Here is a 72,089-nt window from a genome sequence, read left to right on the forward strand (position 1 = left end):
CACACAATTAAAAAAAAATTAAGTTTCCAATCTCCCAGTAGCTCCTCTACACTCTCATTCATGGAAATTCTTTAAAAAAGCTAGGAAATTGTTGTTCCTAAAATATCATCACAATTAACCAACACCATTGACTTACTAATGCTAAACATATACTTTCTCACCTTAATTCTTTCAAAAAACCTTACCTAAACACACATTACATCATGAACTTCTTCTTACTATAAAACTTCATTTATGATTTTCAGCACGTAGCTGTCTTTTAAATTTTTTGTAGTATTGTTATTCAACAGTAAACATCGGCACCTGGGCCACTGAATCTCCTCATGAACACTCACTATACTTATTGATGTTTATATATGATAGGAACTAAACAATATATATTGTCGGCGGAATGCCTTCCATCTTTACGCAACACACGTTTTTCATCTAATATCAGCACAGTGCTGTCCACTTTTACCTAATAACACATTTTTTTCATCTAACATTGGCGCAGTGCTGTCCACTTTTACCTAATGACACTCGCATTTTTTTCATCTAACATCGGCACTTTGGCGTCCACTTTTAAACTCACTTTCTTTTTTACTTATGCCAGCACTAGGCCTTCCATATATATTATTTACAATCACTTAATTCATTAATGCTCTAAATTATATCAGCATATAATTGTCCTTACATAAAATTCTTACATAATTTTACATAGTTTTACAATGTACACAATGTTACATTGAACATAATGCAATAATATTTACAAAGTCTTTGTTACTGCTGTGGTGACGAATTGTCTCCTCACGTGGCTAATGTTTTGGTTTCCTAACCTTGACCCATCGGTTAGTGCACTATCGCACCACCTATTAACCTTCTGCCATTACGCTTCAGGCGTGACTCATCTCAGTCAGCGCTTACTTTCATTCAAGTTAATAACAGCGCACGATGCACCGCTATCTTACGTCTACGTATTGAAAATGGAAATGATATGAGAATAGCTCTCATTTTATACTTCAGGATTTATTTTCATCTCATTTGATAACTTAACTAGGCATTCAAACAAGTTTCACAGGTCTTTTGAGAGAAGTGAAGATACGCTAGATCGTGATAACAGAGAGAAATAGAGAAACAAATTCTGTTGCTTTAATTTGCTTGTAGCTTATTATTGACTGCTCAGACATGTAAACTCTATGAATATAACAAACATTTCTCATGTGCTTTATGGGTGAGATTCAAGTTTTGTGTTCATTAGCTGTGTGGGTAACATTTCTGCATCATGATACAATTAATAATAATGCTTCAGTGGAAATACCTCGCCTACTTATCCTTAAATGCGTGGCCAACTCTCACGTCGCCTATTACCTTACTATTCCCTATAATCATATACGAGTGGTCGACACCTGTGGTCGATCCAAAACTCTTTCATCATCATTTTAACTGTGGTTGGACTCATCCTCTCCTACATATATATTTATTTTAGTGGAAAGCTGATAACTGCTTCTAATCAATCGCAAACCATCTACAAATTGTTGCTAATGAAGTTTAATCTAATCGTCTCAGAACCATTTCGTACCGTTTGTTCTACTAGGCTTGGAACAGTTGCTACAAAATAGATACGTGCTTCAAAGTTTGACTGACCTTCAAAGCAGTCACCAGCATTACAAATTTGATTTTTTGCTGTTCTGCCATGTTGTCAGATAAGATGCCCTCAAACCGACGAATGAAAGTAACAGGATGCATACTACCTTTACTAGAAAAGTCAAGAAATTTGTAAGCATTGGCGTTACCGACTACTTCATTAATATGAACAACACACTTACGTTTTTCCTATTCAACTCATGTTTCGAGTTTCTGTTTTAACATAACTTCCATATTATCTATATTTTTGCTCATCTCACTTAGTTGAGATATGTTTTCTACATTCTGTTTTATTTCTGTCACACGACCCGGAATCGTATTTGTATTATCATTACAAACAGATTCTATTCGTGATACTTTACAGCTAAGGACTACATTTTCGTCCTTTAAGTCTACGATCTGTTTGTTTTGCCTTTCATGGGTATCTTTGCAAGTTTTGTTTATGTTCCACGGATCATTACTTAATTTAATGACTTCATACGTAAGTATCTTGAGCTCGCACGAGATCATTTATTTTAGTTACTTCATCATCAATCTTATATTTAACCTGTTGCTTACACTTATCTAAATTTTGGCGCTATTCTTTATTTTCATGCTCAATTAATTTCTCACAAGCCCCTATTCTAGTTTCACGAGAATCAATACGGGTCTCTAAATGTTTAAATTTACGATTAATTTTTGCCATCTCGTTTGTTTCTTCTATTTTATGAGCAAGTAATTTTTGCCCTTTCTTTAGTTCATTTAACCCCTCTTCTATCTTTTCTTCCACCCTTACTATTATTTCTTTTTGCCCAGATACTAAATCCATTACAATTTCAACCATAGTTTTATTATTATCTTGTGTAGGCAATGTATCAGATTATGCTGTTTTACTTATTTCAACTGGCATGCCCTGGAATTGGCATGCCTCTTTCATTTCATTACCACGAGGCTGCACTGCCTACTTCTGTGATTGTTATCACGTTTCAATTTCCCCAAACATTTTGTTATTAAAGAAATTATTACAAAAAAATTTAACAATACTCATAAAAATCCCTTTGGTTTTCAATATTAGCTTCCTCTCGCTAGCTAATTAGCATGCACGCCACCTTTCTCTCTGGTGCGGTGCTGCTACTCTCCGCATTGTTTCTGTCGTGTTGGGTGTCTTTGGCTGCCGTAGAGAAACACAGACGCCTATCCCTGCCGTTCGCCGCTCACTGACGTTGGACTGCAGCTGGTGGAGGCGACAGGTATTGCTTCCAAGTTTTTCTCCTCATGTGCTGTAGGTTGCTCTGCTAACTGCTCACTGAAGCGATGTTTCTCGTAGCAATGAAATAAAACGTAAACCCTTTGGGCCGCGCACACACTGATAACTTTACACTTCGTTTTGCGTTTTAACTTTTTCACTTTCAACTACGTGACACGGATTAATTAACGGCATTTATAGATTCTGTTGCCTAACAATTCAAAGAAACTTACTTCAAACATGATATAATTTCACAGTTCACACAGTGTCGCTTTTTATCTTTTTCACTATCGATTGGGACATTTTATGATAATAAGTTGCTCAAACAGTCCACGGGTGTACTGCCGGTCCGTAGTGTCCAACGGGCACAATATTTCGGCTATCAGACATGTCGCCATCGTCAGGTGCGCTGACGAACTGAGCTCCTGAGGGCGCGCGGCCGTCTTAAATCCCCTTCCCCTGTGAGGCGTTCCACGGTCTTCTAAAACACTTGACATAGCTTTCTTAATAGTACGGTAACTTTTCTGACAACTTCCGACATACAGTACGTCACGTCCGTCCGAAACAGAGATACACGTCCGGCTCTGAAGAACACCCGAAACAGAGTTGCGTGATCGGACCTTCAGAACTTCCGAAACAGTCTGACTAGCGCAGCCGAAGTACTTCATCTCCCGGACGCGTCAAAGCCACCCGAAGGTGCCCGAAGCACTTCGGTTGTAATATCATTACTCTTATGTTTCTAAAAACTAGTGAAATTTAATAAACAAAAACGGTAGATTCGTAAAGTAACCATGAGAGGATGTCATATTGAAAACTGGGTTAAAAACAATGAAAGGTCTATAAATAATTAATTGGAGAAGTTAGGCGTTTTGGCGCCTAACACCTGAATGGGCCGACTATTCAGAATCAAGTTCAGTACAATTGGCGGACTCGGGAATGGTACATACTGTTCCATCGGCTGCTTGTACCTCACTCCACTTTCGTACCATATGCTACTTCACGTGTATGAAGCTGCATCAAGACGAGCTTCTAGCAAGATAAAATACTAGCAGCAACAGCCAGCAGTATCGTAGTTGGTATGTCGAGTATCATTACTGATGGTTTCATCTTTGTAGTGAATGAGAGTGGAAAATGTACAAGTACAACAGAAATACAAATAATGGTGTCGCACGATCACGTTATATATTTGAACACAAGACAAGCGTTTTATATTCAGGTACGCGTCCATAGTCAATGGGAGCATCAAATTAGATAAGAGGCATCGTAACCAGTCACGATCAATATAAAACACAATAAAAAATAAATAAATAAAATCAGGTTTTTTGCTCCGTTACAAATTTTCATCCTATGTGGAGATAGTTGTCGTCTAAACATTTACCCACATAAAAAGTTTACTTACATGAAAGATTTAAAAGCAAAACATATTGTTTCTTTAGCCAGTAAGTTTTTTAAAATGCAGTTACACAGTCCTGCGTATGTAAAATTTTAGATGACAACCGTTTGTATGCAAGACGAAAAATTAGTAATGGAGCAAGAGATGTGATTTTTTTATTGTATTTTATTTTAATTGTGACTGATCAATAAAGGCGCTGCGATGCCTCTTATGTAATATGATGCTCCCATTGAAACTCTTGTCTTATGTTCGAGTACGTAAAGTGTTGGCACGACACTATTATTTATATTTCTTGAATACTTGTACATTTTCCGCTGTCATTCGCTACAAAGATGAAATATTACGAAGATGCTTCGACAAATCCACATTCAAAACACGACATGCCCAATGGCTGCGGACATGCGCTTGTATATGAGACGCGACACTAGTGCCATTGAAAGTTTCCTGTTACTGTTGACAGTTGGCCACCAATTTGATTCTGTCTTGCTATGAAGGCACATGCTGATTGTGGTAGTCATCTGCAAACATTTTATAAACATGTGTTCCCATTTTGATGTTTGTTACTAAGATCAGACGCTTTAGGGAAGTCACGGAAAACCTAAATTTGGATGGCCGGACGCGGGATTGTACCAATGTCCTCCAGAATGCGAGATCAATGTGCTAACCACTGCGCCACCTCTCTAGGTATTTTAAACTGTATATATATTGAAATTTCACTTTTGTATTCACTGTTCACTGACAACTATGGACTATTTTTATATGCTCGGTGGGTTAGGCTTGAGAATGAATCAGCTGGTTTGAAACTACTCGCCAAACATACGTTCTGCAACTGTGCCAGATTTGTAAATTAACGCTTGATAAAATTTTAAACCATTCTTTCTTCTAGAAATGGAGTCACTCTCAACTTCCTTTAAAATTTGTTCCTTTTGGTTTTCTGATACGTAGGGAGAAACAAAAGAAAGTCATGCTTCTCATCAGACAGGCTCTATGACAGAAACGCTTGTTGAAATCTTAAACTAATAGTTCTTCCAGAAATGGATTCACTCACAACTTCCTTTTAAATTTATACTTTTTGGTTTTCTTACACAATAAGAGTCATGCTCCACATCGACCAACTCCATATCCAAAATGAAACACAGAGACGCAACAGTGGGCTTCAAAGTAACGGTACCATGGCAGCTGTACAGCGCAACAGCTACACCTCTTCTCGCAGTGGAGCATCACCTGCTTGACCTTATATATGAAGGAGAAAAAGCACACTTGCTGGATATCAGACCCGGCAATAGATCCCACGAGAAAATTTGGCCATTAATCTAGTGTTACGCAGTCACCTTCCGACGTATAGTTTTTCAACATTCGCGCACATTGTTACTCTCGCTGTCCCACTTCAGCCGCCTAGTGATGAAGCGCCAAGTAACGTACAGGGAGTGAGAACCAGAGCTTTCCTGTTGTTGAAGGCAATGAAAGAGGAGCGCGAGGTGGACACGTCTGTCATATGTGTTTTGAGATCTAGTTTCAGGACATGTTATTATAAGCGAAAAACAGCTTAAGTAACATTTGTAAATAATACGTCCATCTCATGCACATATAAAGAGAGAAACAAACTGGTACACCAGCCTAATATCGTGTAGGGCTCCCAAGAGCACGCAGAAATGCCGCAACACCAGGTGGCATTGACTCGACTAATGTCTGAAAGGTGCTGGAGGAAACTGACACCATGTATCCTGCAGGGCTGTAATCCGTAAGAGTACGACGGGGTGGAGATCTCTTCTGAACAGCTCATTGCAAGGCATCCCAGATATCCTCAATAATGTTCATGTCTCGGGAGTTTGGTGGCCAACGGTAGAGTGTTCCTGGAGCTACTCTGTAGCAGTCCTGGACGTGCGGGGTGTCGCATTGTCTTTTTAAAAATGGCCAAGTCCGCCGAAATGCACAATGGATGCAGGTGATCAAACAAGATTCTCACGTACGTGTCATCTGTCAGAGTCGCATCTAGACGTATCATTCCAACAGCACACGCCCACACCATTTCGTTGCCTCCACCAGACTGAACATTCCACTGCTGACATGCAGGGTCCATGGATTCATGACGTTATCTCGCTACAATTTGAAACGAGACACATCCAACCAGGCGACATTTTTCCAGTCATCAACAGTCCAATGTCGGTCTTGACGAGCCTACGCGAGGCGTAAAGCTCTGTGTCGTGCAGTCATCAACGGTTCATGAGTGAGCCTTCGGCTCCTAAAGCCCATATCTGTGATGTTTCGTTGAATGGCTCTCACGCCGACATTTGTTGCAGGTCCAGCTTTCAAATCTGTTTCTCTGGCCCTTGTGGCTGAGCGGTTCTAGGCGCTTCAGTGTGGAAGCGCGTGACCGCTACGGTCGCAGGTTCGAATCCTGCCTCGGGCATGGATGTGTGTGATGTCCTTAGGTTAGTTAGTTTAAAGTTGTTCTATATTCTATGGGGCTGGTGACCTCAGATGTTAAGTTCTACATCTACATCTACATCCATACTCCGCAAGCCACCTGACGGTGTGTGGCGGAGGGTACCTTGAGTACCTCTATCGGTTCTCCCTTCTATTCCAGTCTCGTATTGTTCGTGGAAAGAAGGATTGTCGGTATGCTTCTGTGTGGGCAATAATCTCTCTGATTTTATCATGGTCTCTTCGCAAGATATACGTAGGAGGGAGCAATATACTGCTTGACTCTTCGGTGAAGGTATGTTCTCGAAACTTTAACAAAAGCCCGTATCGAGCTACTGAGCGTGTCTCCTGCAGAGTCTTCCACTGGAGTTTATCTATCATCTGCGTAACGCTTTCTCGATTACTAAATGATCCTGCATTGAAGCGCGCTGCTCTCCGTTGAATTTCTCTATCAACCCTATCTGGTACGGATCCCACACTGCTGAGCAGTAATCAAGCAGTGGGCGAACAAGCGTACTGTAACCTACTTCCTTTGTTTTAGCATTGCATTTCCTTAGGATTCTTCCAATGAATCTCAGTCTGGCATCTGCTTCACCGACGATCAACTTTATTTGATCATTCCATTTTAAATCACTCCTAATGCGTATTCCCAGATAATTTATGGAATTAAGTGCTTCCAGTTCCTGACCTGCTATTTTGTAGCTAAGTGATAAGGGATCTATCTTTCTATGTATTCGCAGCACTTTACACTTGTCTACATTGAGATTGAATTGTCATTCCCTGCACCATGCGTCAATACGCTGCAGATCCTCCTGCATTTCAGTACAATTTTCCATTGTTACAACCTCTCGATACACCACAGCATCACCTGCAAAAAGCCTCAGTGAACTTCCGATGTCATCCACAAGTTCATTTATGTATATTGTGAATAGCAACGGTCCTATGACACTCCCCTGCGGCACACCTGAAATCACTCTTACTTCGGAAGACTTCTCTCCATTGAGAATGACATGCTGCGTTCTGTTATCTAGGAACTCCTCAATCGAATCACACAATTGGTCTGATAGTCCATATGCTCTTACTTGGTTCATTAAACGACTGTGGGGAACTGCATCGAACGCCTTGCTGAAGTCAAAAAACACGGCATCTACCTGTGTACCCGTGTCCATGGCCCTCTGAGTCTCGTGGACGAATAGCGCGAGCTGCGTTTCACACGACCGTCTTCTTCGAAACCCATGCTGATTCCTTCAGAGTAGATTTATAGTCTCCAGAAAAGTCATTATACTCAAACTTAATACGTGTTCCAAAATTCTACAACTGATCGACGTTAGAGATATAGGTGTATAGTTCTGCACATCTGTTCGACGTCCCTTCTTGAAAACAGGGATGACCTGTGCCCTTTTCCAATCCTTTGGAACGCTACGCTCTTCTAGACACCTACGGTACACCGCTGCAAGAAGGGGGGCAAGTTCCTTCGCGTACTCTGTGTAAAATCGAACTGGTATCCCATCAGGCCCAGCGGCCTTTCCTCTTTTGAGCGATTTTAATTGTTTCTCTATCCCTCTGTCGTCTATTTCGATATCTACCATTTTGTCATCTGTGCGACAATCTAGGGAAGGAACTACAGTGCAGTCTTCCTCTGTGAAACAGCTTTGGAAAAAGACATTTAGTATTTCGGCCTTTAGTCTGTCATCCTCTGTTTCAGTACCATTTTGGTCACAGAGTGTCTGGACATTTTGTTTTGATCCACCTACCGCTTTGTCATAAGACCAAAATTTCTTAGGATTTTCTGCCAAGTCAGTACATAGAATTTTACTTTCGAATTCATTGAACGCCTCTCGCATAGCCCTCCTCACACTACATTTCGCTTCGCGTAATTTTTGTTTGTCTGCAAGGCTTTGGCTATGTTTATGTTTGCTGTGAAGTTCCCTTTGCTTCCGCAGCAGTTTTCTAACTCGGTTGTTGTACCACGGTGGCTCTTTTCCATCTCTTACATACATACATACATAGCATCTAACGCATATTGTACGATGGTTTTGAACTTTGTCTCGAGACAAGACTTTTGTGTTGACCCTTTAGGTACTCTGTAATCTGCTTTTTGTCACTTTTGCTAAACAGAAAAATCTTCCTACCTTTTTTAATATTTCTATTTACAGCTGAAATCATCGATGCAGTAACCGCTTTATGATCGCTGATTCCCTGTTCTGCGTTAACTGTTTCAAATAGTTCGGGTCTGTTTGTCACCAGGAGGTCTAATATGTTACCGCCACGAGTCGGTTCTCTGTTTAACTGCTCAAGGCAGTTTTCAGATAAAGCACTTAAAAAAATTCACCGGATTCTTTGTCCCTGCCACCAGTTATGAACGTTTGAGTCTCCCAGTCTATATCCGGCAAATTAAAATCTCCACCCAGAACTATAACATGGTGGGGAAATCTACTCGAAATATTTTCAAAATTATCCTTCAGGTGATCAGCCACAACAGCTTCTGCGCCAGGCGGCCTATAGAGACATCCAAATACCATGTCTGAGCCTGCTTTAACCGTGACCTTCATCCAAATTATTTCACCTTTCGGATCTCTGTCAATTTCCTTCGATACTATTGCACTTCTTATCGCTATAAACACGCCTCCCCCTTCACTGTCCAGCCTGTCTCTGCGGTATACATTCCAATCTGAGTTTAGGATTTCATTACCGTTTACGTCTGGTTTCAGCCAACTTTCTGTCCCTAGTAATATGTGGGCATTGTGACCGTTTATTAATGAGAGCAGTTCTGGGACCTTTCTATAGACGCTCCTGCAGTTTACTATTTGCACCTTAATATTGTTATTCCCTGTTACATTTTGCCTACTCCTACCTTGCCGCGTCTCAGGAGGCATCTTGTCGGGCCTAGGGAGGGAATTCTCTAATCTAAAAAACCCACATGTGCACTCCACACGTACTCTGCTACCCTTGTAGCCGATTCCGGCGTGTAGTGAACGCCTCACCTTTTGAGGCGGACCCTACATTTCTCCACCCGATAGCGGAGGTCGAGAAATTTGCACCCCAGATCTCCGCAGAATCGTGTTTGCCTCTGGTTTAAGCCTTCGACTCGGCTCCAAACCAGAGGACCGCGATCGGTTCTGGGGACGAGACTACAAATAGTTAGCTCAGATTCCACCAGGCGAGCGAGGCTTTCCGCCTTCACCAATTCCGCCAACCGCCTGTACGAACTTAGGATGACCTCTGAACCCAGACGGCAGGAGTCATTCGTGCCGACATGAGCAACAATTTGCAGTCGGTTGCACCCAGTGCTCTCTATCGCCGCCGGCAGGGCCTCCTCCACATCTCGGATGAGACCCCTGGCAAGCAGACAGAGTGAACACTGGCCTTCTTCCCCCACCTTTCCGCTATTTCTTTAAGGGGCTCCATCACCCGCCTAACGTTGGAGCTCCCAATAACGAAGAAACCCCTCCCCCCGTGTGCCTGCTCGGACCTTGCTGAAGGAGCGGTCACATGTCCACTCACAGGCAGAGCGGGCGATGCCACACGGCCAGCCTCCACATCGACCCTCCGCCTCGTGCGTCGCGAACGCCGCTGAACCCACCACTCCCCTTCGGGAGAGGGAGGCCCAACCGCGCCCGGTACCCGCGAAGATGTCTCGACAGCAGGGTCAATGGGTGAAGCATGTAACACCTGGGGTGTACCATGCGACGCACCAGACTCCCCACTGCCGCTACACTCCGATGCAGCAGCCTGAAGACGGCTGACCGCGGCCATCAACACGTTCAGCTGTTCGCGAACAGTGGCCAGCTCCTCCTGCGTCCGTACACAGCAGTCACACATCCTATCCATCCTAAGAAATCAATTTACTGTAGAGAGTTAATCAACTTTTAACTAGATTGCTAATTCACTAAAGGCGGCTGATTGTTGACTGAACTGTGGTTGCTAGACACGCCTTGTAGAAAACAATGTGAATAGTGCTGAGGGCCATTTGAACCATTCAAATCTGCATCAATTTGCTGAAGGGTCACACTTTTGCATGGTGACCGATTCACTTCTGCATTAACTGTTTCGAATAGTTCGGGTCTGTTTGTCACCAGGAGGTCTAATATGTTATCGCCACGAGTTGGTTCTCTGTTTAACTGCTCAAGGTAGTTTTCATATAAAGCACTTAAAAAAATTTCACTGGATTCTTTGTCCCTGCCACCAGTTATGAACGTTTGAGTCTCCTAGTCTATATCCGGCAAATTAAAATCTCCACGACGACTGAAGTGAACCCACATGTGCACTCCACACGTACTCCGCTACCCTTGTACCCGATTCATGTGTGTAGTGCACGCCTGACCTATTCAGGGGGACCCTACATTTCTCCACCCGATAGCGGAGGTCGAGAAATTTGCACCCCAGATCTCCGTAAAATCGTCTGAGCCTCCGGTTTAAGCCTTCCACTCGGCTCCAAACCAGAGGACCGCGATTTTGCAGGATCTTTTTCTGTCTGCAGCGATGTCGGAGATTTGATGTTTTACCGGATTGCTGATAATGACGGTACACTATTGAGATGGTCGAAATGGAAAATCCCCACTTCATCGCTACCTCGGAGATACCGTGTCCCATCTTTCATGCGCTGACTATAACACCACGTTCAAACTCACTTAAATCTTGGTAACCTATCATTGTTGCAGCAGTAACCCATCTAACAACTGCGACAATCATTGGTTATCTTATATAGGCGTTGCCGACCGCAGTGCCGTATTCTGCCTGAATTGTATATTTGAATACGCATGCCTCTACCAGTTTCTTTGGGGCTTCAGTGTACATTCAGTAACAATTTAACAGCATTCTAAGTCGATATGCTGTAGTCAGATACATACCACGAAATCAGCTACAGAATTATTTTTATGAAATTAAATGAATGATTTTCGATTTTCAGTTTAATAAAGCCAGCCACGTTGAAGAATAGCGCATCTCCTGCAAATGAAGTTCAATTTAACAATGCTAGCTTTACCATCAACATAAAAGAACGCGCGATAGCGATGTGAATAATGAAACAGCGTTAGGCTGCTTTTTTAATGGCACCTTAATTCATTTAAACTGGATTTGTGAAGGCAACATAAAAATGTTCAAGGTAAAGAGATCTCTGGCACTAGCTACAGGTAAAACCCGTGCACTTTGACACAATGAGTCAAGCATTTTAAAATGTCAAAATAGTGTTTCACAAATCTCATCCCCACCGCTGTTGTGTAGTTCGCATTGAAGCATTAAGCTGCTGCAGTGCGGCGAAGCGAATGGTAACCGGTGCGCTCGCATGATTACAAGCTATATTTTCAGAAGATCAAAACTGCGAACCGTCAGAACTATGACCCATATTTTCACGTGAGATCGGTTGTTGAGGCTGATATCTAGTAAGTGTGTCTTTTCTCCTTAAAATACAAGATCACGTTGCTGATGATTCCTTGTCAGTAGCAATGCGCTGTGCTCCGCAGTGCGTAGGCTCGTTGCGTTGCTGGGAAACGCTTCACAGTGTCGTCGAGTGAAGGCAGACAACCACAACCAGGGCGTATGATGCCCCACTGCTTGCTTCCTAAGGCGTACCGCAAATGCACTTTTGGTCATCCCAGTGGTGGGAGTGACCTCAACCAGAGAGGCAACCGCCGAGGTTCGAAAACTGCAACTGTGAGGTACTGTGGCCGGCGCAATTGTTGTACGAGACAGTGGAAGTGCGGTCTGCAGCACGTCTATGCGCTAGCTCCATAATATTTGTAACCCAGGTGAAAAACGGCAGCGTCACGAACGTTATGCTGATAGCACCACAAAACGATGTAGGCATGACATGTGCCCGAAGTGATGCAGATTGGCGATCCCCGTGGGGGGGGGGGGGGGGGGGTTAGATACGCTGCTCGCCGCCTTCGAAGGTTCGTATGGGCCTCGAGCTTACAGCTGCAGAATCATAATATGAAATGTACCTGAAGCACCTACGCTGCAGTCGTCGGCAGCCGAAATGTTCAACCATATTGCATCACAACCGTTGCTACTTGTAGCTGTGATATTCTGGATCTGGTCGTCTTACTTAGATCTGTGTTGATCGGATACTAGGTCTTATTGAAAGGCTTAATCAGATGGTCTTCGAGGTCGCGGAAGCAGCCAGGCCACCACTGCTCGGCAGATGCCACCTTCAGTAGTACTCTGTATAGTCTGCACCTGGTACAGAACGAGGCTGATCAGTTTTCTACCCGTAGCTTAAATTTTTCTGCTAGCGTTAGAGACAACAAAAATTACGAAAGAGCCAGAAAAGACATGAGAGAGAACATCGTGGCATGCCAAGAAGGAAGGGAGGCGTAATACTCCAAGTGATGGACCTCCGCAAAAACAGGAACTGAAGTCTCACTCACCATCACAGTGTGTCGTAATAAGAGCGAGTCAAATCCTGTGATTTTAACCCTCTGTCAGGTGATAATGTGTTCACGTTATATAAAATGTCGCTGTCACATCACATTACAGTACATTGTACTGACCAGTGAAAGTATGAATATAGTCTACGCATTAACGAACTACTAATGTAGCAAATAGTTTTAGCCCAATATAATGAAGACCACTGCAGGCACGTGGCCGACCCGCGTGGTCGTCGTTTGCCTATGCTGCAAAAGAGACAAGGTAAATAAACATCCCAACCCTTGATGGAAGATGTCGAAGATTCAAATGGTTCAAATGGCTCTAACTACTATGGGACTTAACATCTGAGGTCATCAGTCCCCTAGACTTAGAACTAGTTAAACCTAACATCACACACGTCCATGCCCGAGGCAGGATTCGAACCTGTGACCGTAGCAGCAGCGCTGTCCCGGACTGAAGCTCCTAGAACGGCTCGGCCACAGCGGCCGGCAATTGCCGAATATGTCCGATATGATTTCACCTAATGACACAGTTACGTATTCGGCGTGTATGACCACACGAATTTCTCTCTCATATGCGACTTGCACACAGGCTGTCAAGTCGCAGGGAGTGCAGAAGTGATGCACTTTCTTTGCGTACCCTTTGCTGTATTGTTACATAGCTTGCCATCATGTTTGCTTGGCTGTGTAGTAGGTCGACAAAGCTGTCGGATCACACAGGCTGAGTATTCGTCCTCGTAGAAGGCAGGTTAAGGAAGAACTGCCAGCCGAGTTAAGCTGAGTGCAGCTACAGAAATTGCATACCAATACTTATAGGTCATGGAGGATATAAGCCTTTTAAGAATGTATTTACAATGGTTTACCATCTGACTTTGGGGCTTAACTTTTGAACGCGAAATACCTAAAAATTAAAGTTCTACACTGAAGATACAAAGACTCTGGTACACCTGCATAATATTGAGTACTCTCTGTGAGCACGCAAAAGTGAGGCAACACGGCGTGACATGGACTCGACTAATGTCTGTATTAGTGCTGGAGGGAATTGACACCATGAATCCTGCAGGGCTGGCCATAAATCCGTAAGAGTACGAGGGTCAAGGCATCCCAGATTTGCTCCATAACATTCATGTCTCGGGAAATTGGTGGCCAGCGAAAGTGTTCAAACTCAGAAGAGTGTTCCTGGAGCCACTCTGTAGCCATTCTGGATGTGTGTGGTGTCGCATTGTTCTTCTGGAATTGGCTATATCCGTGAGAATGTGCAATTGATATGAATGGACGCAGGTGATAAGACAAGATGCTTACGTACGTGTCACCTGTCAGAGTCGTATCTAGGCGCATCAGGGGTCCCAAATCACTCCCCAGATCATTAGAGAGCTTCCACTAGCTTGAACAGCCCCCTGCTGACATGCAGCGTCCATGGATTCATGAGGCTGTCTCGACAGAATTTGAAACGGTACCCGTCTGACCAGGCAACGTTTCCAGTCATCAACAGTCCAATGTCGGTGTTGACGGACCCAGGCGATGCTTAAAGCTTTGAGTCCTGCAGTCATCAAGGGTACACGAGTGAGCCTTAGGCTCCGAAACCCATATCGATGATATTCCGTTGAATGGTTCACACGCTGACACTGGTTGATGGCCCAGCATTGAAATCTGCAGCAATTTGAGGAAGGGTTGCACCTCTCTTCAGTCGTCGTTGGTCTCTTTCCTGGAGGATATTTTTAGAGCCTCTGCGATGACGTAGATCTGATGTTTTAGCTGATTCCCGGTATTCACGGTACACTCGTGAAATTGACGTGTGGGAAAAATCACTACTCCATCGCTACCTCGATACTGTGACCCACCGCTCGTGCACTGACTGCAACACCACGTTCGAATTCACTAAAATCTGCCATTGTAGCATCAGTAACCGATCCAACAACTCGGACACGACACTTTTGGTGTGATATAGGCGTTGCCGGCGGCAGCGCCGTCTTCTGCCTGTTGATATATCTTTGTACTTGAATATCCATACCTACACCAGTTTCTTTGCTGCTTCAGTGTATAATACCTACAAGTTTCTACTTCTGTCCTAATCTTTTGATCTTCTGATCAACAATTCAACAGTTAAGGCCGAACAGCAGAGTATAGACCATTATAAACACATTCTTAAAAGTCTTATAGCCTCCAAGCCTCATATGTATTTGTGTCTAGTTTCTGTAGCGCCAGTCAGCTAAACTCGGCTGTCAGTTACTTAACTCGCCTTCACGAGGGCGAACACACACCCTGTGCGATCCAACATGTGTTTCGACCTACTGTACAGGCATGCAAACATGATGGCTAGTTATAAAAGGATTAATAAAACTTGTCATTATTTTGTAAAGTTAAATACGCCACTATTCTCATTGATACTCGCTCAACTATTCATTGTTTTTACTTTATTGTGGTGGTACATGGGTACACAAGCAATTTAAGTTTCAACTTTGTTTAATTAATTTGATTATTAATCTGCGTTCTGAAAGTGACCGCTGGCACAAACAACAAAAGTGCCATGAATAAATTCACTAATTTCGTATATAAAAATTGTGGCTGTAGCACACGATTTGATGGTCGTTGAGAAGATAATGCTTTCCATTATGTAAAGATAATAACATTTGGCATCATATTTATGATTTAAGTAAGCCACGGCTTGCAATTCAGAAAATATAAGCTTTCATTAAACAGATGTGATTCACTTATTCGGAGCATCCGTGGTGGTTACAGCCTGATAAATATGAGTGGGTGATACATCTGTTGATCATCATAGACTTAAAAATGTATAGAATGTTGTCTCTGACACGAACTTCACAAAGAAGGGATGCAAATGACAAGATAAAGTGCATTGATTGCATAATACGAATATCCACAGAGAAACTCCTTAAGCTGCATATAATCTAAAGTCTCAAATCGTTCATGTGAACAATGAACAATGATAGAGAAAGCGCACTGCAAATGCAAAAAGCCATAAAAGCAGGTAACGTAAAAAGGAACATAACACGTTGACGGTAATGTCTTTATCATGTCATTCTTCATTAAAATCAATATGTATTACAAGAATGCAAAGTAACTGCTACACATAATAATTACGTAACAATCACTACTGATCCTATTTATATAAAAAGCAAAAACGTCTGATGAATAATCTATCGAATTTGCAGTGTACTGATAAAAGAGAGAAGCCAAATAAAACATTGCAATGGCTTCAAAAACATCAGCAAGGAAAAATTTTGAGGACCAATGATCAAAAGAAGAAAATACAACAGTCACAAAGAAAATCAAACACATTCTTACAGAAACAATATACACTCCTGGAAATGGAAAAAAGAACACATTGACACCGGTGTGTCAGACCCACCATACTTGCTCCGGACACTGCGAGAGGGCTGTACAAGCAATGATCACACGCACGGCACAGCGGACACACCAGGAACCGCGGTGTTGGCCGTCGAATGGCGCTAGCTGCGCAGCATTTGTGCACCGCCGCCGTCAGTGTCAGCCAGTTTGCCGTGGCATACGGAGCTCCATCGCAGTCTTTAACACTGGTAGCATGCCGCGACAGCGTGGACGTGAACCGTATGTGCAGTTGACGGACTTGGAGCGAGGGCGTATATTGGGCATGCGGGAGGCCGGGTGGACGTACCGCCGAATTGCTCAACACGTGGGGCGTGAGGTCTCCACAGTACATCGATGTTGTCGCCAGTGGTCGGCGGAAGGTGCACGTGCCGGTCGACCTGGGACCGGACCGCAGCGACGCACGGATGCACGCCAAGACCGTAGGATCCTACGCAGTGCCGTAGGGGACCGCACCGCCACTTCCCAGCAAATTAGGGACACTGTTGCTCCTGGGGTATCGGCGAGGACCATTCGCAACCGTCTCCATGAAGCTGGGCTACGGTCCCGCACACCGTTAGGCCGTCTTCCGCTCACGCCCCAACATCGTGCAGCCCGCCTCCAGTGGTGTCGCGACAGGCGTGAATGGAGGGACGAATGGAGACGTGTCGTCTTCAGCGATGAGAGTCGCTTCTGCCTTGGTGCCAATGATGGTCGTATGCGTGTTTGGCGCCGTGCAGGTGAGCGCCACAATCAGGACTGCATACGACCCGATCTCCTACACTGGCCGTACACCACTGGTGATCGTCGAGGGGACACTGAATAGTGCACGGTACATCCAAACCGTCATCGAACCCATCGTTCTACCATTCCTAGACCGGCAAGGAAACTTGCTGTTCCAACAGGACAATGCACGTCCGCATGTATCCCGTACCACCCAACGTGCTCTAGAAGGTGTAAGTCAACTACCCTGGCCAGCAAGATCTCCGGATCTGTCCCCCATTGAGCATGTTTGGGACTGGATGAAGCGTCGTCTCACGCGGTCTGCACGTCCAGCACGAACGCTGGTCCAACTGAGGCGCCAGGTGGAAATGGCATGGCAAGCCGTTCCACAGGACTACATCCAGCATCTCTACGATCGTCTCCATGGGAGAATAGCAGCCTGCATTGCTGCGAAAGGTGGATATACACTGTACTAGTGCCGACATTGTGCATGCTCTGTTGCCTGTGTCTATGTGCCTGTGGTTCTGTCAGTGTGATCATGTGATGTATCTGACCCCAGGAATGTGTCAATAAAGTTTCCCATTCCTGGGACAATGAATTCACGGTGTTCTTATTTCAATTTCCAGGAGTGTAGTTAGTCTTCTCTTTATTTATTTATTAAAACATGATCAGATTGCGTTGTTTTATTAAAATCCGATTCTTATAAATTTTTACACACTGTGCTTCGGGCTCCAAAATTACCAGTCAGCTGTCTCTACTGGAAGCTGCTTTCGTCAAATCTGACTCCTATACACTAAACAATAACACTTGTCTTTAAAAGTCAGAAACTGCTGCTGAATCTTCACGCCTGCATACAAAAGCATAATTTATAATTTTTAGTCTGATTATAGTCTGAGTGTAACTCGTCCAATCCCCGAAGATCACAAATGCGTCTTGAGAAATCGATATGCTGCGAAAATTAATGTTTGTGTGTGAGTGTGTGCATGTATGTGTGTGTGTGTGTGTGTGTGTGTGTGTGTGTGTGTGTGTGTGTGTGTGTATGTGTGCGTGTGTGTGTAACAGTGAGTACGTGAATAAGCTTGTGGTGATAAGGAAGATTGGATTTAACGTCCCGGTGGCATCGTGGTCATTAGAGACGGGCTTGTGTGTTCGTGTCTGCGTGGATATGAGAGACAGAGAGATGGAGGAGGCAGGAGAGAGAGAGAGAGAGAGAGAGAGAGAGAGAGAGAGAGAGAGAGAGAGTGAGAGAGAGAGAAAGAGTTGGGAAGAAAGAAGGGAGGGAGATAGCAAAGAATATGGAGGAGGCTTTAAAGACAAAATAAAACATTAAAATATTTTCGAAGTAGACAAAGAGAAGTCTATTAAATTCCTATTTATGTTATGGGAGGCAGAAAAGATTAAAATGGGTGTATGTATTGAGAACGAAGAATGGGTTATGAAATATTCAATATAAAATGGAACTATTTCATAGAAGGAAAGCGAAAGAGGGATGAGACACATACGAGAAGTAATTAAAAGAAAAAGCAAAAGTTGAATGAAATTTTTATTATTAATTTTGGAAGGATGGAGTTAAAGGGCAAAGGAGCAGAAAGCGTGAGAGATATAGAGAGAGGGTGTTAGGAGAAATTAAAATACTGTTCCTTCTCTTAAGAATCATTCGCAAAAATTTGTTTTAGTGTTTGGGTGTTTTTTTTTTTTTTTTGACATTAGATACGTCGCTACTTCTTTTTCTTCTTTAGAAAGTAGCGAATAAACTATCTCTTTAATCGTTTTTTTACTAAACGTGTCCATACACTTCCCTAGCCACTCGCTATCTGCTAGTCCGTCCAACCACAGAATCTCCTGCCGAGGGTGCAGAGCGCTGTCAGCGATATTAGCACAGTCTATAGCGCTGTCAACACACGATCAGGCTACTTGCACAATGTATTCTATATGTCGCAACATCAGATATTTTGCTCTCTCACACTTGATTGCATAGTTTGGGTAAACATTCTCCTAAATTTCGCTGTCATTTTCTTTCTAGTGAATTACCTTTGAAATGAGAGCAGAACAATGTATTTTAAGATCACCACTTCACTTCCCAAATAACTGCACCGCGAGAAAATTGACGCGAGGGTCTACTCCATGATCAGAGGGTACACACACACACACACACACACACACATGTTAATTTTTTGGCTTTAATCTGCATTCCAAAATATGCAAAATTATAACTACAGTAATCAGAATCGGAACAAAGATGATTTTAATAAGAAACTTTTGGGTAGGACTTTGATTTTTTGTTGCTCACTGTTAAACAGTTAAACCTGATCGGTAGACAGTGAGCCATTATTAAAGTATTATAGCCCTCATGCCTCATACGCGTTGGTAATCCGTTCCTGTCACCAGTTTTCGAACTTCCAGTCAGGTCTATAATCTGTTTCGTAGCCTGCAGGAGTTCTACTGGAATGTCCTCTTCCAGTCTGTCAAGTAAGCAATTGCTCCACATGGAGCGAAGGAAGTTACACCTGAGCGCCGGATCGCCCACATTTCATTGATCAAGAACTCAATTACCTCGTCTGACGTCACGCTCTGGACTGGGTTTTCTGCTGCTACTCTGGAGCGCATAATGGGCGTAGAAGTGCAGGTATTTTTTCTTTCAGCTTTCAGGGGAAGTGTACCACTGTACGAACCCCAGAGATGCACAACACATGCACGGAGGAGAGCTTCTCTTACACGAATTGTTACTGACAAATCCTGTTGCATTTCAGGGCGATGAACAAAAAGATGAACTCGTAATGGACATTAGTTACCTACTAGAAGAGTTACTAAGTGCCAGTACGGAATAAGCATAAATGCGAGAATTTGAAATGCTACACTCTTATTATTTGCAATTCAAAACTGCGAACGATAAATTTTAAGCCGAGAAACGGCAGTGAGACTGTGGAGCGCCTGGTCCCGTAGATCATGTCACAGACACTAAGGTGACAAAAGTCATGGTATTCCTCCTGATATCGTGTCGGACCCCATTTTTCCTGGCGTAGTGCAGGAACTCAACATTACATGGACTCAGTAAGATGTTTGAAGACCTCTGCAGAAATAATAAGATATGCTACCTCTATAGCCGTTCATAATGGCGGAAGTGTTGCCGGTGTCTGATTTTGTGCAAGAACTGACTATCGATTACGTCCCACGAATGTTCAGTGAGATTCATGCAAGACGATCTGGGCGGTAACTCAATCGCTCGATTCGTCCAAAATGTTCTGACAGAGAGCATTGTCGTCCAAAAAGTCCATCGTTGGTCAGGAACATGAAGTCCATGATTGGCTGCAAATGGTCTCCAAGTAGCCGAACATAAACATTTCCAGTGAATGATCGGTTCAGTTGAACCAGAGGACCCAGTTTATTCCACATAAACATAACCCACTCCATTATGGAGCCACCACCACAGTGCCTTGTTGACAACCTGGGCCGATGACTCCGAGGGACCTGCATCACACTAGAATACTAGCATCAGCTCTTAACAACTGAATTCAGATTCGGGAGGACGATGGTTCAATCCCGCGTCCGGCCATCCTGATTTAGGTTTTCTGTGATTTCCCTAAATCGCTCCAGGAAAATGCCGGCACGGTTCCTTTGAAAGGGCACGGCCGACTTCCTTCCCCGTCCTTCCACAATCCCATGAGACCGATTTCCTCGCTGACTGGTCTCCTCCCTCCACGACAACCCAACTGAATTCGGGACTCATCCGACCAGGCCACGGTTTTCCAGTCGAGAAGCGGCCAACTGATTCAGTCACTTGCCCAGGGGAAGCGCTGTTGGAGATGTGCTGTTAGTAAAGGCACACGCGACTGTCGTCTGCTCTCATTCCTCATTAACTGCAAATTTGGCGCACTGTTCCAACGGATACATTCCACGTGCGTCCCACATCGATTTCTGCTGTTATTTCTTGCATTGTTGCTTGTCTGTAACAATGATAACTCTAGCTGATCTCGGTCGTTAAGTGAAGTACCTCGACTACTGTGTTGTCTGTGTGAGAGGCAATGCCTGAAATTTGGTATTCTCGGCACATTCTTGACGCTGTGGATCACGCGATATTGAATTCCCTAACGATTTCCGAAATGGAATGTTCCATGCGTATAGCTCAAACTACCGACACAATTCGGTGTTTTAAGTCTGCTAATACCGGACGTGCGGACATAACCACGTCGGAAATCTTTTCACATGAATTACCTGAGCTCCGTCAATGCACTGCCCATTTATACCTTGTACACACGATACTACCTCCATCCGTTTATGTGCGTATCACTATCCCGTGACGTTTCTCCCCTCAATGTCTCGTGCTGTGTGGATAAACCGCCTCTGAGAAGCATTGCGTACTTTTGTCAAAACGTGGCAGTTTGTGGAAACAGGTTTCACTTCGGCGAAGTAAATAAAAATTCGACACGTATCCTCTGATGAGGCAGCTACGCTAAAATTACCGTCCACGTGGCCCCGGCTACCGGAGACAACGCGGCCGGTTCGCTCAACCGCAGACGACTTTGTCGCATCAGCGCTTTGTGTGTGCGCCGCGCCGCAGTGGACAGTGCGCCCGCCGTCAGAGACAGCGCCTGCAGCATTTCCAGGAGCTCGCAAAGTTTCCCGGAGGGGCGCACGCACAGCGCCCGCTCAGCAGGCGAGGCACGCCACGCGTTGTCCTCGGCGCTCCCGCCCCCACCCCCACCCCCGCAGCGCGCTAATTTGTCTTACTTTTCCGAGAAGAGAACCCCTCCGGCCGCCCTCGCTCTTTTTCAGGATCTCAGACTCGACGGGAATAAAAAGTGGAGCCGGCTGGAGACGGGGCAAAAGGAAAGGACCGGGAGGAAAGGGGGTGGGGGAGAGGAGGAGGAGGGGCAGACCTGGGCGGCAGCAGGACGCGCGCGGCGGACGCGCTGTCGCGAATTTGAATTTCACAAGAAAGGCTCACGGTAGTCCTCTCCTCTTCATTAATGACGAGAGCGGAATTACATTGCGCGCCGCGTGTCGCCGTGATTCATAGCCGTAGCCGCTGCCGGAGGAGCTGAGGGGCGTCTCGCAGTCCAGACGCCGTAAATTTGCCGGATTTACCGGCCGGAACGGGATGTGAGGGTCTGTTGCTGTAGGTGGCCATGTGGGAGAGACAGTTTCAGTGCGACTGAAATATTTTTCGCCATAATTAACCATGTCTGAAAGAGATGTCTAGTTGTTAGTTATATCCAAGATGTTTATCTTCTTAGAATGTTGACTTTCAAGGCCCGTGTCTACTTCAGCTAAAATTTATGAACTGAGATGCCGTGGCCGGGATATAAAACTATTTGATTCCTCCTGAGAAGGTGGCATGGTAAGCCAAGCACGTAGAATTTCAGTTGTTATTTATTACTAGCTGAGTCCCCTACGTTGTCTGAGCACGTGTTTATTCTATTCTTGAATTAGTCTATCTCCACCGCCCTCCCACTCTATTCACCTCCGTCATGCTCCCTCTCTATCCTTCTACCCCTCGATCAGCCCACCTCCACGACCCAATACTTCCTGGCCATCTGCTCCTGCCTCTCTCTCTGCCATTTTGCTTCTGCCCTCTTTCTGTCCACCTCTTCCTCTCCATTCTCTCTCTCCATCTGCTCCTCCCCTCTATCTTTTGTTATTTATAACCCGTCTCGATTGGAAAAAAAATTTTGCAAACAAGACAGATTATAAATGACATTGTAAAAACAAGTGATTGCGGTTATCCCATCAGACATTTGTTTCTGTAAATGCCCTTCTTATCGCTCTTTGCCCATTTCTTCCTGTCTATTCTCTCTGTTCATATCCCCCTCCTCTCTTCCTTACTCTCCCCCGTTGGTAACATCAATGTGTAGCTTTTTTTTTTATTTAATATAGACAAGGATAAAGACAGGTAAGATGAATGGAACTTTATTTCAATTTCTATAATAATGTGACGCATCACCAACAACTTTAAACTTGTTACAATTAAGAGCACCTTTCACACATACTGACACACACTCCAATTCATTTATTTTCCGATCATTCCTGGTGCTAACAACGAACGGCACTGTAGACACATAATAAGATATATCGATGTCTCTGTTGTACACCTCACAAATCTTCAAGGTTCGACGAGCAGTAATTTCTCGACTGTTGAAAGACTCAAGCCCTGCTACAGTGTCTACTTTAGGACCACGTACTATGGCTACAGTAACCCAACCATTACCATGTTATGCGGCATCATTGTTCGTAAGCAGCACTTGATTCTTTAAACAGTCGAGAAATTATTGCTCATTTAAAGCGCAGTGCCTGATGCGGTAGTTTTATAGCATGCACAGAGAGTACGTAGTCACAGATAAACTTTTCTCCCTTCATCATTCTGTGATGATTGTCAGTGAGAAGAAATTTGATAAAGGTTTGAAATAATTTATGAAGTTTGTTGGAAGTATCTGAGAGCTCTCATTCTCAAATAGTGGATGACTATCATATGCGTATAGTCACGTCGTGGGCTATACTTCTTTATTATCACCACCCTCACCCCTTTCATAGGTAGGAGGTTGTTATTACCATAGTGGTACAATCCAGACAGTGTACCAAATTTGGTTGAAATCGATCCAATGGTTTAGGAGGAGATCCACAACAATGTATACACACACACACATACACACACACACATACGTTGTTATAATACGTGTGGATTATTAGGAGAGTGCATTAGGTACTGTCGTTGACTAAATAAAAAAAAGGCATTTATTGTCCGGGAACATGCGTTCCACACAAGGAATTAACGATAGCCTATAATATACTAGAAACATAAATTCAGTGCATTTTAGTCATTTGGGGAAAAGGAAACACACTATTGGTAATAGAAATATAGGTGGAGAGGACATCGTATTAACCACAATAACAGAACAAACGTTTAAGATGTGGACAGGAAAACGAAAGTTATTGTTATTCGTCTTAGTCAAGTTGAATAGTTTGGAGAAACAACTTTTGTGTGCTACTGAATAATAGTGAAGCATACAAAGCAATATATATTTCACACACAAGTGATTCGAAACCTGTACTCGTATCCTAATTGAGCCCAAATGAGCCGTGGACACAATGCAATAAAGAAAAGTGGCATAAATTCATTTGATATAAGCGCAGTCTGTGCGAAATCAATAAGCAAAGTAATTCCATGGCAATACGAGGAGCGTTCAGTAAGTAATGCAACACATTTTTTTTGGGAAAGTGGGTTGGTTTCATTCAGGATTCCAATATACCATATTATCCCCCATTGTTTTGGCTACAAAACCATATTTTTGAACATAATCTCCGTTCAATGCGGCTGCCTTACGCCGCCTTAGTGGCTGTGCCTGTACGCCCGGATGGTACCATTCTACTAGTCGAAGTCGGAGCCAACGTCTTGCTGCATCGACAAACCACCTATCATCCATACACTGTTTCCTGTAGAGTATATCCTTCACTGGGCCAAAAAGATGGAAGTCTGAAGTTACGATATCGGCGCGAATGACTAAGAGCAGTCGAACGAAATTTTGTGAGATCCTCTCGATTGCACATAATTGTGTGTGGCCTGGCTTTGTCACGGAGATGGAGAAGTTCGTTTGCACTTTTGTAGGGACGAACACACTGAAGGTGTTTCTTCAATTTTCGCTTCTTCAGTTTCCTGGTGGTAGCACAATACAAATCATAGCACGCCAGAGAATGGATAGATTTACGAGACGCCTCGCCCATCAACTCCCCGTGCTTTTGTTCCCTGCCAGGTCTCCGTAGACACGCTGTAAGCGCCTATGAGTATCTGCGATACACTGGTTTTCCGACAAAAGAAACTCGATGACAGTATCTGCTTAGAAGGCACGTCCATTACAGACTCCATTTTGAAGGCTACATATAGCGGTGCCACCTATCGGAAATTCATGGAACTATAGAGGCTGAAGCGAGAATATTCCACGATTTTCCGCAACAAATTCCGCATTTTTTTCAGCCGAAATTGGTCGAGAAAGCAAATGTTACTTTACTTGCTGAGTACCCCTTGTAAATGAAAGCAGTTTAGAAACATTTCCTTTAAGAGACCGACCACGGCCACGTGGTTCGATGTAAAAAGGAACCCATATTAATTTATGTAATTCAATCAGGGGCAAAGGAGTTGTCGCGGTAGTAACACCGGTTCCCGTCAGATCCCGTCAGATCACCCCTGTCGGGCTGGGCTAGCACTGGGATGGGTGACCATCCGGTCTGCCGAGCTCTGTTTTGCACTCGGGGCAAACTGAGGAGCTACTTGATTGAGAAGTGGCGACTCTGGTCTCGGAAACCGCCTGGCAGAGCGGTGTGCTGACCACATACCCCTACATATCCGCATCCAGTGACGCCTATAGTCTGAGGATGACACGGCGGCCGGTTGGTACGGATGGGCCTTCGTGGCCTGTTCGGAAGGAGATAATTCTGTCGGAATCCGTATGAAATCATAAGTGGGAACATTTCGGCGATACCTTAAAAGGTGATATAACCCTCAGAAATACATACATACATCAAATAAAGTTTTGCATCACCCCCGGTTCTCAGAACGCCTGAAGATACACGTTGACTGTGGTTACTGTATCACAGAAACAGTCCCTTTGACGGCTCAGAGATGTCATCGAAACAAAGATGAAAACAACCATGCATGAGCAGCGCCTATTAGCCCGAGGGTTTCCGTGAGCCGACCAGTTCCAGTCATTCCACCAGGAAGTAGGTGCACGGCTCGTGTTGTCTGTAGTTCAGCCATGCCTAGACGGGCAATACCGCGGTTCGATCGCGTCCGCATTCTTATTTTGTGCCAGGAAGAGCTCTCAATAAGGGAAGTGTCCAGGCCTAGGCCTCTCAGAGTGAACCAAAGCGATGTTCTTCAGACATGGCGGAGATACAGAGAGACAGGAACTGTCGATGACATGCCTCGCTCAGCCACCCAAGGGCTACTACTGCAGTCGATGACTGGTACATACGGATTATGGCTCTGAGGAACCCTGAAAGTAAGCCACAATGTTGAATAATGCTGTTCGTGCAGCCACAGGATGTCGTGCGCAATAGGTTGCATGATGCGCAACTTCACTCCCGACGTCCATGGTGAGGTCCATCTGCATCCACGATACCATGCAGTGCGGTTCAGATGGGCCAAACAACATGTCGAATGAACCGCTCAGGTCTGGCACAACGTTCTCCTCATCGATGTATGTCGCATATGCCCTCAACCAGACAATCGTCGGGGACGTGTTCGGAGACAACCCGCTCAGGCTGAAGGCCTTAGACACACTGTCCAGCGTGTGCAGCAACGTGGAGTTTCCCTGTTATTTTGGAGTGGCATTATGTGGGGCCGACGTACGCCGCTGTTGGTCATGGAAGGCGCCGCAACGGCTGTACGATACGTGAATCCCATCCTCCGACCGATAGTGCAACCATATCGGCAGCACATTGCCGAGGCATTCGTCTTCATGGACGACCATTCGCGCCCCAATCGTGTATTTCTTTTGAATTTCTTCCTCCAGGTTAACGACATCGCTCGACTAGAGTGGTCAGCATGTTCTCCAGACATGAACCCTATCGAACATGCCTGGGATAGATTGAGAAAGTGTTGTTTATGGACGACGTGACCCACCAACCACTTTGAGGGATCTATGCCGAATCGCCGTTGACGAGTGGGACAATCTGGACCAACAGTGCCTTGATGAACTTGTGGATAGTATGCCACGACGAATACAGGCATGCATCAATGCAAGAGGACTTGCTACTAGGTATTAGTGGTACCACCACCAACTCTGAAGGTCTCGCTGTATGGTGGTACTACATGCAATGTGTGGTTTTCATTAGCGATAAAAAGGGCGGAAATGATGTTTATGTTGACCTCTATTCCAATTTTCTGTACAGGTTCCGGAACTCTCGGAACCTAGGTGATGCAAAACTTTTTTTGGTGTGTGCCTGTGTAGGAGACAATTGTGACGGGCCGGGTTCGATTTTCGTGGCTCTATCGGTTCAATCCACCTACCTTGATAGGGTTTTTAATTTCAGTTCCCTTCACTCTATGTTGGCAGATACTAGCTCAGCCTATGAAAAACGGCGGTGTATAAACACCGACTAAATACCCACCAAACAAAGGCCGCACAACTCAGGCTTGGAGGCTGCATTTCTCAGTGCGTAGAACATCGGTCATTCCTGGTTCTAAGTAACGTCTGTAACAGAATTTAAAGGTGAACTAGTTAGGCTTTATTGGTTCCAGAACAATTGGAAAATGGTTATCAAGACCCTGTTTACTGCTGAAACTATTACTGTTGAAAGCTGATTAGTAATTTTCCTACAGGTTTTGACAGAAAAGGAGCCAGAAATGCATCAGTCCATCCCGAAAAAATTTCACGTTCAATACAGTCACTGACCCACAGCTACAGGCAAGTTACCACATGAAGTCGTTCAGTGGCCTTCTTAAAAAGAAGTGCTCACCGCAATGTCTCGAGATGTCGACGAAATATGCCTCACGGAGTTGAAGTACGATAAAAAAGTTCAGATGCAATTAACTTCCAAACTTAGTTAAAAATTCTGAGATCTTCACTGAAATGTTTAAAACTGTAGTCGCTACACAATTATGATAAAAGGACCCACAGAATGGAAGATTTACTTCACATTTGGCGAAATTTGTGAGGTGCATTCCAACATGTTCCGCGGTGGAAGACCATTCCCAGCGACTATTAGAGACACAGACGTGCAGCACGAAGCACCAGCACTAAGGGCAGGTAATGCTTAATTGATATTGGCCGATGATTTAGGCAACCAAACAGTAAAGCTCCAGCTCTCCAACACTCGCTGTAACCCCTACGTTTTCCAGTAGAATTACAAAAAGCATTTTATAAAACCAATTCTGAATTTACGAAAACAATTTCAATTTAAATAAAACAATGTACAAATTATCCCCCTCCCTCAAAAAAAAAATACTAAGGGATTTAACACAACATTTTTTCTGGCTGGTTTTATACAAAGGCATGGACAGTGAACATGCATCCCACGATATGCGATTTCACAAGAACTTTCCGTCACATACATTTTACATTGTTTTTAATAGTATAAAAGATCCACACTTTACATATGCCATCTATCAGTCTCTTCACAACATTCACACAGTAAAATAAGAAATTTAAAGCGATTGCTTTTACATCATCAAGCTACTGTAACGAATGCAAAACAAAATTCTGGACAAATATTTTCTGTGAATGGATCTTTTTGGAAATAGTTTCTGATAATATTATAAGTGAATACGTTATACACCCTAACTCAATTCTCTAACACTAGGAAAGTTATCATCGTTTTTAGCTAAAATTTTGTATCCAAAAGTACTGAAAATAATGAAGTGAGACTGTTACAGCACCATTAGTATTAACACCAAACTATATATGTAGTATGAAAAACATCGCATGGAATTTAATACTTCTTTATTAGATTCATAGGAAGTGTCCATAAAAAATTAATTGAGTCTTATGCCAGTTCACTGTCTCAGCGCTCGGCACTTTAAGATCACTTACTTCACTGCAAGGAATAAGGGTTCCGAATAATTTATACCTGCGTCGGCGAAATATTACGCTTGACTGTTCGAATTACTTCAAGTTAGGTTGGCTATAATGCAAAAGCAATGTTGCAACAACAGCCTCTATACACATACAGGACGATACGCCTTTCTGTTCCATCTCGTAAATGTAAGATATTGAACAGTATATATAAGAATTAGGTTTTGACTTGCTTGGCTTGCTACCACGATGACAGAAAATAAACAACCGCATAATAATGTTTATATAATCACAACAACACTCGGTTTCCGTAACGGGGCAAAGAAATACAAAAATAAGCGTGTGCTGATGACCGATACCGTGAAAAGAATATGGTACATAGTTTACAAGATAAGTAACAACCAGATCTATAACTTTTTGCTGTTCCTTTTATAATGATAATGATGCAACAAGTAACCGATAGTACTATTCTTTCACTCAAGGTTTTAAGGCGACAATGGAGCAATTCCATCCAATTTCCTATGTTCACTGTAGTCGAAATCAGAGTGAAAACCGTCTTCATATTAGTCTCACAAACACAAATCGAATGAATGTCTTTGCCCACAGTTTCGTGCAAGAATATGCTTCGAGCTGTAACAATACGCACCTTTTCTAACTGGACTTTGCGTTTTTAATGAATTTGGAATCCCTGAAAAGTTCACTTTCTTTTAACGATACTACTAACTTTGCTGCCTTAGGATACTCTTTCCCGTTGTAGTAAGCATAAATATAATTGTGCACTGTACCAGTTTTGAAAAAAAATCCAAGACGTTGATAGGGTGAGATGCTTTTTCTTCTTTCCAGGAGTCGCTAAAAACATCTGATCCAGATGGCTCGGAACGGTAACCGTTCACGTCTACATCATGCCACTTAAATAGTGGCAACTATTTATTCACAAGCAATACAAGATGGTTACATGTTTGCACCAGTTACTGTCCTTCAAAGTAGTCACCAGCGTTGTGTACAACCCGTTGCCAGCGATGTGTAAGGCGTAGTATACCGTTAGCAGAGCCAGTTCTGTTGATAGTGCGAATGGAGCGGTCTACTGCCTGTCGAATCTCTGGAATGGTTCTGAAGCGAATGCCACGCAGTGGTCCCTTCATCTTCGGAATCAAATCAAAGTCACAAGGACTTACGTCCGGGAAGTATGGTGGATGGTAGAGTACTTCCCAGTCCCATCGATCGAACAGAGCAGCCACAGCTTTTTGCCTAAACGCATTATGTTCCTCCACGGTAGACCGTCAGTGCACAGTATTACTGTTCGTTTTTGGAGTATCACCTGCGACCAGCTTCGCGAAAGAAGCGGCGACACTTCCTGCGCAACCCACGCATCATTTTGCACGATAATGCGCGGGCGCATACAGCGCAAGCTGTGGCTGCTCTGTTCAGCGATGGGACTGGGAAGTACTGCACCATCCACCATACTCCCCGTACATGAGTCCTTATGACTTTGGTTTGATTCCGAAGATGAAGGAACCACTTCGAGACATTCGCTTCAGAACTGTTCCAGAGATTCGACAGGCAGTAGACCGCTCCATTCGCACCATCGACAGAATAGGCTCTGCCAACGGCATACTACGCCTTCTACATCGCTGCCAACTGGTTCTAAACAACGCTGGAGACTACTTTGAAGGGCAGTAACAGCTGCAGACATGTAACTCTTTTGTATCGGTTGTGAATAAATAGTTGCCACTAGTTAAGATCCAACCGTCGTAGTACACGGGTGAACGGCCGGATGTCAGTGCCTAATGGGCACACTATTTCGGCAAGTGACCACACTGCCGTCAAGCGCTCAATTAATCGGGTCGTCTGATTATGGCAACATGGTCACCTGCCGAAATATTGAGTCCGTTGGACAGTGACATCCGGTCGTTCAGCCGTGAACTATTTCCTCATGAAGTACACTGGAGATAATGATCTTTGACTGTTGACGAAGCAGATCACATTTTACCGTTAACTTTTTGTTGCTAACTTCGGCAGAAAAGGCTTCTGTAGATTGGCAAGCATCTTTGGTCGAAGATTTCTGTGTGGAACAACAAAATCGAAGACACCTGCACAGTCGATGTGGGCGAGATGTGTACAAAATGGCTCTGAGCACTATGGGACTTAACATCTGAGGTCATCAGTCCCCTAGAACTTAGAACTACTTAAACCTAACTAACCTAAGGACATCACATACAGCCATGCCCAAGGCCGGATTCGAACCTGCGACCGTAGCAGTCGTGCGGTTCCGGACTGAAGCGCCTAGAACCGCTAGGCCACCGCGGGCGGCAGATGTCTACAGATCACTATATATTCAACTACTACTAAACTACCATATTCAACTACTATTCAACAGTCAGATTCATATTACAAAACTAATGAGAAACTTGCCTTCAATGTTGCTAAACGTTAGTGGTTTCCCCCTCTATATGGATCTCATTCGTCTTTTATTGAGAGAAATCTAGTTGTGAGACCTGTTGACACGTACGAGTAAGTGGTCAACGGGTGACAATGTGGATTGATGAAAACGCAGTTTCAGGAAGCACGGACTTCAATTCGCAGATATGAAGATAATCGATAATGGAATAGAAAAGCACAATCGATTAGTAGAGGAAAAGCAACAGCATCGGATGAGATACCTATAGGATTCTACAAACATTACGCGAAAGAACTTGCTCCCCTTCCAGCAACAGTTTATAGCAGATTGCTGGAGCAACGAAGGGTGCCTAGCGATTAAAGAAAAACATTGGTCGTCCCCGTTTTCAAGGAGGTCAGAAATAAAGATGCACGTAATTGTAGACCTATATCTTTGACGTCAAAAACTTGTGGAACATGTTTTATCCTGCGGAATCATGACGTTTTTGGAGAATGAAAAACTCTCTACAAAAATGAAAACGAATTCTACAAACAGAGATCCTGTGAAATTCATTTTGCTGTTTCTACATGAGATCCCTAACGCTGTAGACAACCTCACTAAGGTTAATGCCGTATTCCTTGACCTCAGCAATGCATTTGATGCCGTCCCCCATCCCCCCATCTGCCAGTTAGTATAAAAAAAAAAAGGAAGACGAGGTTATCGGACCAGATTTTCGACTGGATTCTTCCTTGCAGACAGAACTCACCACATCACTCTTAAAGGTAAAAAAATCAACAGATGTAAAGGTAATTTTGCGGAGTACCCGGGGAAGTGCGATAGGACTGTTGTTGGTGTTGCAACGTGTATAAATGATCTAGCAGAAGGCGTTAGATGCTCGTTGAGACTGTTCTCTGATACGCAGTTGTCTGTAACAGAGTAACAACGCCAGAACACAGTATTGATTTACAGAATGGCCTGAATAGGACTGATGAACGGTGCGGGCTGTGGCAGTTGACCTTGAACATATATAAATGTAACATATTGCGCATACATGGGAAAAGAAAGCCACTGCCGTATAACTACACTGTTGATGAGAAATTGCTGGACACGGTACCTACCGTGAAATATATAGGAATAAGTATCCAGAGCGACCGTAAGTAGGACGACCATAAAACAAATAGTAATGAGGCAGATGTCAGACTGGTTTTCACAGGAAAAATCTTAAGGAAATGTAACTGATCCACGAAGGAAATGGTTTATAAGGCGCTTGTTCGACCGATTCTTGAGTATTGTTTACCATATGGGATCTTTACCAGGCAGGAGTGATAGAAGAGATAGAGAAGATCCAACGAAGAGAGGGCCTTTCCTAGATGCTCTACAAACACTGTTGGCAGGCGCTATAAGAGAGACTTTGTGCATAACGGGGACAACACTTTGACTGAAGAGTCGGATTTAACATTACATCCGCCCACACACATCTCGAGCAATGACCAAGACGAGTAAATTCGAGAAATTACTTCTAATACAGAGACTTTCCGACAATTTTGATTCCCATGTGGCATTCGCGAACAGGTGATCGGTTAGTGGTGTCAGCAGTACCCTCCGGCACACACATTAAGGTGGCTTGCGGAGTGTGATGTAGAAGATGGCATCATTACTGTCTGTCAGTCAACCTACGTGCAAGGGTTCTTAGCAATGGATTAATACTACCATACATTCCACGTCGGAAATCAAATGGGGATCATTATGTGGACTTCCTCCATCATGCTTTACCGACTTCCCTGAAGGATGGGCCATATCAATAAAGGCTACATGTATGGTTCATTCATAAAGGAAGACCAGCTCATTGTCACACCACGGTGGTGACACACTGAGGACGGCGGATCAAATCACCGTCCACCCTTCCGGAACTAGCTTCCCCGTGGTTTCTTCAGTTAAGGGAATTCAGGGATAATTCCTTCGAAAGAACGTCGTACAATGTCTTCCTTATCTTTTTCCGGTCTGAGCTCATGCTCCTTCTGTAACTATCTCCTCACCATTTGGGACCGTGAGTCCTGATTTCCTTCCTTTCCGTTAGCGAGCATGGTATTTTTTTCATTAATTCTATTTGCGTTCTAATATCTGTTTAAATGGATGTGTGGTATAAATTGATACTTGTTCACACTGACCTCATAGGTATTTTCTATTTATTTACAGTCTTCCGAGATACACTTCCAGACGGTGACAATCTAACCTACAGAGCACTTAGAGAAGGAATCTCTAGCATTAGCGATAATTTTTCAGTACTTAACGTTCATTACTTTGTAATTATGATTGTTTTTGAAGATTTTAAAGGTAATTTTAACATAAAATCAGTTTTCTGTTTCTTGTTACTTTTGAAGATCTGAAGTGGCCGTTTAGTAATCGAAACAAGTAAAAATTGTAAAAGTAATCTATTATTGTGATCAAGACAATTAAACCATGTTTCTAAAATATTTACAAATACATCAGCTCGCTTATCTCCTTGACATAATGTATTTAGAGAGATAGTAAATTGTCATTTTACTTAAAAGTTTTAATTTTTTAATATAGAAATTGTATTGACTGGAAGTATTTTTAATTTAATTTAATTTTAGTAGTTGCATAAGTCATTTTTAGGATTTCACAAACCACTGTTCAATTAAAGATTAATATCTCAAGAACCATAAGGCTAGGTGGTATGATTTAGATTCTAGTGGAAACTTAGCTGGCATAATAATTGTGTGTATGTGTGAAATCTTATGGGACTTAACTGCTAAGATCATCAGTCCCTAAGCTTACACACTACTTAACCTACATTATCCTAAGGACAAACACATACACCCATGCCCGAGGGAGGACTCGAAACTCCGCCGGGACCAGTCACAGAGTCCATGACTGCAGCGCCATAATAATTGTGATACTTCTTTATTTTGTACGTGCAATATTCTTTGTAGAACAGCGCAAGCAGAGATATCGTCTGCTAGATAGTACCATCAATCAACTATCATAATACTGTGGTCAAGCCATAAGAAGCAACGAAAATAACCTAGATTGCATGAAAAAGGCTATGTGGGTAACCGTTTTACATAAAACATCAACAGATGCTTAGCCGATCCCCAACTCTCGTTCAAGCGAATGTGTAAATACAAAAAAAAAAAAAAAAGGAAATGTTAAATGAACTGTATGTTTAGGTAAGTTTACCCGCAAGAACCCATTTCCTGAGACTGCTAGAGTTTGTAGAGATTTGACAAATCCAGACCTGTTGAAGAAATGCGTGACAGGGAAAACACAAAACGTGACTGAGTCATTCAACAATGACAAGAGTACCGAAAATGTATTTGCAGGATGCCAAACATTGAGGCTTGGTGTGTATGATGCTGTCATCACACTTAATGATGATAATAGCAGTAGACTGAAAGTCTTCGAAGAGCTGGAAGTGAAGAAAGGTTGGATTACGCGACCCACATTGGAGGAAATTGACAACGAGAGTCGTACAAGCTGATCTACAAGTCTAAAAAGTGTCCCAGGAGGCAAGATCTTTGAAAAGGAGGAAGAGGAAGCAAGCGCAGAAACTAGACGATGAAGATTACAGCGTTGCCGTGTTTTAACTGTTGTTTCTATTAAAATGTGAATTTTAATATAAATTACTGTGCGGTTCATTTTCTAAAAAACTAAATTTACTCAGACAAATGACCAGTTTTCTTGGGAACTGTAGAAGATACCTTTGTGATACTACACATATAGAACGATAAGGGTTGCCTATATGTTTCCAGCGAAATACGCAAAAATTAAGGAAAAATGAAGAAATAAGATACAACACAAACAAATTCTATTCGAACTCTTAGAACATTTACTTCATCCGAGAGTAAGTACACGAATCATGTGAAAGTAATCTACAAAGATTTCATTAGCTTTCATGAAGTAGTTACTGAGAAAATCTGTTACGAAACTGACAAATTTAGCATTAACAGGATAGGCAACTCATACTCCCCCTAACGTGGCTGCGCCGAAACATGTAACCAAGAAAATGTCTTGAGCGACCTAAACAGGTAACTTTCAAATTCAATACGAACGCAGACTTGTGTACTGAGTTCATTTCCGCTGTTAACATGATCTGACTGTGTTTGCCAGATTTCACAGGGGTCCAGAGAATATGAGGTGTTCGTAAAAGAAATATGAAAAAAAGGTATAGGAAAGGGAATTAGTTCATAAGATCTTCGTGTTTAAAAATATATTGCTGAATGTCATTGAAACCTGAAAGAAAACTGCGGAAATTGTACCAGATATACATTTAGCTCTGCAGCAGATGTAATTTTTCGGTATATCTTTTATGCGAGTATTTTTTCCGAAAGCAATTACGCATTGAGTATTCTTTGTTACAGCGTGTGCGCGAACGCAGCGTCGGCGCGCACGAGAGCGCCAAATTTCAGTCGTAAATGTAGCGCCTATTGTGTTATGAATAATTGTCGCGTCAAGCGACGTACAGCGAGGCGATTCCCGCGGCATAAATAGTCAAACAATTGCTATTCGTTAGTTTAAATTCGCGCGCTCGCACAGACGGGAGTGAAATTGCAGATACGCTATTTGTAAACTTGCCAATGATACGCTGTTTATGTAATAATAACGTATGTGTTGTGAGCTGGCTGGATACGGCGTCGAGCGTGCGGACGGTGCAGTGCGGGTGGTCTGGGCAGAGTGGAAGGGGTGGATGTTGGATGTGACAGCGCCTGGCCGGGCCGGCAAGGGACACGGGGGGTAGAGGGAGGAACGCACGCTCGTATGTGTTGGTGTGTATGTATATATTTATGCACGCGCCACTGCGCCTGTGTATGTATGTGTGTGTGTGTGTGTGTGTGTGTGTGTGTCCACGTTAGGGGCGGTGAGGTGGGACGGGGGACAAGGGGGAGGGGGCAGGGAGAAGGAGAGGGCGCGAAAGCGTGTGACGTTTGCGCTCATCTGCATGCCGGCGGAATAACAAATGAATGCTGCCAAGTGTAAAACGCCGTGCTGGATGAAACTGTCGCAGCGTGAACAGTACGGATTTATGAGTCGAGTGGCGCTGCATGCACTTCGGTGATGTGTCCCCGGAGATAACGGATGCGAGAGACCAGATCGCAGGGAGTAGGAGGAAAAACAAGCGTTGAAAAATGAAAAAAAAATCGGGGAAAGCTCTTAGTATCGGCGATTTCTGGTCAACCGCCTTTACACGTAGTGTCGCCAAGCGGATACTAATTCTCAACACATAAATATGAGAGTACGTGATAGGATACAATGTTATGCTCCACTGCTATTATTATTGGCTTCTTCGTGGGCACCAGATACCAAGTTCCCATCTACAGGTGTACGCCGTTGATTCTTATTGTCAGAGTGACGTTATTCCGTTTTTTACTCCTCTTGCCACATCTCTCTCTTGTGTAAAGGACCATGCTCAAAGGAACCTGGCAGTGGTACGGTTTTAGTTTCATACTTTAGTTTGCCTCCTTCTCATCTAACTTTGTGTCTTATCTGACTCCGTGGTAGCCTGCCTGTGGATGTTGGAGATACAGCCTCACTATTTCATTGTTCCCTTATTTTAATACTACCATAAAATATAGTTTGGGTTTTCATCCATTTATAAATTCATATTTGTATCGACCAATACTAAGAGATTTGTACTAGCCGGCTGGAGTGGCCGAGCGGTTTTACGCGCTACAGTCTGGAACCGCGCGACCGCTACGGTCGCAGGTTCGAATCCTGCCTCGGGCATGGATGTGGGTGATGCCCTTAGGTTAGTTAGGTTTAAGTAGTTCTAAGTTCTAGGGGACTGATGACCTCAGCAGTTAAGTCTCATAGTGCTCAGAGCCATTTGAACCAAATTTGTACTACGACTTCTACTGTTACCTCTGAATTTTAATATATATATATATATATATATATATATATATATATATATATATATACTCCTGGAAATGGAAGAAAGAACACATTGACACCGGTGTGTCAGACCCACCATACTTGCTCCGGACACTGCGAGAGGGCTGTACAAGCAATGATCACACGCACGGCACAGCGGACACACCAGGAACCGCGGTGTTGGCCGTCAAATGGCGCTAGCTGCGCAGCATTTGTGCACCGCCGCCGTCAGTGTCAGCCAGTTTGCCGTGGCATACGGAGCTCCATCGCAGTCTTTAACACTGGTAGCATGCCGCGACAGCGTGGACGTGAACCGTATGTGCAGTTGACGGACTTTGAGCGAGGGCGTATAGTGGGCATGCGGGAGGCCGGGTGGACGTACCGCCGAATTGCTCAACACGTGGGGCGTGAGGTCTCCACAGTACATCGATGTACTGAATAAACAATATATATACACTCCTGGAAATGGAAAAAAGAACACATTGACACCGGTGTGTCAGACCCACCATACTTGCTCCGGACACTGCGAGAGGGCTGTAAAAGCAATGATCACACGCACGGCACAGCGGACACACCAGGAACCGCGGTGTTGGCCGTCGAATGGCGCTAGCTGCGCAGCATTTGTGCACCGCCGCCGTCAGTGTCAGCCAGTTTGCCGTGGCATACGGAGCTCCATCGCAGTCTTTAACACTGGTAGCATGCCGCGACAGCGTGGACGTGAACCGTATGTGCAGTTGACGGACTTTGAGCGAGGGCGTATAGTGGGCATGCGGGAGGCCGGGTGGACGTACCGCCGAATTGCTCAACACGTGGGGCGTGAGGTCTCCACAGTACATCGATGTTGTCGCCAGTGGTCGGCGGAAGGTGCACGTGCCCGTCGACCTGGGACCGGACCGCAGCGACGCACGGATGCACGCCAAGACCGTAGGATCCTACGCAGTGCCGTAGGGGACCGCACCGCCACTTCCCAGCAAATTAGGGACACTGTTGCTTCTGGGGTATCGGCGAGGACCATTCGCAACCGTCTCCATGAAGCTGGGCTACAGTCCCGCACACCGTTAGGCCGTCTTCCGCTCACGCCCCAACATCGTGCAGCCCGCCTCCAGTGGTGTCGCGACAGGCGTGAATGGAGGGACGAATGGAGACGTGTCGTCTTCAGCGATGAGAGTCGCTTCTGCCTTGGTGCCAATGATGGTCGTATGCGTGTTTGGCGCCGTGCAGGTGAGCGCCACAATCAGGACTGCATACGACCGAGGCACACAGGGCCAACACCCGGCATCATGGTGTGGGGAGCGATCTCCTACACTGGCCGTACACCACTGGTGATCGTCGAGGGGACACTGAATAGTGCACGGTACATCCAAACCGTCATCGAACCCATCGTTCTACCATTCCTAGACCGGCAAGGGAACTTGCTGTTCCAACAGGACAATGCACGTCCGCATGTATCCCGTGCCACCCAACGTGCTCTAGAAGGTGTAAGTCAACTACCCTGGCCAGCAAGATCTCCGGATCTGTCCCCCATTGAGCATGTTTGGGACTGGATGAAGCGTCGTCTCACGCGGTCTGCACGTCTAGCACGAACGCTGGTCCAACTGAGGCGCCAGGTGGAAATGGCATGACAAGCCGTTCCACAGGACTACATCCAGCATCTCTACGATCGTCTCCATGGGAGAATAGCAGCCTGCAGTGCTGCGAAAGGTGGATATACACTGTACTAGTGCCGACATTGTGCATGCTCTGTTGCCTGTGTCTATGTGCCTGTGGTTCTGTCAGTGTGATCATCTGATGTATCTGACTCCAGGAATGTGTCAATAAAGTTTCCCCTTCCTGGGACAATGAATTCACGGTGTTCTTATGTCAATTTCCAGGAGTTCAACCTTATTTTACGACACTGTTTGTTATTCAATGTTGATAATTTTCATTCTTTCAAATCTTTAACTTCTTCAGAAAAGCTTGTTTAGTCATTCATATATGGACAGATAGTCTTTAACTGTTTATTGTCACTGGTATTAGGTGAAGTAGACCTAATACAGCCGTAAACTCGCGACTCTTACCCGAAAATATGCATTCCTTACGCCTTTTTTACTTCTTACATAAAAGTCAATTGTGTGGTGAAGATGTGTGAAGAAGCTCGACCGTTGAAGACCCAAACTTCAACTTAGCATTCGATAACGTGAAGCTGGGAAACTGTTGCATCAATCCCTTATTTTTCTCCAGTGAGCTCCTGGGGGAAGAAGCAGAAATCTGTTCGCTGGCTGGTCGAGCTCTGTGATACTAGTCTTGCAATTGTCATAACTTGTAAAGTTCGTAAATACAATTGAAACACTTCGTAGTTGACGATATCGATATTTTTCTCTGTCTTATAACTTCCTGTACCAGCAAAGTCAACAGTTATATGACAGTCGCAGAAGAAGACAAAGAAATTACACAGCGCCAATAGCAGTGTAAAAAGCGCAAGCAGTCGGGTAGCAATGAAGACAATTACTTCGGCACAGCACAGAGCAGTAGACATCTAACGCCATGGTTTGGCGGAGAAGTAACATCGGTGACGATGTTTACAGGGTCACAAACTGTACTAGCATAGGTTCTTAATAAAATATACTTCACCTAAATATAAGACTCTTTTTTCTGGTAAACCTTCCGGGATGTAAGGTCGTGGTCCATGAAACTCTTCAGCTCCTAACGTTTCGTCCAGAGCTGCGCAGGACATCTTCAGAGGGGTGTTTCTCCTCCGGTGAGTGTTGCCGATTGACGGGTCGGACGTCTGAGATCGACTTATATATCGTAGAAAGTGGACGTGACCAGTGTTACACGTGATATGCAGAGATAATCTTTGTCAGAGATAAAACTTTACTATCGATCGTAATCTCGTCACGGATAAAACTGTCTAGCAATACTGTAGTGCTACTGTCCAAATATCACTATGTTTCATGGTCTCTTCTTTCCGATTAAAATTATCCCTATGTTTATATATTTCAATTGCTTCTCTACAAAGCCGTGGGTAATAGTTCGTCGTCGTAGATACAATTTTTGTTTCGGAAAACCTCACTTGATGATTTTCCTGACTGAAAAGCGTGTTCTGCTACAGCCGATTTATCTGTTTTTCCCTGTCTTTGCCGATTAGGAAAAACAGATAAATCGGCTGTAGCAGAACACGCTTTTCAGTGAGGAAATCATCAAGTGTGGTTTTCCGAAACAAAAATTTTATCTACGACGACGAACTATTACCCACGGCTTTGTAGAGAAGCAATTGAAATATATAAACATAGGGATAATTTTAATCGGAAAGAAGAGACCATGAAACTTAGTGATATTTGGACAGTAGCACTACAGAATTGCTAGACAGTTTTATCCGTGACGAGATTACGATCGATAGTTAAGTTTTATCTCTGACAAAGATTATCTCTGCATATCACGTGTAACTCTGGTCACGCCCACTTTCTACGATATATAAGTCGCTCTCAGACGTCCGACCCGTTCCCTTGACCTCGAAAAGGCCTACGACCGTGTCTGCCATCCCGGTCTCCTGTTTAAACTCCAAACCTACGCCCTTCCTATCAACTACATCCGTCTGGTGGCCTCCTTCCTCTCCCACCGCCCCTCCTATGTTACCATCCATAATGCCAATTCCCACACCTTCTACCCCTCTGCAGCCGGCCGCGGTGGTCTAGCGGTTCTGGCGCTGCAGTACGGAGCCGCGGGACTGCTACGGTCGCGGGTTCGAATCCCGCCTCCGGCATGGGTGTGTGTGATGTCCTTAGGTTAGTTAGGTTTAAGTAGTTCTAAGTTCTAGGGGACTTATGACCTAAGATGTTGAGTCCCATAGTGCTCAGAGCCATTTTTATACCCCTCTGCAGGTGTGCCGCAGGGCTCTCTCCTCTCCCCTCTCCTCTACTTTCTGTACACGGCAGATATGCCCCAATCCCCCCCTCCAGTACACCTCTTGCAATATGCTGATGACACCGCATTCCTCGCCGTCGCTCCTACCCTCCAACGGTCCCAACGCCTTCTCCAGAATCACTTTGACCTTTTTGCTGCATGGTGTAACCAGTGGCTCCTGAAACTCAACCCTTCCAAGACCCAGGCATTCATCGTAGGTCGTACCACTCGCTCCTTCCGGCTCCTGGATTTCTCCCTTACTGTTTGTGCCCGTCCTGTCCGCCTCACCCCCACCCTCACCTACCTTGGCCTCACCATTGACCGTCACCTCACCTGGATCCCTCATCTCCGCTCCATCCAATCCAAAGCCCACAACCGCCTCTGACTCCTCAAACTCCTCGCTGGCCGGACATGGGGGTTGCACCCATTTACCATCCTCCACATCTACAAATCCTTAATCTGTCCCATCTGCTATGCCAGTCCTGCCTGGATATCTGCCCCCCCCACCCCCAAATCCTGTAAGTCCCTCAAGATCCGTGAGCGTCATGCACTCCGCCTCGCCTTCCGTATACGCCTCCCGTCCCCCACGCGGATCCTCTATGATCTCATTCCTTTCCCCCATCTGCTCCTATTCCTCGAACATATCCGCATCCTCTACGCCTCCCGCCGTCTTGAACCCCCTCACCCCCTGGTTGCTCCTCTCCTCTCCCCTCCCCGCCCCCTGCCACGTCTTCACCGTTGTGTCCCCCCTACCCTCCACTACCCTCCATCTCTACACCCTACATCTCCTTTCCCAAGGTGGCTTTCATCAACTCCCCCTCCCAGATGATGCCCTCTCTCCCTCCCTTTATCCCTCCTATCAACTCTGATCCTCACTCCCCCTCATTTCCTCTGTCCTTTCCCTGGGCTCCCTCTTCCCCCCTTCCGTCCTGTTTTTTCCCCACTAAACCTCTCCCTACCTCCCTTCTCACCTCCCCCCGAGTCCTTTTGTATTCCCCTCCTCTGCCTACCCCACTCCCTGTCGCGTCTGCCCAGCGCCCCCCACCCCTCTTATGGGTCCTCATCCTCCATCAGCTCCTTTCCCGGCTCCCCCCTTTTTTATTTTCCCATCATCTGTCCAGTTTCCCCCCACCTGCTCTCGGCTGTGGTATGTCACATTTTCCAACTTTTTAGTGCAGTGTTCCAGTGACTGTTCAGTGTTGTTCGTCTTTCTCATGTTGCGAACAGAAACCATGCTGTCGCTGGGTGTGAATTTTATGTCTTTTGCGAACAGAAACCAGACTGTCGCTGTGTTTTTTTTAAATTGTCTGTCTATTGTTTTACCTGTCTGCTTTGTATGTATTTTCTTAGCGTCATCATCCCTCTGTTCTTTGTTTTAAGTTCCACGATTTCTTTTCGCCATGTTACTCTTTAAGTCTCCGATTTTATCGCCTGTTTTTATTATTTATTCTCTTCATCTTTCTAACAAAGTCTGTAGGCTGAAGAGCGGCATACTAAGCTGCTGCCAGCCCGCCCCCTTCGGGGGGAATTGAAATTCAATAAAGGAAAAAAAAAAGTCCGTCAGTCGGCAAGACTCACCGGAGGAGAAACACCCCTCTGAAGATGTCCAGCGCAGCTCTGGACGAAACGTTAGGAGCAGAAGAGTTCCATGCACCGCGACCTTACATCCTGGAAGGTTTACCAGAAGATATGTCATCCGGTCGTGAAAGCCTTCATACTATGATAAGACTCTTTACTGGTATGTAAAAATACAAGATACATAACTAGTATCATAGGTGCTATTATCATTCGCTGTTCATTTGGTACAGTACCGTTGACGTGACGCCAAGCAGAACGTTAAAACTGGGTACACCGATGCCATTCGAATTATGGCTCTTAGGACGCGATACCCAGACAGGCAGGATTCAAGTGTATCTAGAAGCAAATTGCACACAATAAATATCCCCCTGAAGATATAGATAAATGTTTTACTTTGGAGCAATTACAGCGATGTAATAAACAACGCAAAGAAATATCAACTTTACCAAAGCTTCAGAGCTTTTGTTGCGCAGAACTGAATTCCAAGGCTATCAAAGATTCTCAGAGAAAAATTGTTCTGCAAATTGGGTTTAATGCCGTAATACATGGATCATCACGGGTGCCAAAAACACAGCCTCGTTTTTCTGTCTGCAACCTCAGGAAGTACTGAGTAGATTTTGATCCGGTTTCCTTTTCAACAACCAGTCTGATTCACGAGAAAAGATGCAAAATCCTCAGAGTTTGCGAGGAAGTACTGAGTAGATTTTGATGCGGTTTCTTTTTCAACAACCAGTCTGATTCACGAGAAAAGATGCAACATCCTCAGAGTTTGCGTTCAGTAGCACCAGGGTATGACATGTGCATAGTGAGGGGTTGCAGTGTTAATGATTCGTTTGTCACGGTCATCGAGGGTCAGATGGGGAACCGTCTGTGCGCCATGTATTTTGACTCTGCAAGCAGTAACTGTGCCGAGATAAGGTGAACAACGTTATTGTAGGATTCAACCATTCCCCGCTGTCGAGTACCATGCCCCGCTGTAGAGTACGTTCTCCTGTTGAAAAAATTCTGCCATTTGAAGAGTATCACACTATGAGCCTGTGGGAAACCAGATGGACGTATAAGTGGGTTGCTGCACATGTTGGGCGCAGTGTATCTGTGGTGTGTTGCTGCCTCCTACGGCGATCTGTGGAACATTCCCACACCCGTAGACCATGATCTGCACGTCCAAGTAGTACAGGAGCACATCGAAATCGACGCCTTGTGAGAGCAGCAGTGGTCGACCAAACTCCATACAGGGAAGGAATCTGGGCATGTGTTACACCTGATGAGTGACCAAGGACCATTGGGATCCGTCTGCCTGTACGAGAATTAAGATCACATTTGACTCTGGTCAGGTTACCGCTGAAAACACGATGCCGCCAAGCACAGCTACTCCGGTGTTGTGAAAGAGTTGACTGGAGACTGTCATGATACTGTGTTGCGTTCGGTGATGAGAGTAGGACCGGTCTGCAGGCAAGAGATGGACACACACGCGAACGGCGTAGACCTGACAAGCTGCCTACACCGACGACACACAGGTCCCATGTCGGTGCCGGCCGGTGTGGCCGTGCGGTTCTAGGCGCTTCAGCCTGGAACCGCGGGACCGCTACAGTCGCACGTTCGAATCCTAACTCGGGCATGGATGTGTGTGATGTCCTTAGGTTAGTTAGGTTTAAGTAGTTCTAAGTTCTAGGCGACTGATGACCACAGATGTTAAGTCCCACAGTGCTCAGAGCCATTTGAACCATTTTGAACTCATGTCAGGCCTCATAGCATGGGGAGTCACCAGTTACAAATCGCAGACACATTTGCTGTTTCTACAGGGTAAAGTAACATGCAGCTGCTATATGTCACAGGCTGTTATCCACGTGGTACTACCGTTTCTTTGACAGGAAGGAGATGTGTTTTTCGAGCACGACAGTGGACGTCCACATACGGCTGCTGTGATGCAACGTGCTGTTCATGGTGTACAACAACCGACGTGACCAACCAGATCACCAGATTGAAAACGTGTGCGTTACGGTGAAGCGGGATGTTACTCGTCCTCGAGGGCCTGCAAGAAGCATAGCCGAATTGTAACAAAAGGTGCAAGATCCGTTGGCAGTGTAAAACATTGAAGCTACTAAGCCAATGCAGTTAAAACACACGCCCATTTACGTCACGTAATTTGGTAACCACAAACTCACTCGTCGTTGGCCTAGAATCAAGAAATTTCGCAAGATCAATGTTTCACAGTACAGCAAAAGGAAAAAATCCGAAAATTGTGAATTTGTAATTACGTCACATGAAAAACATTTCTTTTGTAATAATTTATGTGACCTCAAACTTTAAATTTAAACTCTTCCAAGGTCTTGGAATTACCATGACTCATAGTCTGTCAGTATCAGTGCTTTCACAGGCAAAAATCGTCGAGATTCTCGGTTCACGGGATGGACGAAGTGTCTATGTACGTAATTAAGTTTGTATGAATCCTACTCGGACCGAGCCATTTTTTTTCCTCATAAGGATCCACTGTGGAAATGCGTGAGTAAGTGCATAAAAGTTTTGTGTAAGTACTTTGCTTAATGCAGTTTAGTTTACTTTTATTCTTATTTTGAATCAATGGCGATAGACGTACACTTAACTGGATTTTAAAAAAATTAGAAAAATCAATCTCACCAAATTGATAAATTGTGTAGGTGACATTTTTCTGTTTCTGGATAAAGTAAAACTCATAAACACTTAAATTTGTAACAGAGTTATATCTGTGTGTCATAAAGGGAGACGAGGCCAGCTCATGTATGTGACAGACGAATTTAACTCTACTTTCTGTATCCTCGTAACATGTCACAACGTTGTCCTGAGCTGACGGGTAACATAGTGTCAATTATTATTCCGCATTGCAAATATCTCAATACATATACAAATTTTATTACTATGAAAATTAGATGATAAAGGTTATAAAATGCGGCATATGGGAAAATTTAATGGCACAGTAATATTTGCATTAGATTATGTTACGAAATTTGCTGTAATCGTCACAAAGTTGCCCAGTTTTACGATGTATCTTAGGCCGTATACAATTATTCTAGGAACAATGACAGTTTTGTGCAAGTTTCATTGTTCTCGATCCATTAAAAATATGATCACAGGTAAGAAAGTGTGTATTATTTAATTTTATTTAGTTCGAGAACCTGTGTTTAAAAATAGACGTTCTACGGGCTGCATAATTTAAATCTCGTAATTTCTAAAGTCCTTTAATAGTTTATACAATCGCTTTCGACGTATTCTGAATTCTGACAGTTCCCCGTCACCATAGTACGTCCTCTGGCATTGAATTTGTAGCCGTGAATACGCTGCCACATCTTTAAACACGGTCACAATCCTCAAACATTTATGAAACACGAGTACGGTTAACTCCATGAGAGACGCGTCGCAGGTAACCGCTAGTTCGGCAGTTTCTGCTCGCTGTACGTACGGCTGCTCCGGCTCCTGAGGGTCGGCTGTGACGTGAAGCTGCGCGAGCGAGACTGTTCTCCGGTCCGCTGATTGGGGCAGGGCAGGATGCGGCCCGGAATTCTGCCGCCAAACTCCGCCGCCGGCGGTTCGGCGACGGCGGTGCGTCGCGGTGGCGAGCGAGCCACTTAGCGAGCTGCGCTGCGGGGCGAGCAGGGACCAGTTGGCAGGCGCGGAGGCAGTCGGGACGCCAACTCCGCTGCGCTCGCCCCCTAAACGAGCCTCGTTATTACGCCTCACTCGCATCGGCTTTAAACATCTCCGTGTCCCAGCAGTCGCTACCGCCAGTTATCGTTTTCCGCTACCTAGAGGCCGCCAGCACGTACATCGCGTTCCCTGTTTGCTCGTGACCTTGACATCTGCTCGGCGGTGGGGCTGCGAGAAACTCGTGGCTGCAATGCATGAGTTAGTGAGTGGAGTGAGTCCTTACCGCAGCGAAACGGAAATCGGCTTATTGTGATAATGAATCACCTGCAGTGAAAGACGAAAGTACTAACAAGCCGCACCTGGGGTGTATATACTTCTACCACTATCTTCACCTATAAATCCCTCATACAACCCATCGTGAACTACGCCAACGTAGGACAGACATCACGCAGCTCCCGCAGATGTGAACACTATACGTAAAATGGAAGGGGGGTCATTGCTATCAGCTGCGGCCGGATATTATGCGAAATCAGCGGCGTCGAGCGAAAATGCGTACCGGACCAGGATTCGAACCCGGGATCTACTGCTTACTAGGTAGGTGCGGTAATCACTGCACCATCTGGGACACAGCGTTATCGCAACTGCACGTACTATCTTGGGACACGTCACGGCAGATAGGACTGGTTATACTCGGGGGTGGGGGGTGGGGGGATTGAATCGGCCGTGAGGCGTCCTGAGATCGTCCATGCAGCTGCAATAACGCTGCGTCCCGGATGGCGCTGTGGTTACACCTGCCTAGTAAGCAGAAGATCCCGGGTTCGAATCCCAGTCCGGTACACATTTTCTCCTGACGCCGCTGTTTCCGCTTAGCACTGAGAGCTGTGATCCCTCATCCATTTTACATACGTCAACGTTGCCTGGATTCGTGCCTTGCCTAAGTTTTGTAAGTTCCCTGAAATCGTGGAAAGTTACGCACTCCATCTCGCCTTCCGCATTCGCCTACCTTCCCCAACTTGCATCCTGTACCATCTCGTCCACTTTCCACACCATCTCTTCCGAGAATACCTTCGGATACGATACATTAATCGCAAAACCCAATCACAGCATCCACTTTCTCATCCACTAATAACCAATCCAGGTACCCAGCCGAGCCACTACATCCATATTACACCTTCCATGCACCTCCAAGCCTATCCATGCTCTCCTGCCGGAATTTTAACCAACTACCAGTCCCCAGCGATGAAATCCGCCCCGAGATATACCACGCTTTCCAACACTAAACACAGGGCAGGTCCTCATAAATTTTCCCATTCTCTCCTTCCGTCCTTCATCCACATTGCTGAATTCTAGTCGCTACCTGCGGTTCTACTGGGCCCACATCCATAATCATCATCGCATCCTAATCGCGACGTTCTCCGAGTATTTTACAAAATTCTCGTTTATTGTCAATTGTTTTTATGTAAAAATCGTCAGTATCGTCGACCTATGTATTTTTACGAATGCATCTTTTATTGTATCCTCTCATATACTTTAACTGTCTTTAATTACAGTTTATCCGCTGCCAACCCTCCCCCGTTGTGCGTATTTTAAATAACAACAAAGAAAAAAATTGAAAAGAGCACGCCTAACAAGTACATGTTTAATAAATACCTTCTTTCCACTTAATATTTGGATCATCGTATTTTCTTCCCGTTTTACAAACATCAATGTATCAGAAAGTAAGCACTCACTTCGTTTTTTGGGAATGTGCATAAAAGCAAAGTGTCTCTAAAGCAACCGCCGCAGGAGGTCAAAAAGGAAAGGCCCTATATATCAGAATTAAGAAAATTCACTCTTTCTTCTTGGAGGTCTTAAAACAGTCACTAGCAAAATAATTTCTTCTGTTTTGAACGAAAAACTGTACTGAGCCGTGCGTGGCTCGGGTTTCCGCCACCATGTATTTTACACCCTGTTTTTAACTTACTTCCACCTCATTACGTTAATTTAAATTACTACTGTCACTGAGTTGCTGCTTTGCCTGACCGTGACCGGCGCTAGCAGCGCGTATCGATATATCCCCTCTCTTAGTATCTCTGCTCGACTGCTATTACTTCCCGGTCGCTGTCTGTCGTAAGGAGTTCCGGTTGCGAGTTCCGGCTGCCAGTCGGTTGGAACGCGTGTGGAGCGCAGTCCGGACCTGCCAGTCGGGGAGTTGTAATGCGGCATTAGTGCGCTCGGGTTGGAGCAAAAGTGCAATGGCTTTTGGACAGCGACGTTTCTGAAATGCTGTGGCCCGCCCCTGAATCCTGGCATTAAACCAATCTAACACGTTTAGGAGGAGTTTAATCGGCGACTTCGCTCCAGACATCCGGAGTCAGACACATTACGTTCTCTCGTTTCGGTTCTTGAGTGAGAATGTGCTGCTATTCATCCTCAGACATTCAAACACTTGACTGTGTCCCCAACAGGTTTCAAGCGATCATAAAGGTGAAGACTGGACACATCCCCTGTCAGTGTCCACTAACGTGTGTATGGGTACTTTTGGTCAGATAGTGTACATTTGTTCTTCTGTATTCACAGGGCACGGAGGCTCCAAGCGGTACAGCAATGTCAGTAGCGTGTGTACAAAAAACGCGTATGCAACGAGACGAAGCCGTAGTTACGCCCCACGTCAAGTGGCCCCATACTATTTTACGTCGCTTTCGCATGGGCAGAATCAGAGATTTGCTGAATATCTCTCCGACCGCCGAGTATTCAGGGATTCCACGGCACGACGATACCAGTGAGAAGCGGAGACTCGGCTAGAATTCAACTGAAGAGTCAGCGGGTCTACTTGTAGCACCCAGCTAACTACACCGAAGCGCCAAAGAAACTGGTATAGGTTCAAATGGCTCTGAGCACTATGCGACTTAACTGCTATGGTCATCAGTCGCCTAGAACTTAGAACTAATTAAACCTAACTAACCTAAGGACATCACACACATCCATGCACGAGGCAGGATTCGAACCTGCGACCGTATCGGGCGCTCGGCTCCAGACTGTAGCGCCCAGAACCGCACGGCCACTCCGTCCGGCATCTGGTATAGGCATGCATATTCAAATACAGATCTATGTAAACAGGCAGAATACTGCGCTGCGATCAGCAACGCCTATATAAGAGAACAAATGTATGGCGCAGTTGTTAGATCGGTTACTGCTACTACAACGGCAGGTTATCAAGATTTAAGTGAGTTTGAACGTGGTGTTACAGCCGGCGCACGAGCGATGCCATTTCACGAGGGTACCGTGAATATCAGGACTCAGGTGAAACATCAAATCTCCGACATCACTGCGGCAGAAAAAAGATCCTGCAAGAACGAGACCGACGACGACTGAAGAGAATCAACGTGACAGAAGTGCAACCCTTCCGCAAACTGCTGCAGATTTCAATGCTGGGCCATCAACGAATGCCAGCGTGCGAACCATTGAACATCTACAGCATCGATATGGGCTGTGGGAGACCTTCATGACTGCACGACACAAAGCTTTGCGCCTCGCCTGGGACCGTCAGCACCGACGCTGAATTGTTGATGACTGGAAACATGTTTGCTCGAACGAGTCTCCTTTCGGATAGTATCGAGCAGATGGACGTGTGCGGGTTTGGAGACAACCTCATGAATCCATGAACCCCGCATATCAGCAGGGGACTGTTCAAGCTGGTGGAGTCTCCGCTATGGTGTGGGAGTGTGCAGTTGGAGTGATATGGGTACTCTGATTCGTCTGCATACGATTCTGACAGGTGACACGTACATAAGCATCCTTTCTGATCACTTACGTACGTGTCACCTGTCAGAATCGTATGTAGACGTATCAGAGTACCCATATCACTCCAACTGCACACTCCCCACACCACAGTAGAGACTCCACCAGCTTGAACAGTACGTAAGCATCCTGTCTGATCACCTGCGTCCATTCATGTCCATTATGCATTCCGACAGACTTGGGAAATTCCAGCAGGACAATGCGAAACCCACACGTCCCGAACTGCTACAGACTGGCTCCAGGAACAGACTTTAAACACATCCGCTGGCTACCAAACTCCGCAGACGTGAACATTATTGAGCGTATCTGGGATACCTTGCAACGTACTGTTCATCCAAACACTCGTACTCTTACGATTTTGTGGACAGCCCTGCAAGATTCGTATTGTCACTTCCCTCCAGCACTAATTCATGCCTTAGTGGAGCCCATGCCACGTCATACTGCGGCACCTCTGTGGGCTCGCGGGGGTCTTACGTGATATTAGGCAGGTGTATCAGTTTCTTTGGCAATTCGGTGTAGTACGACAAACTGCACCAGCTGTCATCCGCGGTTGCCACCCGCACAACAAACTCATCACTCTGCTAATGGATGTAGCAACTTCTTGAGATGTTTGTTAATCTGATAAGGATATTACTACAAAATCATTACCATACAAATATTATGTCTAACATCGGTGCTCTTCGGCATAGAGTTAAGTGTTGTATACACTTTATTCAGCATGGCATGAGCTCAGCTTTTACTCAGAACTGATATAGTATTTTCTGTATGCTCAATACAGCAGGTACTGTCAAATACATCTCGCTATCTAGTTATCGTAGCACTTCAAAATAATGAAGCAAATTTTTCCAAACTGGACGACAAGAGAAAAACAGAGACTAAAATGTTATGCTCATTGTTCCTTTAATGGTGACAAAAAATTGCGCTTTTAGCTTTATATGATACCGAACTAACTGAAAGAAGACTATGATAGTAACAATTCCGTCAGTTTCTATAATTTTTGTTGGGGCCGGACGAAACCACAATCGTCCGGCCACAACTCTGGGTTCTTTGAAATACTGGTGCACTTTATTTCATAAATGAATAAAAGATTTAGTTAACATTGAAACAGTTCTTTACCACAGGAGTACTGGATAATTTACAACTGTTATTGAATATGAAAGCATCACTTAATTCACAGGTTAACAGACTGTTCTCTTGCAGTACAAACTGCAACATTTACGACAGTGCATTGCAGTGAAAATTTAAGTAATCATTGGTCTTACCCTAAGATGCAGATTGCTGTAGCTGAAGTGCTGAACTGAACTGAGCTCTTGCATGCTCGACACGATATCGACCTCACTGTGAGGGCTCCCCTACAGTTGAGAGGGAGGCGTGTCTTCTGCAGTGTCTCCGATTTGTTGTTGCGGGTTGCAGTGGTGGCTCGTAATGTCTGTGGTGTCGATTCGCAATGCCGACTTTGGTGTGGTACTACGATCTCTGGACGAAACCACTATTTTAGCACGCCTTTTTTCAGAAAAACTCTAGGAGGTATGAAAATAAACTGAAGCTATCCTTCGTTTCATGTGATTGTTAGGGTGAACGAAGGATAATGTGATAACACTGGTATGGGCACTTCGTTCTTCCGACCTTTACGAATGCATCTTTTATTTTATCCTCTCACATACTTTAACTGTCTTTAATTACAGTTTATCCGCTGCCAACCCTCCCCCGTTGTGCGTATTTTAAATAACAACAAAGAAAAAAATTTAAAAGAGCACGCCTAACAAGTACATGTTTAATAAATACCTTCTTTCCACTTAATATTTGGATCATCGCATTTTCTTCCCGTTTTACAAACATCAAAGTATCAGAAAGTAAGCACTCACTTCGTTTTTTGGGAATGTGCATAAAAGTAAAGTGTCTCTAAAGCAACCGCCGCAGAAGGTCAAAAAGGAAAGGCCCTATATATCAGAATTAAGAAAATACACTCTTTCTTCTTGGAAGTCTTAAAACAGTCACTAGCAAAATAATTTCTTCTGTTTTGAACGAAAAACTGTACTGAGCCGTGCGTGGCTCGGGTTTCCGCCACCATGTATTTTACACCCTGTTTTTAACTTACTTCCACCTCATTACGTTAATTTAAATTACTACTGTCACTGAGTTGCTGCTTTGCCTGCCGTGAGCGGCGCTAGCAGCGCGTATCAATATATCCCCTCTCTTACAAGGGAACCTCCCCATCGCACCCCCCTCAGATTTAGTTATAAGTTGGCACAGTGGATAGGCCTTGAAAAACTGAACACAGATCAATCGAGAAAACAGGAAGAAGTTGTGTGGAACTATGAAAAAATAAGCAAATTATACAAACTGAGTAGTCCATTCGAAGATAAGCAACATCAAGGACAATTTCAGCTCAGGAGCGCCGTGGTCCCGTGGTCCCGTGGTTAGCGTGAGCAGCTGCGGAACGAGAGGTCCTTGGTTCAAGTCTCCCCTCCAGCGAAAAGTTTTTCTTTATTTTGGCAGAGTTATGATCTGTCCATTCGTTCATTGACGTCTCTGTTCACTGTAATAAGTTTAGTGTCTGTCTTTTGCGACAGCACCGCGAAACCGTGCGATTAGTAGACGAAAGGACGTGCCTCTCCAATGGGAACCGAAAACATTTGATCGCAAGGTCATAGGTCAACCGATTCCTCCACAGGAAAACACGTCTGATATATTCTATACGACACTGGTGACGGCATGTGCGTTACATGACAGGAATATGTTGTCGACCCACCTAACTTGTACACTTGGCGAATGGGTAAAAACATTCTTCTACGTTGCCCGATTTAGGTTTTCTTGTGGATGTGATAATTACTCCCAAAAAAGTGATGAAAACATAAGAGTTTGTCATATAAACTGCAACAAATGAATCCAACAGTTTCGCAGTCGCACACTTTTCCCTGTGCTCTGTCAAAACATATGTTTCAAATTTTTCCGTGTGTAGACCGTCAAATCCTGCCTATGTCCAAGCAAATCTGAACATGTCCTGGAATTTTGGAGAGCGAAGTTGATTATGTGTGAGTGCCTGAACTTTGATAATTACACTGGACTCGCATTCGGAAGGACGACGGTTCAATCCCGCGTCCGGCCATCCTGATTTAGGTTTTCCGTGATTTCCCTAAATCTCTCCAGGCAAATGCTGGGATGGTTCCTTTCAAAAGGGCACGGCCGACTTCCTTCCCTAATCCGATGAGACCGATGACCTCGCTGTCTGGTCTCTTCCCCCAAAAACAACAACAACTTTGATAATTGTCTGAAAATAAAAAATTAAACTTTTCGCTCGAAGTGGGACTCGAACCTAGGACCTCTCGGCCCGCAGCTGCTCACGCTAACCACGGGACCACGGCGCTCCTGAGTTTAATCTGTCCTTGATGTTGCTTATGTTGCACATGGACTACTCGGTTTGTATATTTTGCTTATTTTTTCATAGTTCCACACAACTTCTTCCTGTTTTCTCGATTGATCTGTGTTCAGTTTTTCAAGGCCTATCCACTGTACCAACTTATAACTCAATCTGAGGGGGGTGCGATGGGGAGGTTCCCTTGTTAGTATCTCTGCTCGATTGCTATTACTTGCCGGTCGCTGTATGTCGTAAGGAGTTCCGGTTGCGAGTTCCGGCTGCCAGTCGGTTGGAACGCGTCTGGAGCGCAGTCCGGACCTGCCAGTCGGGGAGTTGTAATGCGGCACTGGTACGGTCGGGTTGGAGCAGCAGTGAGCTCTGCGTCGACATGGATCGCCCGACCATTGCCGCCACGCATCACTTGAGCCGGGCCGCGGTCTTGGTGGATCGTCGGTCGGTCGTCCTACCGGACGACGCGTTGGGCTCGACAATCGTTAATGAGTCGGCTGCGTGTGTGTGCATCGACTCCCGATTTGTCTTTGTACGTGCTTATTTACTGAAGGGTATAGTTCAGGTATTCGTCCAGATTGCAATCTGATGCATCAGATTGAGTGTGTAGTTTGTGTGATTTTGATTGACAAGTTATTTTAAATGTCGGCGTAATGGCTCTGAGAGTTCGGTCATCTCATCGGGCAGCGTTTAACTGGTTCTCTGAGCGCTTCTGGGCCCCTTCAATTACCATCTTGTGGAACTGGGGTCGGTCCTTTCCTGGTGCAAGGATGTCGTTTAGCTAGTGGGCGTGTTTTCTCTGCGTGGTTGGGTCCGAGCCAGTATTTCCTCCGTCGTGTGTCTGGAAGTGAGTGGGAGATGCATCAGTGCATTCGCGACGGAGAAGCAGTCGCTGAAGGACCAGCAGGCAGTCGGTCGGTTGCTGCGGACCAGGGAAGTTACCTCCGCGCGGTGCAGTCAGCTGGGTCCGCTGGCGGTCCCTGCGCAATGTCGGAGCGTGTGTGGAGCTGTTCGATCGCTACGAGCTTCGTGGTTCACCGACCCAGGACGTCAAAGTTGAGTAGTGGTTGCAAGTACTCATGCCACGTCCATTTATGTTGTGTGGATCGTTTCGGTGGTTCGCTGTTGGGGAGGTTTTCCTGTGAGCAACACTGAGTGTTTCTATAGCTTGAATTTAGCAGCCATGCGGTGCAATTATCTATACTGGTTGACTACAATTCAAGTGCACCAGCCTTGTGGCCGTTAGTGTTCTAGTTACCTGCTCTGGCCGCTAACGTAATTTCAGGTAGCGTCCTATCCTCACCTGTTGTCGCTGTCCAACATGGTATGTAGTTTTGACAGCTAATACGTACTTCATTGCGGCTTATCACGTTCGTAACTTTTTGTGTTTGAGTCCTCATGTACTGATTCGTGGCAAGCAAGTTGTTGTGTCGGTCAGTCCGTGGCTGTCCCCTGGTTGGGTTCCGACGGATAAAGTGTATTTGGGCTCACCACCTGTCTCACCTAAGTGAACGAAGGTAGACCGACCTCCATGGAGGCTTGTTAGTGCCATTTTCTTTATTGTCCTCCTCACCGGTTTTGATTCCCTGATGCCAATGATTTAAAAATTCTTGTTTTTGTTGGACATTGTGTATTTTGAATTTTGAAAAATCAGTTGTGGGCCTAAGCCGTTTAAGACTTTATTTTTGAAATTATCCTTTAAGCAAAAACATTGCGGCCTTCAGCCTTAAAAGATTATGGTAATATATTTGAAAATTTTCAAATTTAGTTGTGGACCTCAACCGCTTGTATTGCACCTTGCATATGTTTGTTCTATCTACTTTCGCCTTGAGGCTTTCCAGCCTAGCTGCGATACCATATATATTTTAATTATTTCATTTGCTTTCTTAACTGCATTTTTATTTTATTGACTTTAAGGATTTCTTGTTTTTGGCCCTCAGCCGTGAAATAATTCCCTTTCTGAAACACGTAGTTCTAAACGTTCAGCTATGTGCCGTTGTGGTTTAAAGGTTTTTCTTAAATTATAATAAATTACAATTGTGAGTCAACCTGACCGACACTTTATTTGGCCCTTTCCACAATCCTAAACACCTGTTGTGCCCTGCGGGTTTAGCGGGCGTCTCATGTACTACAGGCAGGAAACAAGAGGTCTGAATTAAACGTCTTGGAACAATCTGGAAATCTGCGGTAAGTTCTTTGGGACCAAAATTCTGAAGTCATCGACCCCTAGGCTTACACGCTACTTAATCTAACTTACGCTAAGGACAAAACACACAACCATGCCCAAGGGAGGACTCGAATATCCGATGGGGGAAGCCGCATGAACCGTGACAAGGTGCCTAGGACCGCACGGCTACCCCGCGCGGTTCTTGGAACACCTGGAGCAAAGCCAAGGGACTAGCTAGAGTTCACAATGAGCAATTTTCTGAGTGTGGTAGAGCCTAGGTAAAGACAAACACTGAAATATTACATGTCCGCTGATCTCTGACTGTGTCAGGTCCATGTCTTCTTCCGGGATGCGAAGTCTGGATCGGATGGCGGTGACAGCATAGCGACCCCCTCCCCTCAGTAAGCTTCTGATTGAAGAAATGCTTACGCTTTCAGTGCCTGGCCCCAGGAAGCCCACTCGGAGCGGACTGGCCTCACAGGGCCCATGCGCCAGCCTAACTACAGCCCCTGTCGCTGGACACAAATGGTCTTGCTTGTCACGTGGGAGGCGTAGGAAAGAGGGAGGTGAGAACAGCGACCTCTTCTTGCGCTTCGGTCGCCGTCTAATATCAGTGCGCTGTGTGACAATTCTGGAGTTTCGTCTGTAAGAATTCTCGCTGTCCGCTTAACTTGGGTGTAACGTGTGTTGCCGGCAGACTAGGTGTAAGCAGCAGGCGATACATCAGTCTGCTATACTCATATCCAGTTTATGAAGTTACTTCATGACTGTTCATTGGCAGAAATAATATTCTTTGTGGTGTAACATATGAGTGACTTTTCACATCGTTTTGTTCCCCGCAGACTGCAATTATCTGAAATTAAAAACAGTATCTATATACACCATCTCATCAAAAGTACCAGACGCCGCTATGTAATGTGGAATTGACCACTAGATGCCACGAAAGAAGGACCCGCCAGTGTAAAATGAGGCGGGAAGTATTCTGTTGTCAATAGAGAAGCATTAACAGGAGAATGGGTCAGCCAGAAGTGCTCAGTGCCTTTGAAGTTAGACTAGTTATTCAATGTCATCTGAATAACAAATTCGTCTGAGGCATTTAAACAGTTCTAAAGCTGATATAATCGACTATTGGTAGTGAGACTGTGAAGCACAAGAACGAAGGAACACCCACAACTAAACTAAGACCAGGCAGACCTTATGTACTGACGGACTGGGACCATCGACCACTGTGGATGGTGCTTGTAAAAATAGCATTAAAACAGAAGAAGGAATCACTCATGAGCTCCTATGCTAACAGAAATCCCGGTAGCACAATGACCCTTCCCACGTAGTTACAAATAATGGGGCACAATGGTCGAGCAACTCCTGAAAAGCCACACATTTCAGAGTTCAGCGCTAAGCGGCGATTGAAACAGTATGAAGAGCGTGGGCACTGGACGGTGGGTGACTGGAAACGAGTGATTTATAGCGATAAATCGCATTACACCTGCGGCGATCTGACGGAAAAGCTGGGTAGGACTAATTCCTGGGCAACGTTAATGACCATCATGTGTAGTGTCGGCAGTGAAGTAAGGACGAGGTTATGTTATAGTATGAGAGCGTTTTTCGTGGTTAAAGTATGTTCCTCTTATTGCGCTTAGGGAAATGCAAAATGCGAAAGCTTATGAACACATTATGTAGTGTGTATAGCAGAGGAACAGTTCGCAGATGATGAATGTATAAGCATGACAACGAATCTTATGCAGCAGCATCTGTGGGGCAATGGCTTTTGGACAGCGACGTTTCTGAAATGCTGTGGCCTGCCCCTGAATCCTGGCATTAAACCAATCTAACACGTTTAGGAGGAGTTTAATCGGCGACTTCGCTCCAGACATCCGGAGTCAGACACATTACGTTCTCTCGTTTCGGTTCTTGAGTGAGAATGTGCTGCTATTCATCCTCAGACATTCAAACACTTGACTGTGTCCCCAACAGGTTTCAAGCGATCATAAAGGTGAAGACTGGACACATCCCCTGTCAGTGTCCACTAACGTGTGTATGGGTACTTTTGGTCAGATAGTGTACATTTGTTCTTCTGTATTCACAGGGCACGGAGGCTCCAAGCGGTACAGCAATGTCAGTAGCGTGTGTACAAAAAACGCGTATGCAACGAGACGAAGCCATAGTTACGCCCCACGTCAAGTGGCGCCATATTATTTTACGTCGCTTTCGCATGGGCAGAATCAGAGATTTGCTGAATATCTCTCCGACCGCCGAGTATTCAGGGATTCCACGGCACGACGATACCAGTGAGAAGCGGAGACTCGGCTAGAATTCAACTGAAGAGTCAGCGGGTCTACTTGTAGCACCCAGCTAACTACACCGAAGCGCCAAAGAAACTGGTATAGGCATGCATATTCAAATACAGATATATGTAAACAGGCAGAATACTGCGCTGCGATCAGCAACGCCTGTATAAGAGAACAAATGTATGGCGCAGTTGTTAGATCGGTTACTGCTACTACAACGGCAGGTTATCAAGATTTAAGTGAGTTTGAACGTGGTGTTACAGCCGGCGCACGAGCGATGCCATTTCACGAGGGTACCGTGAATATCAGGACTCAGGTGAAACATCAAATCTCCGACATCACTGCGGCAGAAAAAAGATCCTGCAAGAACGAGACCGACGACGACTGAAGAGAATCAACGTGACAGAAGTGCAACCCTTCCGCAAACTGCTGCAGATTTCAATGCTGGGCCATCAACGAATGCCAGCGTGCGAACCATTGAACATCTACAGCATCGATATGGGCTGTGGGAGACCTTCATGACTGCACGACACAAAGCTTTGCGCCTCGCCTGGGACCGTCAGCACCGACGCTGAATTGTTGATGACTGGAAACATGTTTGCTCGAACGAGTCTCCTTTCGGATAGTATCGAGCAGATGGACGTGTGCGGGTTTGGAGACAACCTCATGAATCCATGAACCCCGCATATCAGCAGGGGACTGTTCAAGCTGGTGGAGTCTCCGCTATGGTGTGGGAGTGTGCAGTTGGAGTGATATGGGTACTCTGATTCGTCTGCATACGATTCTGACAGGTGACACGTACATAAGCATCCTTTCTGATCACTTACGTACGTGTCACCTGTCAGAATCGTATGTAGACGTATCAGAGTACCCATATCACTCCAACTGCACACTCCCCACACCACAGTAGAGACTCCACCAGCTTGAACAGTACGTAAGCATCCTGTCTGATCACCTGCGTCCATTCATGTCCATTATGCATTCCGACAGACTTGGGAAATTCCAGCAGGACAATGCGAAACCCACACGTCCCGAACTGCTACAGACTGGCTCCAGGAACAGACTTTAAACACATCCGCTGGCTACCAAACTCCGCAGACGTGAACATTATTGAGCGTATCTGGGATACCTTGCAACGTACTGTTCATCCAAACACTCGTACTCTTACGATTTTGTGGACAGCCCTGCAAGATTCGTATTGTCACTTCCCTCCAGCACTAATTCATGCCTTAGTGGAGCCCATGCCACGTCATACTGCGGCACCTCTGTGGGCTCGCGGGGGTCTTACGTGATATTAGGCAGGTGTATCAGTTTCTTTGGCAATTCGGTGTAGTACGACAAACTGCACCAGCTGTCATCCGCGGTTGCCACCCGCACAACAAACTCATCACTCTGCTAATGGATGTAGCAACTTCTTGAGATGTTTGTTAATCTGATAAGGATATTACTACAAAATCATTACCATACAAATATTATGTCTAACATCGGTGCTCTTCGGCATAGAGTTAAGTGTTGTATACACTTTATTCAGCATGGCATGAGCTCAGCTTTTACTCAGAACTGATATAGTATTTTCTGTATGCTCAATACAGCAGGTACTGTCAAATACATCTCGCTATCTAGTTATCGTAGCACTTCAAAATAATGAAGCAAATTTTTCCAAACTGGACGACAAGAGAAAAACAAAGACTAAAATGTTATGCTCATTGTTCCTTTAATGGTGACAAAAAAGTTAAAATAGGACCTGGAAAGAAAAATAAATTTCTATAATAGATCTAGAAAATGACTTCCTTTGATTTCATCGAAAGGCCTTATTAATATTTCTTACTCACCGGTGTAACTATCAACCAAGTCTCGAGTTCCTCGACTAATCGTCCGTAATTGCGCTTTTAGCTTTATATGATACCGAACTAACTGAAAGAAGACTATGATAGTAACAATTCCGTCAGTTTCTATAATTTTTGTTGGGGCCGGACGAAACCACAATCGTCCGGCCACAACTCTGGGTTCTTTGAAATACTGGTGCACTTTATTTCATAAATGAATAAAAGATTTAGTTAACATTGAAACAGTTCTTTACCACAGGTGTACTGGATGATTTACAACTGTTATTGAATATGAAAGCATCACTTAATTCACAGGTTAACAGACTGTTCTCTTGCAGTACAAACTGCAACATTTACGACAGTGCATTGCAGTGAAAATTTAAGTAATCATTGGTCTTACCCTAAGACGCAGATTGCTGTAGCTGAAGTGCTGAACTGAACTGAGCTCTTGCATGCTCGACACGATATCGACCTCACTGTGAGGGCTCCCCTACAGTTGAGAGGGAGGCGTGTCTTCTGCAGTGTCTCCGATTTGTTGTTGCGGGTTGCAGTGGTGGCTCGTAATGTCTGTGGTGTCGATTCGAAATGCCGACTTTGGTGTGGTACTACGATCTCTGGACGAAACCACTATTTTAGCACGCCTTTTTTCAGAAAAACTCTAGGAGGTATGAAAATAAACTGAAGCTATCCTTCGTTTCAAGTGATTGTTAGGGTGAACGAAGGATAATGTGATAACACTGGTATGGGCACTTCGTTCTTCCGACATTAAATGAAAAAAATCCTGATACAAGTAAAGGACTAGTAGGAAATTATATAGGCTAGTACTACCCCGATTTATTCCTGGTCCATTCAGAAGAATGTACATCCCGTCTGTAAACTTTCATGGAACGTCCTCCTTCGTCGTCGTAGCTCTGTGACAAACAGCACTCGACTGTCAAACGAGCTTCAAGCGCAATACGAACACCGTGTGAAGTCGGCAGTTCGTTGCCCCTGATGTCTACCGCCGGCTGCTGCCTCATTAACCCTTGTGGCTGCGGTTATTTGACACCGAAGCGACCAGGCTGACAGTGAGATGGTCGGCTCTCCATCTACGGCCAGCGGATCACTACATCTCCTGCGTAACGTATGCCGTAAGCGAAGCTGCACAATCCGTTTCCAAAACGAGTGCGAGAACCTGCAGTAGACCCTCCGCTCTCTTACTTCTCCTTTTTTTTAAAAAAAAAAATTCTTAGTGTACAAAACGGTACAAGATATGGAGCTATGAATGGATGACGTTTAATGATTAAAGAAGTAATTACTAGCAGATTATGTTTTTAGCTCCAAATTTTGTTTGCTTAATAAACCCCACAAATTGCAAATTGACAGAACAGCGTGTGACGTCAGATTTTGGCTGTAAACAACGGTAAGGGGTTGCTTGTTTTGAGCTATTGCGGAATAAAATTACAAAAAAATCTTATAAGTAAGACATTTCAGATACATCTACTGTGACTTTTTTACTCATACATGTCATTGTTTTCAGATATATCTACAATAACGACGTTAAAATGTTAATTCTTGAAAATTTGTTAGTGGGTGCTGAACATTGTTTCCTTGCAAACTAAGCGCATTTAACATTGTTTAGCATGGACTTACCACAGTTGCAGCGCGAATTACCGAAGCTTTACAGCGAAACCTCACGAAAATACAAGTTTAAAAAGTGAGAACTGTTTCAGCTTTTGATAGGAAGATTTGCATTAACAACTTCAAAAGCAAATCTATGATTACAGACAATGTAAAATTAATTTTAGAAAGCACCTTGTTACAGCACGTAAAGAATATTTAGGATGTCCCTTAACATTTCTGCCATCACCCTCTCACGTAAATTCTCGGAAACTGCTGGGAGGAACACAACACTGTTTATTTGCTCAAAAAAATATTCAAATTCACGTGATGAGCTACAACGTCTGGAGTGTATTTGCATTTGGGGACATTCAGGATCTTTAGCTAAGGCGTAGTAAACAAGACATATCTGGTACATGAAATGTGATGTTTTATTCATATATGTCCTGAGGTTCGCTCAGATCCTTACTGGAAAGCGTTTTCCTGGCACAAACACCGCGCTACACTCAGGTGATGAAAGTCATTGGATGCCTCCTGAAATCGTGTCGGACTTCATTTTGCCCGGCGTAGTGCAGCAGCTCGACGTGACATGGCCTGGTCACTGGAAGTCCCCTGCAGGAGATATTGAGCCATGCTGCTTATATAGCCCTCCATAATTGCAGAAGTATTAAAGTGAAGAATTTGGTGCACAAACTGACCTTCGATTATGTCCCATAAATATTCGATGAGAATCACGTAAGGCGATTTCGGTGGCCAGATCATTCGGTCTAACTGTCCAGAATTTTCTTCAATTCAGTCGCGAACAATTGTGGCCCGGTCAGGTGGCGTATTGTCACCCACAAAATTTCCATTTTCATTTGTCAACATGAACTCTATGAATGGTCTCTAAGTATCCGAACATAACCATTTTCAGCCAATCATCGGCTCAGTTGGACCAGAAGACACAGTTCATGCCATGTAAACACATCCGACACCATTATGGAGCCACCACCAGCTTGCATAGAGCCTTGTTCATAAATTTCATCTGTGCTTCCATGGGGTCTGCACCACACGCGAAGTCTCCCATTATTTCTTACCATCTGAAATCGGGAGTCATCAGACAAGTCCACGGTTTTTGAGTGATTTAGGGTCAAGCCGATATGGTCATGAGCCCAGGAGAGTCTCTGCAGGCGATGTCGTGTTGTAAGCAGAGGCAGTTACATCGCCGTCTCCTGCCATAGCCTATTAATGCCAAATTTAGCTGAACTGTCCTAACGGGTACCTTCATGGTACGTACCACGTTGATTTCTGTGGTTATTTCACTGAGTGTTGCTTGTCTGTTAGCTCTGGCAACTCAACACAAACGCCGTTGCCTTAGTCGTTAAGAGGAGGTAATACCTGAAATTTTGTATTTTCGGCACGCTCTTGCCACTGTGGAACTCGGAATATCGAATTCCCTAACGATTTCCGAAATGGAATGTCCCACGCGTCTACCTCCAACTACCATTCCGTGTTAAATGTGTCAACTCCTGTCGTGCGGTCCTAACCATGTCAGAAATTTATATGTTAGTAAACTGAACACAAATGACAGCTCCGGCAATGAAGTTGTGTACGCGACACTACCCAACTACCGCCATCTGTATATGTGCATATCGCACTCTATGATTTTTCTCATCTCAGTGTATTACTACAGGGAAGCCTTGTTTATCACTGTTTGGTTGCACTTCCGTACTGTTATGTAAGATATGGAATTCATCTTTATTCAAGTCATCAGTTACGTTGCAAATACATTTACTATTCAAAACACGCCGCATCCTGGCGTTGCGAGCACATAATAAGCTAGAGAAGTATGTAGGAGAAGTAGAGGCGAAGTGGGGAATCATTCTAGCGACGATTCGAGATACAAATGGGAAAAGCCACTGACATGAACGATTTTTGCAAGAGCAGATTGTTGTGACGCGGCGCCTAGGATCGAGATTCTCGGAAACAGCGTTCCGTTAATTTCAAGATGCATCAAAACGCAAACGCAAATTCTTGGGTGAAGGGTTTCCTATAAAATGTTACGATCCATGACTAGTTACAAAAACTTAACATTTCCTCCAAAGTGTATCTCAATTTCTGCTTAGAAAATTTTATAGTTTTTCGAGTTCTTTGAGAACTGCCGAATTCAGAGTGATGTGCCTTGTCAAAATTTTGTTCAAATGGTACAAATGACTCAAAGCACTATGTGACTTAACATCTGAGGTCATCAGTCCTCTAGACTTAGAACTACTTAAACCTACCTAACCTAAGGACACCACACACATCCATGCCCGAGGCACGATTCGAACCTGCGACCGTAGCAGCAGCGCGGTTCCCGACTGAAGCACCTAGAACCGCTCGGCCACAGCGGCCGCCAAAATTTTGTAATAATCAATTTGTTATGAAACATTTCAAACTCTCAAAATATTTTGTAAGATGCCTTTTCGTTAAGAGAACTGCCACCACAGCTGCCGACATCAAAACAACTTGATTTCAAAATTGAATTAAAAAATGAATGCCGTGAGAGGTAGATACTTGAGGTTCATCACTTAAAATAAGTAAAAAAGTAATACACTTCTGCATGGGATTTTTCCGCAGCCCGTTAAATGTCTAAACAATGCTGTATGTCATATGCGCACAAGCATTTCTGGTGCGATGGAATCTATTGCGTCCACAATTATACTGCGTGATTTCAAGGTTAAGTACATGTGAGGTATATGCTGTGTCTTTCTCATAAGCCCACAAGAAAATGTTCAGAAGGGCGGTGACCAGAGATAGTAGTGGACAGTTAGTTGGTACATTATTTCCTGTGTATCGCTGTGGAATTCGTTGTCCAGGGCGTGAAGGACTTGTAAACAACAGTGCGGTGTTGCACCATCCTGCTGGACGATCACATTTAATTGATGTGGAAGATGCTGAGGGACAGTAAATTGCTCAGGAATGTCCCGCTAAATTGTTCCTGTTACTAATGCCCCATAAAAGAAATTAGTCCAACAATGTTGTATTTCATCAGCACATACCTCAGTTCACTTTTCGCTGTCTCTGAATGTTTCCGAAAACTGTGGGAGATTTCCGACCCCAGATGCGAATATTGTGCCGACTGATCTGCCCACAAGAGTCGAATGTTGCTCGTCAGAGATAAAGAAAACGACATTTCCTGAATGGATAAGGTTTCGCCCCATCCGATCATGCATATCAATACTATATTCGTAGCGACACAGCAAGTCGTTTCGATTTAATGCTTACACATTTTGACCTTTGTAAGCTTGCAAGCGAAGTCGTTTGTGCAGCACCTTGTAAACTGTTGAGCGAGGGATGTTTTGCTGTCTTGATGCTCGGCGAGCTGACTTTGATCGGCTTCTTTGGAAGATCTCTATGCTTCCTCTACCATTTCATCAGATGTCCGTTTGCTGCCAGAACCTGACCTCGTGTTCACTGTCTCAGAGGCTAGGAACCTGTCATAACAGGGTTTGATGATGTTGATGTCTGTAGCTTATCTTTGGAATTCATGTCGGCACTTTCTTTGGACAGCAATGGATGTTTTTGTTTCCACATACCACACGACCCTTTGGTCTGTCTCTTTTCGGGTTGTCATTTTGGGAAAATTATCTAGCGCCTGAAACAAGACAAAATGAATTGTTTAGAAAGAAATGTACACACAACTTTCTGAGTTGCTTTACATGGTGCTGCAAACTGCAAGTATCTATGACTCACAATTTTTTATACTTGCATTTGGAGTTCAGTGAGATTTCATGTAGATTTCCGTTTATTTTTTACAGTTACTCACGTAGCCTCTGTGGTAATGAAAAAATTTGCGTGTTCTAATGAGACTATGGAGAGCTGTAAGAAACCAGTGTCAGGACTGAAGACCACAACAACAACAACAATGAGGCTATTGGAAAGTTATTTTTGTGTATGACGTAAAGTGTCTATGATACCACGCCGAGGTTGATGCCACGTTTATGGCTTCTGAAAGGTGTCGATACTGTTCCGCACTTGCGCCTAATGGACAGAAAGATAGCGTACGGTATATCAGACCAACTTTGTGACAGGATTGAAGCAATCGTTGCAGACATACTACAACATGTCATTCTCAGCGGAGACAAATTTTCAGACGTAAATGTTGCTTCGGGCTCACGTCAGGTGACTGTTATACAGTTAGTGCGAGGGTTGCTCAGAATGAAATGCACCACATTTTTTCCTCAGCCGAAAACAATGGTACGAATGCGAAACGTTACGCATGTATTACTTGTAGCCTCCTGAGTGAGCGCGCCAAGTTTCCGTCACTTCCGACAGATAGCGTAACTGCAGAAGTTTCAAAATGGCGTCCGTAGATGATGTACATTACAAGCAGCGTTTCGTCATTGAATTTCTCACTGCAGAGAAAGAAGCTGTGGGGAATATTCACAAACAATTGTGCAAAGTGTGCGGAGCATCTGCCGTCGACAGAAGTACAGCTAGTCACTGGGTACGGAGGGTGAGGTCATCAGAAGGCGGTTTGGCGGAGATCCACGATTTGCGGCGGTTGGGGAGAACATCCATGGCTGTCACATCTGTCATGTTGCAACGAGCTGGTGTCATTCGCGAGGACAGACGCATTACAACTCGGCAGTTAGAACACATTTTGAGGACGATGAGGTGGTGGCTCACACAGTGAAGCAGTAGCTCAGCCACCAGCACAAGGATTGGTACCGACAGGACATACGCGCCCTTGTTTTGCGCTGCAGAAAGGCCATATAACGGGATGGAGATTACATGGAAAAATAGTGTGCGTAGATAAAATACCATTCTTTCGTGTGTGTAATTTTCATTATGTTCAATAAGCAATTGTTGAAGAAAAAAATGCGGTACTTTACTTTCTGGGCAACCCTTTTACTTTCCACGTTCTATGTAATTAGCTTAGTGGATTATGTCGGAAGTTTCACGAGGCTTTTTGCAGATGATGATGGAAATTGTAGCGAAATGCAGAGGGTCGAAGCTTCATGCAGGAATTGGCAGATTACCCACAAAATAAATAAATGGAAAGTACTGCGGGTAAATACGTGGAATCACTCATTATTTTATGACTAAACAACATCAGAACAATTACCGGAAGTAGTAACACCTATGAAATACAAAGGAGTATGTGAAGTGCGTGGTTTCAAGCAGAACTACGACGTAAAACTAATCGCAAGTAACGCAGACACGAGACAGAGATTTATTGAAAGAAGCCTCTCAGAAAGTGAAGTCCCCTCACAAAGGAGGTCGCTTACAAATCCCTCGTTCGACTAATTCGTAAATATTGCACGTCAGCCTAGAACCTGTGCCAAATAGGATTGATACAAGGTACAGAGAATTTCCAAAGAACGACAGCATGTTTGTTACAGGTTTAATTACTAAGCACTAGAGCGTCACTGACATGATCGGCTGCTTCCACTGGCAAATTCTCCACAAGAGGCGTTGCAGCACCGTTTGATCTTCCTAGGAGAGTCAACCAGCATAATGTTTCCTCCTACGCATATCGCGAGAAAAAATCCATGATCGTAAATTAGAGAGGTTCGAGCTAGCGCAGATCCTTACCAATATTCGTTTTTCCCACGAACCACACGCGGTGGGGACCTGAAAGTGGGGAAGTCTTGCGGTGTATAAATGCGGACGTAAAAACGGTAGGGGACCCTGTGGTACACGACGAATGTGACTTTGTTTATTAGATTAGGATGTAAATAGCTTTTACATTTGCAAACTTTGGTACTGTTTGTGACAGGTGGGGTGGCTCTGGGAATGACCTGTGGTTGAGGGGAGTTAGAGGGGAGTGAAGGACACCGAAGCCCCTCAGGGGGCCGTTCCGGCGAGAATAAATAGCGAGTGGCCAGGAGGAGCTAGGGGAGCCAGTCCCGTGTCTGGCAATCATTTTTGACAGAACAAATCCGAGAGCGGGGTTGTAGCACTCTGGGAAGGCGTCCGGTTGATGGATCACATCCGGAGACGGCCGCTACGCCGGGACACCTGTCGGCTTGCGTCTAGTGCGGCCAGCGTGCTGCAGTGTTGTAAGGAGGGCTCAGACAATATTTACTGGGTACTCAGTACTTCGCAACAATATTGACCGTTTACGTGTAGTATTGACCGTTTGTGCAAATACATTAAAGAGACTACAGAGCTTAAGAAATGTGATGCTCGCTCAGTACATTGCGTACTATACACTGACCAGCCAAAGAAACTGGTACACCTGTCTATTATCGTGTAGGGCCCCAGCGAGCACGAAGAAGTGCCAAAACACGATGTGGCATGCACTAAACTAATGTCTGAAGGATGCTGGAGGGAACCGACACGATGAATGATGCAAAATGGTTGAAATCGCATTGAGCACTATGGGACTTAACATCTTAGGTCATCTGTCCCCTAGAACTTAGAACTACTTAAACCTAACTAGCCTAAGGGCATCACACACATCCATGCCCGCGGCAGGATTCGAACCTGCGACCGTAGCGGTCGCGCGGTTCCAGACTGTAGCGCCTAGAACCACTCGGCCACTCCGGCCGGCTTAAATGATGCAGGCTGTCCATAAATCCGTGACAGTACGAGGGTGTGGTGATCAGAACGTTGCAAGCTATCCCAGATATACTCAATAGTGTTCACGTGTGTGGAGGTTGGTGGCCATCGCAAGTGTTTAAACTCAGAAGACTGTTTCAGGACACACCCTGTAGCAATTCAGGACTTGTGGGGTGCCACATTGTCCTGCTGGAATTTCCTAAGTCAGTCGGAATGTACAACGGACATGAATGGATGCAGGCAATCAGACAAAATGCTTACTCACGTGTCACCTCTCAGAGTCTATCTAGACGTGTCGGGGTTCCCATATCACTCCAGCCGCATTCGCCCCACATCATTACAGAGACTCCACCACCTTGAACAGTTCCCTGCTGACATGCTGGGTTCATGGATTCATGAGGTTGTCTCCGTACCCGTACATGTCCATCCCCTCGATAGAATTTGAAGCCGGCCGCGGTGGTCTCGCGGTTCTAGGCGCGCAGTCCGGAACCGTGCGACTGCTACGGTCGCAGGTTCGAATCCTGCCTCGGGCATGGATGTGTGTGATGTCCTTAGGTTAGTTAGGTTTAAGTAGTTCTAAGTTCTAGGGGACTGATAACCACAGCAGTTGAGTCCCATAGTGCTCAGAGCCATTTGAACCATTTTTAGAATTTGAAACGAGACTGTCCGACCAGGCAACATGTTTCCAGTCATCAACAGTCCAATGTCACTGTTGACGGGCCCAGGTGAGGTGTAAAACTTTGTGTCAACCTTTCATCAAGGGTACACGAGTGGGCCTTGGGCTCCGAAAGCCCATATCGATGATGTTTCGTTGAAGGTTCACACGCTGACACTTGTTGATGTCCCAGCATTGAGATCTGCAACGATTTGCGGACGAGTTGCACTTGATACTCTTCAGTCGTCTTTGGTCCCATGTTGGAGATCTGATGTTTTATGTGATTCCTGATGTTCACTGTACACTCGTGAAATGGTCGTACGGGAAAATCCCCACTTCATCGCTCGTTTGTCTACTGTAACACTACGGTCAAACTCACTTAAATCTTGATAACTTGCCACTGTTGTGGGAATAACCGATCTAACAACTGCGCTAGACACTTGTTGTCTCATATAGGCCTTGCCGTCTGCAGCGCCGTATTCTGCCTGTTTACATACCTCTGTATTTGAATACGCATGCCTGTAATAGTTTCTTTGGCGCTTGACTGTATTATACGGCGTATGGCTTGCATTGCGCAATTAACGGCAGTGGTGCATTGGTGGCAGTAATTATCTCATGGCTACGAAACTTGGTAGATATTCTAAAGCGTTAATGCAAAACTGGTTGATGGTGGAGAAAATATTAGTTCTAGTTCTGGGCATCTGGTGCAGATTTGGTGGTGTGAAAGCAGGAAAGAATATGTAATTTATTAGGAGGGAGACATCGGCAGGTTAGACGATTGAGAGAGGCATAATGCTGGTGATTTTATTAATATCCGCCGCTTACGCAGTTTGTTCAGTATGATCACCGGAGATGTAGACGAGATGCTGCGCAGCGCCAAATTTGCACCTGGTACCCAAAATTGGAACCAGTCTTTTCTTCCAGCGTAAAGCGGTTCCGCATTAGCGCATTAGCATATCCACAAAATTTCGCTGCAATGCGTTAGATAAAACCTACACTATACGTCCGCGAGCAGTGACAATTTAATTATAACTACCCATTATACTATAGCACCATGTGCTACCTTGTGATATGGGATGTTTACGTAACGCTAGATGAGCACAACAGGAGTGGAAACAAGTTCATGATGCCGCGACACAAGCAGAAATGTTTATTTTACTTGTAGCAGCTTTCAGGACTGACTAATTAAATCAAGCAGTTGGGTGGGTGGCCATCCGGTTTGCCGAGCGCTGTTGGCAAGCCGGATGCACTCAGTCCTTGTGAGGCAACCTGAGGAGCTACTTGATTGGGAGGTAGCGGCTCCTGTCTCGGAAACTGACCTACGGCCGGGAGAGCGGTGTGCTGACCACATGCCCCTCCGTATCCGCATCCAGTGATGCCTGTGGGCTGAGGATGACACTGGCAAGTCGGTACCTTTGGGCCTTCATGGCCTGTGAGGGAGGAATTTAGTTTAGTTTTAGTTAATTAAATAAAGTTAGCTGTCCATTGAGCATGCATATCAACCCTTCTAAAGCCGTCCAAGTAGACTGTTGCTGATGTGTCTGCGATACGGAAACGCGAATGAACACCCACAGCTGTACCAATACGAGGCAGACCTCACATACTGACGGAAAGAGACCGTCGACCATTGTGGAGGGTGACTATAAAAAGAAGCATGTAGCCAGCGGAAGGAATCATTAGTGACTTCCAAAGTACACTCCTGGAAATTGAAATAAGAACACCGTGAATTCATTGTCCCAGGAAGGGGAAACTTTATTGACACATTCCTGGGGTCAGATACATCACATGATCACACTGACAGAACCACAGGCACATAGACACAGGCAACAGAGCATGCACAATGTCGGCACTAGTACAGTGTATATCCACCTTTCGCAGCAATGCAGGCTGCTATTCTCCCATGGAGACGATCGTAGAGATGTTGGATGTAGTCCTGTGGAACGGCTTGCCATGCCATTTCCACCTGGCGCCTCAGTTGGACCAGCATTCGTGCTGGACGTGCAGACCGCGTGAGACGAAGCTTCATCCAGTCCCAAACATGCTCAATGGGGGACAGATCCGGAGATCTTGCTGGCCAGGGTAGTTGACTTACACCTTCTAGAGCACGTTGGGTGGCACGGGATACATGCGGACATGCATTGTCCTGTTGGAACAGCAAGTTCCCTTGCCGGTCTAGGAATGGTAGAACGATGGGTTCGATGACGGTTTGGATATACCGTGCACTATTCAGTGTCCCCTCGACGATCACCAGTGGTGTACGCCCAGTGTAGGAGATCGCTCCCCACACCATGATGCCGGGTGTTGGCCCTGTGTGCCTCGGTCGTATGCAGTCCTGATTGTGGCGCTCACCTGCACGGCGCCAAACACGCATACGACCATCATTGGCACCAAGGCAGAAGCGACTCTCATCGCTGAAGACGACACGTCTCCATTCGTCCCTCCATTCACGCCTGTCGCGACACCACTGGAGGCGGGCTGCACGATGTTGGGGCGTGAGCGGAAGACGGCCTAACGGTGTGCGGGACCGTAGCCCAGCTTCATGGAGACGGTTGCGAATGGTCCTCGCCGATACCCCAGGAGCAACAGTTTCCCTAATTTGCTGGGAAGTGGCGGTGCGGTCCCCTACGGCACTGCGTAGGATCCTACGGTCTTGGCGTGCATCCGTGCGTCGCTGCGGTCCGGTCCCAGGTCGACGGGCACGTGCACCTTCCGCCGACCACTGGCGACAACATCGATGTACTGTGGAGACCTCACGCCCCACGTGTTGAGCAATTCGGCGGTACGTCCACCCGGCCTCCCGCATGCCCACTATACGCCCTCGCTCAAAGTCCGTCAACTGCACATACGGTTCACGTCCACGCTGTCGCGGCATGCTACCAGTGTTAAAGACTGCGATGGAGCTCCGTATGCCACGGCAAACTGGCTGACACTGACGGCGGCGGTGCACAAATGCTGCGCAGCTAGCGCCATTCGACGGCCAACACCGCGGTTCCTGGTGTGTCCGCTGTGCCGTGCGTGTGATCATTGCTTGTACAGCCCTCTCGCAGTGTCCGGAGCAAGTATGGTGGGTCTGACACACCGGTGTCAATGTGTTCTTTTTTCCATTTCCAGGAGTGTACTTCCAGCAGTCCAGATAGCACAAAAACTCTCCATACGGAATTAAAAAGAAAGGGTACTATGATGTAGCAGGTCCACCTAAACGACATATTTCTGTAATCAGTGTTATGCGACGCTTGAGGTGATGTAAGGACCGACGCCACTGAACAGTGAATGACTGGAAACGATGGATTCGGAGTGATGAATGACGCTGTACCCTATGGCCATCCGATGCAAGAGTTCGAATGTGGCGATTGTCTGGAGAAAATTATTCGCCATTGCGTGTAGTGCCGAAGGTGAAGTACAGATGAGGTGGCGTTAAGGTATGAGGACGCTTTTCGTGGTTTGGATGTCTTGCCCTTGTTGCGCTTAAGAGGACTCTAAAGGCAGAAGAATCAGCGTGACAACGCACTCTGTCATAATCGAACGTCCGTGATGCAATGTTTTGTGGACAATAACATTCCTGAAAGAAACTGGACCGTCCAGATTTCCGACCTGAACCGAACAGGATGAATTAGATTGTCGCCTTCCTGAACCTAGCGTCCAAAATCACTCTCTGGTTTCGGGTCTTGAGGAAAAATGGGTTGCCTTTTCTCCACAGACACCTCTCAGCGTAATTCAAGGCGTCATAGAAGCGAAGGGTGGGTACGCGTTACGTTATTGTTAGTGCAATTACGGTATTACGAAAATCATCTTGTACATTTGATTCGTTCTCGTTTGGATGAAATGAAAATCGGTTCTCGAAAATCGAAGCCGTACCAGTCAATTCTGTTGGCCATTCTGTTAACCATTTTATAAAACGTCTTAGCAGTTTTGCCAACTGAAGTT

Source organism: Schistocerca nitens, chromosome 5 (genome assembly GCF_023898315.1).
Source record: "Schistocerca nitens isolate TAMUIC-IGC-003100 chromosome 5, iqSchNite1.1, whole genome shotgun sequence".
In the NCBI taxonomy this organism is placed as follows: Eukaryota; Metazoa; Arthropoda; class Insecta; order Orthoptera; family Acrididae; genus Schistocerca; species Schistocerca nitens.